General features: G+C 57.1%; 1 protein-coding gene and 1 non-coding gene across 2 annotated transcripts; both read left to right on the plus strand.

The window, feature by feature from the left end:
- Positions 1–13961: 13961 nt before the first annotated feature.
- Positions 13962–37297, plus strand: CPZ (carboxypeptidase Z). The gene is made up of 11 exons (XM_027545157.1): positions 13962–14103; positions 18869–18901; positions 20028–20402; positions 22565–22777; positions 24786–24982; positions 25509–25670; positions 25977–26135; positions 30564–30699; positions 32420–32559; positions 36089–36188; positions 36848–37297. The coding sequence occupies exons 1-11, from the start codon at positions 14019–14021 to the stop codon at positions 37180–37182; spliced, it is 1935 nt and encodes a 644-aa protein (XP_027400958.1). The 5' UTR covers positions 13962–14018; the 3' UTR covers positions 37183–37297.
- Positions 37298–65059: 27762 nt separating this feature from the next.
- Positions 65060–65130, plus strand: TRNAC-GCA. The gene has a single exon. It is a non-coding gene; the product is annotated as a tRNA-Cys (tRNA).
- Positions 65131–69490: the final 4360 nt, after the last annotated feature.

Here is a 69490-nt window from a genome sequence, read left to right on the forward strand (position 1 = left end):
CTTAACTAGACGGACCTTTGTTGACAAAGTAATGTCTCTGCTTTTCAATATGCTATCTAGGTTGGTTGTAACTGTCCTTCCAAGGAGTAAATGTCTTTTAATTTCATGGCTTCAATCACCATCTGCAGTGATTTTGGAGCCCCCCAGAATAAAGTCTGACACTGTTTCCACTGTTTCCCCATCTATTTGCCATGAAGTGATGGGACCGGGTGCCATGATCTTAGTTTTCTGAATGTTGAGCTTTAAGCCAACTTTTTCACTCTCCTCTTTCACTTTCATCAAGAGGCTTTTGAGTTCCTCTTCACTTTCTGCCATAAGGGTGGTGTCATCTGCATATCTGAGGTTACTGATATTTCTCCCAGCAATCTTGATTCCAGCTTGTGCTTCTTCCAGTCCAGCCTTTCTCATGATGTACTCTGTGTATAAGTTAAATAATCAGGGTGACAATATACAGCCTTGACATACTCCTTTTCCTATTTGGAACCAGTCTGTTGTTCCATGTCCAGTTCTAACTGTTGCTTCCTGACCTGCATATAGGTTTCTCAGGAGGCAGATCAGGTGGTCTGGTATTCCCATCTCTTTCAGAATCTTCCACAGTTTATTGTGATCCACACAGTCAAAGGCTTTGGCATAGTCAATAAAGCAGAAATAGATGTTTTTCTGGAACTCTCTTGCTTTTTCGATGATCCAGCGGATGTTGGCAATTTGATCTCTGGTTCCTCTGCCTTTTCTAAAACCAGCTTGAACATCAGGCAGTTCACGGTTCACATATTGCTGAAGCCTGGCTTGGAGAATTTTGAGCATTACTTACTAGTGTGTGAGATGAGTGCAATTGTGCAGTAGTTTGAACATTCTTTGGCATTGCCTTTCTTTGGGATTGGAATGAAAAGTGACCTTTTCCAGTCCTGAGGCCACTGCTGAGTTTTCCAAATTTGCTGACATATTGAGTGCAGCACTTTCACAGCATCATCTTTCAGGATTTGAAATAGCTCAACTGGAATTCCATCACCTCCACTAGCTTTGTTCGTAGTGATGCTTTCTAAGGCCCACTTGACTTCACATTCCAGGATGTCTGGCTCTAGGTGAGTGATCACACCATCGTGATTATCTGGGTTGTGAAGATCTTTTTTGTACAGTTCTTCTGTGTATTCTTGCCACCTCTTCTTAATATCTTCTGCTTCTGTTAGGTCCATACCATTTCTGTCCTTTATCGAGCCCATCTTTGCACGAAATGTTCCTTTGGTATCTCTAATTTTCTTAAAGCGATCTCTAGTCTTTCCCATTCTATTGCTTTCCTCTATTTCTTTGCATTGATCGCTGAAGAAGGCTCTCTTATCTCTTCTTGCTATTCTTTGGAACTCTGCATTCAGGTGTTTATATCTTTCCTTTCCTCCTTTGCTTTTCGCTTCTATTCTTTTCACAGCTATTTGTAAGGCCTCCCCAGACAGCCATTTTGCTTTTTTGCATTTCTTTTCCATGGGGATGGTCTTGATCCCTGTCTCCTGTACAATGTCATGAACCTCATTCCATAGTTCATCAGGCACTCTATCTATCAGATCTAGTCCCTAAAATCTATTTCTCACTTCCACTGTATAATCATAAGGGATTTGATTTAGGTCATACCTGAATGGTCTAGTGGTTTTCCCTACTTTCTTCAATTTAAGTCTGAATTTGGCAATAAGGAGTTCATGATCTGAGTCACAGTCAGCTCCTGGTCTTGTTTTTGCTGACTGTATAGAGCTTCTCCATCTTTGGCTGCAAAGAATATAATCAATCTGATTTCTGTGTTGTCCATCTGGTGATGTCCATGTGTAGAGTCTTCTCTTGTGTTGTTGGAAGAGGATGTTTGCTATGACCAACGTGTTCTCTTGGCAAAACTCTATTAGCCTTTGCCCTGCTTCATTCTGTATTCCAAGGCCAAATTTACCTGTTACTCCAGGTGTTTCTTGACTTCCTACTTTTGCATTCCAGTCCCCTATAATGAAAAGGTCTAGCTGTTCAGTTAAATGCAAATCTAGATTTTGCTGTGAACAACATATTTGCAGATGTGGTTAAAGTCCACGGTCAGTTCAGTTCAGTTCAGTTCAGTCGCTCAGTTGTGTCTGACTCTTTGCGACCCCATGGACTGCAGCATGCCATGCTTCCCTGTCCATCACCAAGTCCCGGAGTTTACTCAAACTCACGTCCATCGAGTTGGTGACACCATCCAACCATCTCATCCTCTGTCATCCCCTTCTCCTCCTGCCTTCAGTCTTCCCCAGCATCACAGTCTTTTCCAATGAGTCAGTTCTTCGCATCAGGTGATCAAAGTATTGGAGTTTCAGCTTCAGCATCAGTCCTTCCAATGAATATTCAGGACTGATTTCCTTTAGGATGGACTGGTTTGATCTCCTTGCAGTCCAAGGGATTCTCAGGAGTCTTCTCCAGCACCACAAAAGCACACCTGCTGGGAGCCCAATAAGTCCTTGTAAAGGAGTGAATGGCTTCTCTTTACATTATCCTGATGGGCAGAGCTCTCCTTCCTCACGTCTCATCTCCCAGGACTGACCTCCCTGGAATCTGGCTCTCCCTGGAGACACCAAGGGGACAGCAGTTGCTGAAAGTGGCTGGACTGGAGTCTCCCTGTGAACGTACCAATGCCTCTGCTGATCCACGGAGCCTCAGCTGGTCACTCGAGTCTGGAGGAGCCTGTTGCAGCTCCTTCCCTGTGCCCTTGACTGATGCCAGGGGTGGCAGAGCTGCCTGCTCTTCCCAGGAAGTCATCAAGGCTTTTACATTGCCATTCTTGGTTGTGCAAGTTCTCGTCTGGTGAAAACTCCTCTTGGGTTTGAAGGCAGGTTGACAGGAGGGAAGGGATGAGAGGAGGCTGCTCCTTTTAAGGGGTGGAGGCTGGGCATGGAGCTGGTTTGATGGCCTCTCTGGGCAAAGGGATGACAAGGGCGTTGGGATTGGAGCCAGATGGTGACTCCTGGAACCCCTGGTTTCCAGTTATGTGTCCTTGAAAAAGACATGGAACTTACCTGAGTCTTCCTTGCCCAATGGAAAGGTGGGGATCCTAACAGAGGCTGGCACTGTTCTGAGTGCTCACTGTGGTGTGCTGGGCACTATTCTAAGCGCTTTATGCCAATTTGTTAATTTGCTAATAATAGCAGCCACACAGTTCCATTCAGTTCAGTCGCTAAGTTGTGTCCAACTCTTTGTGACCCCATGGACTGTAGCACACCAGGCTTCCTTGTCCACCACCAACTTCCAGAGTTTGCTCAAACTCATGTCCATCGAGTTGGTGATGCCATCCAACCATCTCATCCTCTGTCGTCCCCTTCTTCTCCTGCCTTCAATCTTTCCCAGCATCAGGGTCTTTTCAAATGAGTCAGTTCTTTGCATCAGGTGGTCAAAGTACTGGAGTTTCAGCTTCAACATTAGTCTTTCCAATGAAAATTCAGGACTGATTTCCTTTAGGATGGACTTGTTGGATCTCCTTGCAGTCCAAGGGACTCTCAAGAGTCTTCTCCAACACCACCGTTCAAAAGCAACAAAGCAGATGCAATTACTAGCTGTCAACACTCATTACACACCTGAGAAAAGGAAGCCCAGGAGGTCAAGTGACCTGCCGAGGTTAGGAGGTGGGGCGATGGGACCAGTCTGCCCTGCTGCTTCCTTCAGCCCCTGCTTTCTCTCCAGGCTTTACAGCACTGGCACCAGGGTCTCCCCCACGAGGGTGAGCCCCCTCCCCACTAGCCATATTTTGTTCTTCAGAAAAGGCTAGGCTGGCAGAGCCTCGGGATGAAGAAGGGTAAGAGGGGGTGGGGAAAGCTGAGATCAAGGTCTGGCTTCTGGCTCCTCAGTTGGAGCTGCCACTGCAGAGAAGCTGCCAAGAAGGTTCCTGGAGCCGGCGGCCTCCACACACCTTCCCTCATCCTTGCCCTGCTAACTGGCCATTGAAGTGATTGGAAGATTCCCACAGGGTGACTAGGTTCAGAAGCCGACAGGGGTCAGAGGAGATGGGGGGAGAGAAGGATCCCCCTCCCAGGGGCTCCAAGAGCCACAGAAGCAGCTCCAAAAGTGTTTCCAGGTCGCAGGATGTGGGCGCCGCCCCTCCCAAGTTGTCACCGCCCCACCCCCCGCCTTTCTCTCCCTCCCCTCTCTGTCTCCTAAGGTCCTCCTCTTTACCTTCCCTTCCTCATCTCCTTCCTTCCCTCACTGCTCCTCCAATCCTGTTTCCACGTTTTGCCACGCTACTCGATTCAACAAGCAAGGGTGCAGTCTCTGACCCTGAGCTGGGTGGGAGTTGGGGAAGGAACATGACCCGGCCACTGAGTGCTTTCTCTAACTCCCTCCATGCAGCACCCTCTGCCCGCCCTGCACAGATCCCTGTCCCCTCATTCTCCCTAGCTCAGAGCACCCCACAAACGCCTCCAGTTTGGTGCCAGCTCAGAGGAGGGTGAGGCGCATGGTGACAGGCATTGGAGGAGGGGCTGACCGGCTGGCTAGCGCTTCAGCTGTGCGTGAGTCACCGTGGAGCCTCCTGTGAAGGTGTGACCACGGCAGGGACTCACCTGGTCCAGAGCAGACAGGCGCAGAGCCCCCTCCCACCAACTCCACGAGGGGAGGAGGAAAGACAAAGCAATAACCATGAGACTTCTGTGCCCCCTTGCATCCCGCGCCCTCCCGCCTAGCTTCAGCGCCCCCGAATGGTGCCAGGCGCGGGGATGGCGAGAGCGTTCAGCACCACGGACAGCGCCGAGGGCGGTGGCCAGGGCGGCGGCGTGTGCTCTCCGCCTCCCGGGAGGCGCCCAGCTCAGCAGCGCTGCTAAATCTTATGTTTCTTTTACATAAAATTTTTCTAGGCTTTTTTTTAACCTGACATCATGCTCCATATCTGGAAGAAGCAGATAAATTCTCTCTCTACAGAAAAGAAAAACAGAACAAAACCTCACAAATTTCATCTTTGGCAGGGTGCCACTCTGCTTGGACACTCCATCCACATGACGCAATACCATTAGTTACATTGGCTTTGTGTGTTCCAGAGAAGCGAGTGTCCTTTGGGCTGGGTTTTGGTGGTCACATCATGACTACGCCGCTTGCCGCCGCTCCGAGCGCGCGTCCATATCTTGGGACTCCCTGGGCGCTCCGGTTCCCTCGCCGCGCTTTCTCCGGCTCGCACCGGGTCGATCCCCTGCCGCCCTTGGCGCCTGCGGGTTGCCCGGAGACCTGCTAGCACCAAGGGCCGGGGAGAGGCCCTGCCGGCCGGGCTGCTGGCTCCGGTGTGGGCGGCACCGCCGCTGTCCAGCGCGCTGGTGCTGCTCTGCGCCTACAGAACCAAACTGCGGGCGCGCGCGCACCTCGGGCGTCTTCCTGGTGAGCCCGTTCTTGGGCCACCGGCTGCCGGCAGCGCTGGAGTTGCCCTTCCTGCTGCTCGGCGGGCTGCGCGGGCCGTCCCCGGTGGAGGCTGGCGCGTGCCAGGTCGTCGGCCTCCTGGACACTTTCTTGGCCTTCAAGGCGGCGCTGACCGTGGAGGCACTGAGCGCGGACCAGGGGCCGGCGGTGGGTTTCCAGCTGCGTGGCGCCCTGCGCCCGGTTCCGGCTGCTGGTCCACGCGTGGGGACTGCCGCTGGCCTTCGCGGCCCTCGCGCGCTCCCCCTGCTTGTGGCGGGGCTGCTGGAACCTTCACGTCCTGCTTGCTGCGCCTGCCTTCTGTGTCCCAACGCCAGCGGCGCTCGGCTTCCTCGGCCTCCTTGGACTCCATGCCACCGACCTCACCCGCCGCTTGCTCCCGGTGCTCAGTCTTGCCTCCACCAAGGTGCTGCGGGTGGTGTGTGGCCACTTCCCCCGCAGAGACGTCCTCGCCGCGCAGGTTAGGTGCAGAGAGCCGTGCTCCCCTCCTGGTCTGGATGGTGGCATCCGAACTGCTGTTACTCCCTTGGCAGGTGGCCCAGAGGAGCCTGCGGGCACCCTCATCAGCTCAGGCGTTGCAGAACCGGGCCTCCCCTGCACGCTATTCATGAGTTTCCACACTGGCTTGTTTGTACGCTCCGTACACCCATACACCTAAAGTCTTCTCAGCACTGAGCCTGTGAAATACATATCTGAGGTGGAGAGGAGCTTTTGTGCCAAGCTGTGAGGTCTGTAGGGAGCCGGTGGAGAGGGCAGTGGGGAGGGGGTGCCTTCCTTCTGTCTGGATGTGGGGCCATCAGGATTCTCCTCCTGGGTGTGGATCTGAACAGGCCCCATTTCTGCTCTGCTGAGCTGGTGCCTTTCCTGACCGTGGACTCGAGTCTTGGTGAGCAGGGGGGGGGGGGGGAGGGGTCTTGCCAGGTTCTGGCTGTCTGCCCACTGCTTGACATGTCCGCGCCCACTGACTCTCCAGCTGGGGTCATTGCTAGGGGCCGCCTCTGCCTTCCCGTGCACAGAGCTCCCATAGCCCCTGCCGCACGCCACCCCTCCCCATGCCCCCGACAGTCCAGGAGGCTCCTCCCTCAGGGATCTTGACCTTGGTTCCCTCTGGGCAGAAGGAAGAGTAGGGTGGGAGGGAGGTGGGGAGGGGCTTTGTGGGGGAAGGGGGAAACAACGATTGGCCCCTCCTTTCTGCCCACCACCCCAAGCCTCCATTACTCCACCATTACAAAAGAAGCCCAGCTTTCCGTCAGGCTTTTCTCTCTAGTCCTGTCTCCGACCATGCCCTCTCTTTGCCCTGCAGGGTATGTGTGTGTGTGTGTGTGTGTGTGTGTGTGTGTGTGAGCTGCCTCCATGAGCAGAAGTGGAGCCTCCAGGGGAAGGTGCTTCCTCGGTGCTAGGAAAGATGAGCATCACCTGCTTTGCCCCATATGCTGTGGGTCTAGGACAGGTTGGGCCCTGGCTATCAAGGCCCTGACCTGGGAGTTCCTGGGGGGAGAGGGAGGGGGCCCTCTGGCTCACCAGCCTCTGAGGTCTTCCAGATGGGGCCCGATGGGAAGCCAAAATCCACAGCCCCCTCCTCCATACCTTCCTCTCAGCTCTTGATGCAGGCCCTGGGGCTGGGATGTCACCAGTCTCCATCCAGGGAGACTGACCCAGGTACAGGCAGGTACAGGGTCTGTCTGAGCAGGCACCTGGCTCTTTCTCATCCTAAGAAGTTTTCAAACTCAGGCAAACTGGGAGCGACCCCAGCCTGAGACTCAGCATGCCTTGGTCATAGGTTTCGGGGAACAGGGTGGATGGCGGGGCTGGGACCTCAAGACTCTTCCGGTTGGGTGAGTGGTCTCTTTGCTCCTCCTCCCAGACTGTTCCCTGGAGACCCTGGCCTGAAGCTTGTAGGAGACTGGGGAAGAGATGTGTTTGGGGCCAGCTGGGGACCACAGTCACAGTCTCATGGTGAGGGCCGTGTGGCTCTGTGTTCTTGGGCTTCTTACTCTGAGGTCAGGCCCCTGCTGTGGTCAGACTCCCCGGGTGGTCCTCAAGGCCCCCCGGGAGGAGATGATGGTCCTCAGCCTCACGGGGCTGGGTCCCCCATGCCCAGGCTGCTGCCCCAGGGGAGACAGCAGGTCAGGGTGTGGGTCCCAGCTCCGGGCTTTGTTCACACGCAGTTCTCCTGGGATCTCCTGCAAGGTCAGTCCATCTGTCCAGGCTGACCATCTCCTCAGGCCGTTCTGTTTGTGAGGCGTTGTCGGAAGAGGTAGACGTTCTCCACAAACCGGGGGGCTGTGGAGCTGCTGTAGCAGGCAGTGGGCTCTCTCCTCCCTGTCAAACTCCCGGTGAGAGTCCGTGCTCAGGGCTGAGTCTTGGGGCTCTTGGCTCAGGGATGTGGCGTGGGTTTCTCCTGGACCCCGGGCGCTGTGCTTCCTCACAGGAAACCTGGCGAGGAGTCTAGTCTGAGGAGACTGCATGGGAGCCTTTGTGGGTGAAGGAAGGCTTCTCTGGGTGTTAGCGGTTTATCTGACCCAGGATCATCTCTGTGCGTGTACACATGTGCATGTGTGTGGGTGCGTGTGTGTGTGCGTGCGTGCGTGCGTGTAAGCACATATGTGCAGGTGCATGGGTGCATGCGTGTGTGTCTCTCTGTGTGTATGTGTGTGTGTGTGTGTGTGTGTGGGCTTCCCTGGTAAATCATCTGGTAAAGAATCTGCCTGCAAGGTAGGAGACCCTATTAGATTCCTAGGTCAGGAAGATCTCCTGGAGGAGGGCGTGGCAATCCACCCCAGTGTTCTCGGGCTTCCCTGGTAGCTCGGGCAATGAAGAATCTGCCTGCAATGTGGGAAACCTGGGTTCGATCCCTGGGTTGGGAAGATCCCCTGGAGGAGGGCATGGCAACCCACTCCAGTCTTCTTGCCTGGAGAATCCCCACGGATACGAGGAGATTGGTTACAGCCTGTGGCGTCGAAAAGAGTCAGACAGGACTGAGCGACTAAACACAGGTGCTTGAGTTTCAACAGCCGGAGGCGGCAGTTCTTTCCAGACGCTAAGCTGTGTTGCTCGCAGACTCAGTCCCTCGGGGCCGCTCCCTGGACACCTGTGTTGGGGCCCAGAGTCACTCACCCAGCAACTGTCCAGTCTGCCGTTTGTACCCATCTGTGGTTCTAGAAGCTTCCAAACCTCTGGATGTGCGTGTCTGAAGGTGGTCACCACTGCCAGACCACCCACTCAGCAGCCCAGCAGGCCAGCAGAGCACGTGTTCTTTGTCACCATCAGTTCTTAAACTTTGCCATCACTGGTGCCCACTGTGGCATTCTGGGCAAGTGCCTGAGTTCCGAGGTGGCCGACCCCCTCTGTGGACCTCCCGCTCTGCCCGCAGTCCCCCTAGGTCCTGGCTGCATACCCAACGGGCTGCTGCGGAGGAGACCCCCGTGCCCAGCGTCCACCCACCACAGCTCTCTGGACACAGACTGAGGGCCCGGCAGGCCTCCGTGGAGCCCAGCAGACAGACTCGGGTCCTGCTGCAGGAACACTGCTCGGGACCCAACACGGCCGTTCGGCTTGGGGTGGAGGTCGTGGGGGGCAGCAGCTGTGGAGTGGAGGCGACGACGTGGGCTGGGCTCACAGCTGCAGTGACTTGCCCTCTCTGAGCCTCGGTTTCCCTACCCCCTTTCGGAGGCTGTTGTGATGCTTCCAAGGTGGTGGGTCAGCAGGCAGCCTGTGCGGTGCCCAGCGCACAGTGGGCCTCCTGTAGAGTTAGAGCTGCCGTTACGGGTAAGGTGACACCCCTGCTCCGGCTCTGCTGGGCGGCCCAGGTGAGCTGCCTGCTGTTGCCAGCCTAGTTATTAACATCGCCCAGGGGCAGGAGCTAATTCCGTGGAGTCTAGTTTGGGGCTCCCATGCCTCACGTCATGGTGGGAGGCTCCAGTGAGGGCAAGGGTGGGGTCCCCTGGGAAGTCTTGCCATCAGCTCCCTGTGCTCCCATTCTGTTCTTCACAGACACGTGGGGGCTGGACTCACTGGTCACACCTGCATCCTGTCTGCCTCCTTTGGGGTCTATTTCCTACAAAGGATCAGCATCTTGACTGGTGGTCATTTCAGTTGTGTCTGACTCTTTGCGACCCCATGGACTATAGCTCCCCCAGGCTCCTCTGTCCATGGGATTCTCCAGGCAAGAATCCTGGAGTGGGTTGCCATTTCCTTCTGTGGTCTTGACTGGGGAAGGACATAAAAAAAAATTCTGGGTCCCAGTCTTTCCTGATGAGGATATAAGAGCATGTGGGCCCCGCCCCACCTCTCAAGGCCCCTGTTTTGGTGATGGTCGCGAGGTGGTCAGGAGAGTTACAGCAGTGGGTAGAGCGCAGGCATCTACTGGGGGAGCTGGGGGAGCTGAGGCCTCCCTCCCTGACTGCAGGCCCTCGGCTCAGCCCCGAAGCCCAGAGAGGGTGGGACTCGTTTGAGTGGCGGCCTCGTCCTCGGCCCAGTGGTCCAGGGGGCCATCCCCGGTGGAGCCACCTGCTGCGTCATCGTTTCCAGCTGGACCCAAGGCACAGTGTCCAGGAGCTGAGTGCCCATCTGTCACGGCTCATGGTGCCAGGAGAGAAGGGTGCTCAGACGAAGTAGGTCCTCGGAGGACGGGGTTCTACTGGGCAAGTGAGCGAATGAGTGAGAGGATGGGCTGGATTCCCCCTCAATCCTGTTCACCGCTGTTTCCTTCCTCCCGGCCCCAGGCTTCCCCTGCAGAAGCAGGGGTGGCGGTGTGATTGAGGGCGGCGGTTTGCCTCATCCACGGGCCCTGCACAGCCTGCAGTGCTGGCCAGGGAGGGGCGTTCATCCCTTCCTCACGCACACACGACAGTCAGCACTCTTGGCCGCTTCAGGCATTAGTAACAGTTGAGAGCCTGGTGGGGCCAGGCTCTTAGTTAGTTGCGGTTCGTTTCCAACTCGCTGGGTGTCCTTGGCGGCTGGCTTCTCCAGCACCTCCCCACAGCAGGATATATTTAAGTGCTTTGTAAATTATAAGATACAATTCAAATAAAGCAAATTATTTGAGGGAATAATAACTATAGATAGGGAGGGTCAGGGAGCAGTTAAAAAATAAACCACCCCCAGGAGCTTCAATGAAAGCCATAATAATTCCAGCCCTGGGCTGGTTGGCGGTGGGGGTGGCTGCAGGTGTGAGAGGTGGTGACCAGCTCACTGCCCTGGTTCACAGCAGGTGCATTGACCTAGAGTCCCTTGGGGGCCCCCTGGGGAACCCCCCAATGCTTGCAAAGGAGAGCACAGTCTCTTGTCTGTGGCTTCACGGCCAGGCTGTGACCCTACAGGTTAAACCCTCTCTTCTTCCTGGGAACTTCTCTGGGGTGGGAGAAACATGCCAGCCGGTGGGGCTTGGACCCCATGCAACTTGGGCACAGTCCTGCCAGGTTACAATCTGCTCTTACAGCCTTAAATCCATTTGAGGACATGTGTGTATCATGTCCCGTGGAAAATGCCACAGCTGGAAAGAGACAGCCCTTACTGGAGGGGGCGGGTCTTCCTCTCCATCTTCTGCCTTCCCCGGAGTCCCCGAGGAACTGTCTAGAAGGCCGCTCAGGCACAGGCCCCTGCCGGAGGAGCGCTGTTAGTCATGTCTGTGCCTGGCACTCTAGAATGTTCTCTCTGTCAGCTGATGTGGCTTACTCACTGTGCTGTCTTTCATCCCGGGCTTGTGGTCTTTTTTTTTAAAGATCCTTTCTACGTGCGCTTAAACGTATTGCAAAACGGTGTCCTGTCCCAAGAACTTTGTGAACCAATAAACACTTGATTCAAAGGGTCTCTCACTTCTCTGGGAAGGAGAAGACGCTGCCTTTGCCATAGACTGAAGCCAGCTGTCCATGAGCTAGAGTGCAGGTCCCTGGCTGGGCCTCCGGGATGACCCTGAGCAGACCCTGCACCTCATGTGTGGGGAGGAGCACTCAGTTCTCTGATGTCCGATGTCCGGAGGACCTGAGACCCACGGGGCAGGAACCACGTGCCCCTGCACAGGGGGAGGCTGCCGGCTTCCCTGCCAGCAACTCCAGGCAGAGGGCTGCATGGGAGTGGGGTTGTCTCTCTGGGACCCACAGGGGTGGCCCCAAGCCTGTATTTGGAGAGTCCTCTTGCTTGAATTAAACATGGTAAGTTTCACTGCTGTCTCAGACACAGTGACACAGTGGGAGGGGCTGCTGGTGGAGTGGGGTCATGGTGGTTCCCCCAGACCTTAATGCTTCAGCCAGGCACTGAAAGAGGGGGCGCTCAGGAAAACATCTCCAGACTGACTGGGGAGTGGCCCCTAAACACCCATAAGCTCCTGGCTGCTGGGTCAACCCCGCCTGGTCACCCAGAGCCCCTTACTGGGGTCGGTGGAGAGTCGGTGAAGTGGCGGGTGAGTGACGGCTCGCTGCCATCGAGAACAGAGGCTCTGTTCTTTTCTGAGGCCCCGTGCAGCTTCTCACCACACGGTGTCTTATTCCACAGGCAGCCACTTCAGCTGGTCCCCTGGCTCGGGCAGCCAGGCCCTTGCAGACTCAGGCCCCATTGCCTCCGCTGGCTCACCTGCCCCATTCTGAATTGCGGGTCTCCCGCCTCTGGCCCACTGTCCAGTGGGCTGGCTTGGCTGGCTGGGATTCAGTGGGTGGGGAGGATTTGGCCCCTGGAAAGGGTTAACCTTGCCTCTGACTTGTCCCTGATGCTCCATCTGGTGGGTCAGACTCTCTTGGCTAAAAAGATTTTGCAAGAGGTTGTTCCTTCCAACTTCACTGGGGAGGAAAGAGGGTGATCCTAGAGGGGATTACCAAATTCTTTTCTCTGGGTCTTTAAAAACAACAGCTAACACTGATATTTCTCATCCAATCTGAAATGCTTCTGGTTTAAAGCTGTATTGTTATTTTTATGCACAACTCAGACCGAAGAACCAACCCGAAGAGAAGGCTGTAATCAGAGGTGTGAAGCTAAGGGCTCAGGATTAGAAGTGAACTCACCTGCAGGAGGGGACAGCCAGGAGACTCATCTGTGCCCACGTTGGCGCATGGGGGTGGGAGAGGGGAATGGGGGGGAGGGAACACACCTCCTTGGGAACAGGCACTACCAGCTGGCACTCAGGAAGCCTGGTGTCTAGCATTCACCCAGGGCCAGAAACCTCAGAGGAGAAGTCAAAGGAAAGTGTGCAGAGACTGGCAGGGCAAGGCCAGGGGTTTCTGGAAGGATGAGGCTACAGTCCTGGTGCCAAGGGCAGCGTGGAGACTCCCAGACTCCGGAGGTGCTGGCGTGCTTGGAGTGAGCGGCTCCTTCTCTGAGCTGAGAATGGATCGACGCCTTCTGCCCACATGCACCACGCTGCCACCCCAGCTTCTGGGCTAAGCTGCTCGTCCCAAGCCTCAGGACTGAGTGTCATGGGATTCCAGGGTCCGGCCTCCCCGCCGACCAGGACAGTTGGTAAAGGAGACCCATAGAGGCTCTGGCTAAAAAGGTGCCTGAGCCAGTGGCACAGCTCGGGAGGAACCTGGCCCGGGGACGGTGCTGGGCTGAGGACCTCCGTGTCTGGCCCCAGTGCTCAGGCTCCAGCACACGATGCACATGCTGGCTGGGCCACAATGGTGGGGCTGTGTGAAGTGGCTGGCGGGCAGATGTGTGCACATCTGGAAAGCAGAGTGAGCACCTGTCCAGCTCCGTGGAGGGCACGGTCTCAAAGGCATTGGCTGAACCCCAGAGCCGTCCCGACCCTGGGAGTAGAGAGGGGTTCTAGCGATCACCTTTTTTTCTCACCTGAGGGCTGAGGTCCTGGGCCTCCCTCCTCCCAGGCCCCTCAGGCCTCCTGCCCTGATGGCTCTGGGTGATGCAGGCAGGAGGCTGCGAGAGGGAGGGGAGTGGGAAGGGGCTGTCTCACAGCTGCAGGTGCAGACAGGCGTGTGCACTCCAACACCCTGGAGTTGGGGTGTCTGTACTGGGCTCCCCGCATCTGGGGAGTGTGTGGCGGGTGGAGACACCCCGGAGAACCTGTATGCCACCACCTGGACGTCCACTGGCTCCTTTAAGGTGCTCAGTTGAGGACTGCCACGTTTCACTGCGCACTGTTTGACACCCTGAAAACGGGGTGTCAGACCCCCCGCTGAGGTCCTGTTGGGAGAGGACTTCTCTGCAGGGTGCAGGCTCAGAGGTGGGGCAGGGGACGCCCAAGGTCATGGAAGAGACCCTTCAGGTGCATCCTCCAGCCTGCGACAGGGTTGGAGGAGTGCACACTCCATCGCTCCTCTGCTGGGACCCAGGCCCGGAGCTGGGGGTAGCCGGCCTGGCCCCGCTGCCAGTCGGGTCCAGGGCAGGCCAGGCCCCCGCCTCCCCGGCTCCCCCTCGGTCCAGGAATCGGGGCTAGTAGGCAGCATCAGCGGGGGACCCGGAGGTCAGGTGGGAGGCGGCACCCAGCCCCAAGGGGGGCTCTAACCCCTGGGGGCGGAGCGGCGGCCTCCGGAAGCGGGCGCGCTCACGGCTCGGCGCGGTTCCTGGCGCGGCCGCTGTAACCCGACTCCCCGCCCGCGGGGGGCGGGAGCCGAGCGGCGCTGCGCCCCGGCCCGAGTGCCACATCACTCGCCCGGCCGCCCTGCTCGCCGCCCACCATGCGGCCCCCGCCGCCGCTGCTCCTCACCATGCTGGTCCTCGCCGCCGCCCGGCCCGGGTGCGAGCCCGCCTGGGACCCCGAGGGTAAGGCGGGACCGCCCGGCCCCGGGGGTGGAACTCGGCAACCCCGGAACCGCAGCTTTCCCCCGCGTGACCCGGGGCTCCAGAGAACGTCCCCCAAATGGGCACCCTGTGAACCCTGGACCTGGGGGTCTGCACCAGAGGCGGGGCCTGACTCGCTGAGCGCATCCAGGCTGGAACCCCGGGGTGGAGTGCACAGGCAGGTTAGAGGTGCCCAGCTCTCAGCACCGCGGGCTCCAGCAGGGGCTTCCTCTTGGTCTGGGTACGGCCAGCGGGGGTGGGGGGGGCGCGGTGCCCTGCAGGTGGGGTCCTAGGGAGCAGGTGCCAGGATTTTGCAGGAAGAGAGGGCATTCGAGGTCCTTAGTCCTTCCAGGAAGGGGGCGGCCTCTGGACCCTGTTGCAGACTCTTGAGCCCTCCCTCCCAACTCCGTGATGTGGACAACAGCATCTCCGGAAGTGGGTGCAGAGGGCCAGGGAGGGGGTGCGGTCCGTGCCAGGGAAAGGGGGTGCTCCTGGAGGATTCTGGGGGCAGGGGATGGCGGCACTCAGGGAGCGTCCAGGGACTTCGCGCCTGGGAGGGTGATGGGAGGCCCCTGAGGATGGGGGCCAGCTGGGGCCCGGGCTGTGGTCCTCCCCACACTTTGCCTTCTGGGTGGGCCTCAGTTTCCCTTCGCAGTGAAAGGTGAGGGTGTGTCTGGTCCGCCACCCTCAGGGTCCTTAGCAGCAGACACCTGTGACCCGGACTGCTGAAGTGGGGGGTGGGAGGGTTGCCTCCCACATTGGGGTCTGGGCGTGCTGGATTCTGAGTCTCCCAAGCGCCGGAGGTTTGCGGACACCTGAGAACTTGCTGGCACCAGCCAAGTAGGTTGTGCCAGGAGCAAAGTGCCCCTGCAGTTTGCCAAGCCCATCTCTCCCTTTCCTCTTCTCTCAGCTCAAGTTGAATTTTCTCTCCACCTCTGCCCCACCTTCACCTCTTTCCTCCCCCACTTTCTACAGAAAAGCCGGGGGCCAGGCAGTGTGTCTGGGTGTGTCTGGGTGTGTGCCCACACTTGTGTGCACACGTGGGATGCAGAAGGTCATGCAGAGGGTGTCACGGATGGAGCCTCCCCCAAGACCCCAGGAAGTGTCCACTATTATAGGCTTGTCAGGGAGCACAGACCCCCTCCTCCAGGAAGCTCTCCCTGACCTGCCCTTTTCCCAGGGAGAAGTGCAGACCCTCCTCCGGACCCAGGCTGCCCCTTCCTCACCTGGAGGCTTGGGCAGGGAGGGTCTCTATCTTCCCCTCTGTGCAGCATCAGTGCCTCTTTCTAGAATAATTCCTTTTTCCAGTAGGATCTCCTTATGAGCATGTGTGGTCCGTGGAAGCCCAGTGCCTCTTCCAGACCAGACAGTGACGAGAGCATGGCCGGGCAGCTTGACTCCGGGCTGCTTTGTCCAGGACTGTCCTTGTCCTTCCTGTCTTACTGTCCTGGGGCTCAGAGCAAGCAGGCCTAGACCCTCACCCCTGCCTGTCCCTTTCCTTCTTATCAGCAGCCTGGAATTTGAGGCAGTCCACAGAGTCGGAGACGACTGAAGTGACTTAGCAGCAGCAGCCTTGCTTTGAGGGACAGGTCTGGGTTCAAATCCTGAATTCCCTGGACACTGTGTGTCCTTGGGTAGATGGGCCGACCTCTCTGACCTCATTCTGTTATTGTTCCCCATCTAAGACACCCGACCCCTGGCATCTTGCTCCCTTGGTTGAAGACACGCTGACACCTTGTGGTCAAGAGGTGTAACGGTCACGTGTGGACTGCTCAAGAGCAGCCTTTGGACCAGCGCTGTCCAACACGCTAATGCCAACCCTCAAAACATCGCCTAACATTTCCCAGAAGCTACTCGAAAGAGATAGAAACAGGTGAAATTAAACCTAAGGGCAAATCTTACTTAACCCAATATATACACAATATTGGGGCTTCCCAGTTGGTGCTAGTGGTGAAGAACCTGCCTACCAAGGCAGGAGATGCAAGAGACATGGGTTCAGTCCCTGGGTCCAGAAGGTCCCCTGGAGGAGGGCACGGCAACCCACTCCAGTGTTCTCGCCTGGAGAATCCCAGGGATGGTGGAGCCTGGTGGGCTGCCGTCTATGGGGTCGCACAGAGTCGGACACGACTGTAGTGACTTAGCAGCTTAGCTGCAAGTTGGTACTTTATACCCAAAACACACATCCTTTTCAAGTCGCAGCATTTCAGGTGCTCAGTGCCCGCGCGTGGCTGGTGGGCACCACCCTGGACGGTGTGTCCTCTCGACCCCACCCCAGCCCAAGCTCCCCGAAGGCCCCCACTGGGGCTGGCCTGTTGTTTTGTGTCCCCCAAAGATACGTTGAAGTCCTAGGCACCCTCCCCCATGCCTCTGACTGTGGCTTGATCGGGACCCGGGACCTTTGCCGGTTTGGCTGCGTTAGGACGAAGGCGCACTGGCTCAGGCTGGGCTCTGAATCCCGTGACTGGTGTCTTTGGAAGAAGGTGGGGATTTGGGCACAGCACACCAGAAGGAACACGGGGTAACGGAGGCAGGGACTGGGGTGACGTGGCCGCAGCTGCGGGTTGCTGGGAGCCCAGGAGGACTCTTCCCTGATCCTGCGGAGGGGTGTGGCCCGCCAGCAGCTTGGTTTTGGGCGTCTGGCCTTCAGAACCGGGAGAGGATCAAGGCCTGTTACACCAACCTGTGGGTCTTCCTTACAGCCGTCCCGGGAGGTGAGTCCGCCGTCTCTCTCTTGCTCCTGGTAGCCACGCTGGAAGCATCGGTCCACGTCAGTAGATGCCGCCCTCCTGTCCATCGCGACGGGCACTGCCATCTTGTGGGCGGGTCACAAGGGGCCCGGCCCCCTCCTTCCTGTGCCACCCGAGCCTCGTGTCAGCACCAGCTCGTGGGACCCCCCAGCAATGGTGCCAAGCCGCCCAGTCGTGTCCATCTCTTTGTGACCCCTTGGACTGTAGCCCTCCAGGCTCCTCTGTCCATGGGATTCTCCAGGCGAGAGTGGGTTGCCATTTCCTCCTCCTGGGGATCTGCCCGACCCAGGGACGGGACCCGCGTCTCTCACGGCTCCCGCACTGGCGGGCGGATTCTTTACCACTAGCGCCACCTGGGGGCAACAGTGCGCACTACTGTTCTCACCCCCATTTTACAGACAGGGAAACCGAGGCCCAGAGAGGCGCTTAATTCCCGAGCTTCAGCTTTCTCATCTGTGACTTGGGGAGGCTTGGAGCCGCCTGCAACCAGGAGGGATCCGCTTGTCAAATCCACTCAAGTCCAGGCAGCTGAGTAGGTCTGATGCTTAGAAGGAGCTGGCATGGGGGTAACTGCTGTGTTCTGGCCTCCTCCGCCCGCATTTTCCTGAGGCCAGCAGAGGCACCAGGGCCAGTGGGAGTTCTGCTCACCAAGTCTGAGTGCATCTTCAGCTCTGCCCCGGCTCGGCTCTGGGCCGGCACGCGGCAGGCACAGGCTTGGCGTTGGGACACAGGTGTGGGGAGGAAGGGGCCTTGGCGGGAGCCATTGGGCCGGGGAGCCCTGGGGCTCCTGAGCTGATGGGTGTGGCGTCTCACGGGTCAGTGAGTGTGAATTCTGAGTGTGAGCGCTGGGCACAGATGCTCCTGGGGGGGGTCCTGCTCCGAGTGAATCCGTTTGTCTGTTCTCCGAACGCAGATGGGCGGATAGCGCAGCGACCGAGCAGAGCCTGGGGCGGTTTCCCGCCCTTCCCTTAGTCCCACGTTTTGGTTTGTCCTCACACCTCCTCGTGCGGCAGAGGGCAGTGGGCACAACCTGCAAACAGCTCAGACCAGAAGGGCTTGGAGTCGGGTGATGGGGTCAGGCGGTGGGAGCCGGGCACGTGCTTGGAAATTGCCAGGCTGAGAGAAGGTGGCTCAGGGCACCTGGAGTTCTCACCCACTGCCAGCCCGTCCCAGCGTGCAGGGCGTGGCGGCGGGCAGCTGCAGCCCTCTCTGTTGTGTTGAGGGGCAGCCCTGTTGCCTGGATGCTTCAGGAAGATTATCCTCCTGCCCCTTACGTTGCCCGAGTGGTTCCAGCCGGCTGGGATGCCTGGAGTCCTTGGCAAGAGGGCGCCTTGAATGTCTCCTTCCCATGACAACAGCTTAGGGAGCTGGCCCATGGGGGTCAGGGGCTGTGGCTGCCCAGTCCTCAGTGGGGGAACCGTGGTCCATGTCGGGGGTACTGTGTGTACAGGGGGCTGCTCAGCTAGCCTAACAGGACCCCCCACCCGTATCCCCCCTCTGGGGGGCTCGCGTATGCTCAGGTAGGCTTCCGTGACCCCAGGCTGTAAGGTGAATCCCTAGAAGCAGCCTCCATCCTTGTCAGACCGTGGTCCAGGCCTGGGTTCCAGATGAAGATCTGGGGTTAGGACACTTCCCCTCTGGTCCCAGCTCATCCAGCTCTGCCTGTCTCTCTCCGGCCCCCGCCCAGCACCCACTTCCTGATTTCTTGTTTCCTGCGCTTCCATCCCCCAGCCGAAGCTGGAACCGGCCAGTGGATGTATTCACACCATGGCTTTCGGCCAGCACTCCGAGTCAGTGCTCTGCCTTCTATTAGGGAAGCTGTGTGACCTCAGACTCAGTCTTCCCGCCTGGGGAATGGGGGTCTCGGCCACGTGGATGTCAGAGGGCGGCTGTGGCGGGGAGGGTGGGAGTGGCTGGGGGACCGGCCCCGTGAGGAGCAGCGGGATTTGGGGATGGGCAGAGGTCCCCGCCCCTGACGGTGTTGCCCCCTCTCTCTGCAGGTGGATGCCCCGGGTCTGCAGCTGCAGACAGCGGTACGTATCCGGACCGCCCGGTTTTGTTTTGTGGGAGTGAACACAGGCCCTCCACGCTCTCAAAGCCTTTTAGGGGGAGGAACCTGGGGTTCTGCAATGGGTGATGATTAAGAGGGCCCTTCGATCAAATCCAGACCTAATTAAAAGAGCTAGAAATCAGGCAAAACAAGAGAGGGAGGCCCTTCCCTCTGTGCAGCTGGGCTCCCACCCCTGGCTCTGCCCTGGGCTTCTGCGGGGGTCTCTTCCATCCCTCCCTCTCCGCGGCCCCCCAGGCGGGCTCGAGGAGGTCTGGGGTCTGACTTGAGGTGCGCATGTGCCGCGCTGGCTGGCTCTGCACCCCGTGTGTTCTTGGCACCTGCTGAGTCTGGGGCTGGGACAAGCCCCTCCCCGCCTGGCCCCGAGTTCCTGTCTCTAAAGTGAGGAAGGGAGCACTGAACTCCTGGGGGTGATGCTGGAGAGGACGTGGATCTGGCGTATCGGAGGCACTCAGAGCAGGCATTTCTTCAAGGCTCCTCCTGCCAGATTTGGGCATTGGGGTATTCTGAGCAGAAGCACTGGATTTTTTTTTTAAGTGAAAGTGGCTCAGTTGTGTCCAACTCTCTGCGACCCCATGGACTATACAGTCTGTGGAATTCTCCAGGCCAGAATACTGGAGTGGGTAGCTTTTCCCTTCTCCAGGGGATCTTCCCAACCCAGAAATAGAACCCAGGTCTCCAGCATTGCAGGCAGATTCTTTACCAGCTGAGCCACAAGGGAAGCTGGTAAAGAATTATTATTTTTTTTTAAGTAGGACAGTATTTTTGCCAAACAGAAGTCAACCATATGCCTTAACGAGGCAACTCCTTGGCCGGGTGGGCTTTCCTGGGCCCAGTCTGCGGATGTGGAAGCTGCTGGGCCCTCTCACGGGTCAGCCCGGGGGCCGTTGCTGGTCCTCCCGAAGGCTCTGGCTCCCTCTGCCGGGGGCCTTGTCCGGGCCTCTCCGTGCCGCCCGTCCCTGCTGGCTGTGGTCCTTAGTGGGGTCAGCTTGGGCAGAGCGGCACTTAGTAGGCCGGCGTCTGAGCACGTCCTGGGGGTCATCGTGGGAGGGAGTGCCCTGGTGACCCCACCGTCCCCCCCCCGCCCTCAGCCATGTGCGTGGACCTGCAGCTGCAGACCTGCAGTGACGTCACCTACAACCGGACGGCCTTCCCCACGCTGCTGCAACACCGGTCCCGGGAGGCCGTGGAGTCCAGCTCCGAGTACATCCTCCTGAGCGTGCTGCACCACCTCCTGGAGGGCCAGTGCAACCCCGACCTGCGCCTGCTGGGCTGCGCCGTGCTGGCCCCGCGCTGCGAGGGCGGCCGTGTGCGGAGACCCTGCCGCCACGTCTGCGGGGCGCTGCGCGAGGCCTGCCAGCCTGCCTTCGATGCCATCGACATGGCCTGGCCCTACTTCCTCGATTGCGGCCGCTACTTCTCGGGCCCGGAGGAAGGCTGCTACGACCCCCTGGAGAAGCTGCGAGGTGGGCTCCAGGGGGGCCCCGCTGTGGTGAGCGGCTGGATGACCGGGCGGGCCAACAGGACATGCGTTGGGAGGGCAGTGCCTTGGCCAAGCCGGAGGCCCTGGGTGCAGGGGCCAGGCTGGGAGGGCAGAGGTGTGGGGGCCTGAGTCCTGGATGGCACTCCCCTCGCCCATCAGAGAACTGCAGGGTGCTGGTGTGAGGAGCCTGTCTCTCTTGAGGCCTGCCTGGCAAAGCCTGTGATCGCCTGTGGCCGCTCCTGAAAGATCACACGTGGCATATTGACTGGAGCGGCAGCCAGATGCCTCAGAGTGGGGTCCGTGGAACCCCATGGGCTCAGGGAAGCCACCCAGAGGGGCTGTGGAGATGGGCTTTGGTTCCTCATGCAGACAAATGAGTGGAGCTGGAATGGGCAGTCCCGAGTGATAGTGAGCCCCCCGTCTCAGGGGGTGTGTGAGGCGCTTCTGGGGGCCACATGGCTGTGAGGTGGGGCGATGGGTGACGAGCACCTCTGCAGGCCTCCCTGCCCCCCAGCCAGGCTTCCAGAGTGAGTGAGACGGGTGGTCCCAGTGACCCTGGGACCCTTGGTGGCCTGTGAGGAGAGCCCTCTAATCTGGTCCAGACCACAGCCCCCGCGTCACACGTGGCTCCTGAGAGCTGGGCGCATGGCTCAGGTGACTGGGGACTGAAGTTTTGATTTTCCTTGATTGTAATGAATTTGAGCCTAAATGCAAATAGCCACCCGTGGCCAGTGTGCGTGACACCGGTCGGTGCGGGACGGTGGCTTCCGGCGTCTCATGTGCGGACGTCACAAAGGTCACAGGGAGGTCCACGTGATCTGGGGTCAAGTGTCACACACGTGTTGTCTCGTTAAGACCCCACAGTGACCCTGAATACGGGTGCAGCCATTTCACAGGTGACCGACTGGAGGCTCTGGGAAGGCCACCAGCAGCAGGGTGGGGGCTGGTGTGAGCCAGGCCGGCCACTGACGGATGGGTCGATCAGTCCACGTGCCTGATGGCCCTCAGGTGCCCGCTGTGTCCACGGCTCCCAGCTGGGAACCAAGGAGGTGGTAGGTAGCAACCAGGGGTGCCTCGGGTTGGCCCCCAGCGAGCCCTGGCTTCCCGCTCCGCCAGTCACTGGCTGTGCAGAGCTCAGTGGATCCTGGAGCTGAATCTGGGAGGGAGATGAGGGTGCCGTCTACCTGCAGCTTCTTTGTGACTCAGAGGCCCATGGGCTGCACTTTGCAGGCAGACGGGAGCCATCCGCCAGGGAAGAGGCAGGAAGCGTGGCTGGGTGGGGGCCGAGAGACAGAGGAAAGGAACCCGACATCTCTGTGGGACCAGGCCCGCCGGCCCCGGGGAAGCCCGCAGAGTGGGCTGGAGGGAGTTTATTTTGGGCCAGTCTGCCACCAAATTGCTGGTTCCGTCTGCTTTCTTCTCCCTCAGAAACCATTTTGAGCAGAAATGAAACCACAAGGCAAGTGAGACGCTTGGGAAAAGCGTGCACTGTTAGTGCCCCTGCTCTCCAAGACCAGCCCACTGGGACCTGCGTCTTCCCGTGCAGAGACACCACGGGAGGCGGTCTGGGAGCCCCTGGGCTGGCCTTGGGGTGCTCCTGTGAGTGGGAGGGGCCCGCCAGCTGGTCTGGGGATGGCCGTGGTAGACAGCCTACCTATGCCTGGAAGCCCAGACTGTCTCCTGAGGAAGCTTTGCAAATTTGGGGGAAAAGCATACCTTCTGCTCCCCCGTCCCTCCCCCCTCCCTACCCCGTCACCGCTGATGCCTGGGGACACAGTCATCCTAAGTCAGAAGGCAGCCAGACCACGGTTTTCTTTGAGGATTCTGTCCACGTGCGTCTGTTTTGTATTCTGCTGCTCTGTATGTTACAAAATTTCCAAACAAACCCCATACGCCTGTTCTTCATTGACGCTAGGAGCTGCATTGCTGTGTACACCTGTCGGGGGCTGTGATTAGCTGTCCACGTCAGGTTTCACAAAGGGAACTTTACTTCCAAACGCAGTCATGTCTGGGGAGCCATCCGAGGGGCCCGTGTGGGTCCCGACATCCCGGGCTCCCCAGGGCGGGGCTGGGAGTTGGGGCGAGGGCAGCGGCAGCCCTGAGCTGACTCCTGGTGCCCATGTCCACCCACCCCCCCACCCCCAGGAGGCCTGGACATCGAGGAGGCACTGCCCTCGGGCCACCCGCCCACCTTCATTCAGTTCACCCATCACTCCTACGCCCAGATGGTGCGCGTGCTGAGGCGGACGGCGGCCCGCTGTGCCCACATCTCCAAGACCTACAGCATCGGGCGCAGCTTCGACGGCCGGGACCTGCTGGTCATCGAGTTCTCTAGCCGGCCTGGCCAGCACGAGCTGAGTAAGCCACTGCCGCCATCGGGGGAGGCGGGGTGAGCGGTCTGGGCTGGGAAAAGGCACCGGCCCGCTTAGCGTTGGGGTACACGAGCAGGTCCTCGGTCCTAATCAAAGCCCCCGTGTTTGGGGGACGGGGTGGGTGGGGATTTGGGGCGTGCTGGGGGCACTGGGGTGCTGGCCACCTCCCACCAGGCGTGTGCGCCCACCGTCACAGCCACGCTGGGAGTTGGGGAGGAGGCGGCCAGGAGGGTTACGGCCCTGGGGGCTGCAGACATCGTGGGCCTTGAGGTGAGGGGTGCACGGTGACCACAGGCCCGTCAGACCTGTGCGTCTCTAGTGAAAACCCTAACTGTGTTGTTGCTGCAGCCTTGCCCTGGTGCACCTGGACGCCAGGCAGGTGTGTGGGCGCTGGGTCCTGGACCCTGACAGCTCCTCCTTTGAGTGTGATTCCCAGAGCGTCTTCCCATTTATTTAAAACCCAAGTCCATTTCAGCTCCTAGGAGGCTACGTCCTGTTTGGAGCTGGGGCCCCACGTGGGAAGCGCTGGATCTCACTGTGCCTGCAGCCGCGCTCTTGCAGGGCTCAGCGGCGGTCGGGCCCTGCCCCAGTCCTGGTTCACCTGCCGTGACGGGGAAGGCCCTTCCGGCCTGGAGCGCAGATGCTGGAAAAATGACTGTGAAGCCATGTCAGGGGCAGGTCAAGGAAAAGGTGCTGGGCTCCGGGGCTGGGGCGTGGGGGTCTGGCCCCAGAACCCCGATGTTCTGACAAAGACTCAGCACCCTGGCTGGACGGCCTGTTTCCTGGGTAGCGAGGCGAAGATGAGCACCAGCCTGGCTCCGGGGCACTGAGAGCAGCTGGGCAGAGGGTCCCAGGCCTTCTCCCCAGCCCCTCAGCTCGTCTGTGCCTGAGACCCTGCGAGTCGGACAGGATCCGTCTGGATCCCATTTGGCCTTGGTCCTTACCAAGTACTCAAACGTGGCCCTCGTCTTGGCCAAGCGGCTCTGGCCCCCGTTGCTGGTCTAGCTGCGCTCAGCCTGGTTTCCGTCCGGGTGGCTTCTGCAGCGTGGACTTCACGTGCCCAAAGCCCTGTCTCCCATCGGGGGTCGGAGGTCACTGAGCCTCGCCCCTGCCTCCAGGGCCCACCCTGCCTGGCTCCCCCTCCAGCTCTGGGCTGAAGGCGGGACTCCCGCTTTCAGGTTGAGGGGGCGCAGCTGAGGAACACGGGGGCGGGCCATGTCCTTTGTGAGGGGCCACGGGCAGTGACTGCTGTGACAGCCTCAGGGGCATCTGTGTGCTGGGGCTGTGGGAGGGACGGGGCTGCACACAGCCTGGGAGGGAGATGCCGTTTTCCATGTGAGCAGTGCGGGGCTCAGAGAGGAGAGGCGACTCGTGCAGGGTCCATGTTAGGAAGACCGCTGGGCTCCTGGTCCACTCTTGCACGCATCCACCCGTCCATGCAGCCACCCATTCTTCCATCCGTGTACCCTTCCAGCCACCTTCATTCCTTCTTTCTTTCCTTTCTTCCGTCCTTCTCTCTTCCTTCGTTGCTTCCCGCTTTCCACCTAGCGATCCTTCCACCACCCACCTTCCCTCCATCCAGGCCCTCAGCCACCCATGCATCCTTCCACCTGTCTTCCTTCCTTCCACCTACCCATCGCTCCATCTATCCATCCTTTCACTCCCCTGTCTTCCCGTCTCAGCACCAGTGTCCGCTCTCCTCCACCGCACAAGCACGGGGAGTGGCCGTGAATGAAATTCACACAGACCGACGATAGTGCCTAGGATTATTAATCAGTTATCATGGATCCATCACGCTGGTATTTAAGGCTCTACATCACCGACGAGCTCAGCGGAAGTGGTGGCCTTGATGAGACCTCGTTAATCACAGAGACACTTGGGCCAGAACCAGCGTGAATAGGTTCCATAACAACAGCCTGCCCTTGCCACGTGGGCCCTCAGGTTTCCGGGACCCCGGAGGCGACCCCCAGGTCACTGTGTCCCCTCCCCCACAGTGGAGCCGGAGGTGAAGCTCATCGGTAACATCCATGGTAACGAGGTGGCGGGCCGCGAGATGCTCATCTACCTGGCGCAGTACCTGTGCTCCGAGTACCTGCTGGGCAGCCCCCGAATCCAGCGTCTGCTTAATACCACCCGCATCCACCTGCTGCCCTCCATGAACCCCGACGGCTACGAGGTGGCGGCCGCAGAGGTGAGGGCCCCATGCCGCCCCACGGCTGCTGCCTTCCACACGCCCCGTCCGCTCAGCCATCAGCGGTTGTGGAGGGTCTGTGCCCCTGCCGTCCTGGGTAATGGGGACTCAGCGGGCACCCATACGGGCAAAGCCCTGCTTGGTGTGGGGACCAACGCTGGTAATGCTGTGGTGGCTTAAAAGGTGACGTGCGCTGTGGAGACAGGATGAAATGGGGGTGGGTGGCGGAGCCAGGAGCGGAGGGCCTCTTGGAGGAGGTGACTGAGCAGGGCCTTCAGCGGGTGGGCAGTGAGCTGTGCATCCTTGACGTGGGGCACCCCAGGCAGGGCACAGCCGGCTGGCTCGGGGCCTGGAGGTTGGAGGGTCAGCCCGGAGGTCTGGGAGGTGGCGGATGAGCTCCAGAGTTCATCTCATGAAACCAGAGAGAACCCCGCCCGCCGTGACTCTCAGCCCAGCCTTGGGCCTCCCACCAGGGGGATCAGGGTGGGCGTGCTGACCCCCGGCTGGGGGCCGTCCTGTGGTTCAGGGCGCCGGCTACAACGGGTGGACCAGCGGCAGGCAGAACGCGCAAAACCTGGACCTGAACCGAAACTTCCCCGACCTGACGTCCGAGTACTACCGCCTGGCCTCGGTCCGCGGCGCGCGCAGCGACCACATCGCCATCCCCCAGCACTACTGGTGGGGTAAGGTAGGAGCCCGCTGCCGCACCGAGGGCTCCGGTTATTCCGGGACCCTTGGGGGGTCCTGCCCCTACTGAAAGCACCCAGAGCCTGGCAGGTGCCTGGTGACGGTGCGTGGGAGGGCTGCCTGGAGGAGGTGGCGTCCACAGGAGGTGGGGGAGGAGAGTTCCAGGCCCAGGATGGGCACTTGGGGGCACCCGGTGGGGTGGGGCCGGGGCGGAATCCTAAAGCTTAGGCGTGGGGCTGAGTGATCAGCAGGGATGCGCCTGGCCCTGAGGACCGTCTCCTCCTCCCCCCCGACCCACCCTGGGCAGGTGGCCCCCGAGACGAAGGCAATAATGAAGTGGATGCGAACCATTCCCTTCGTGCTCTCAGCCAGCCTCCACGGGGGTGACCTGGTGGTGTCCTATCCCTTCGACTTCTCCAAGCATCCCCAGGAGGAGAAGATGTTTTCTCCCACGCCCGACGATAAGGTGAGAGGCTGGGCGGGTTTGCTGTGGGTGGTGCCCTCGGGGGGCCTGAAGTCCTTCAGGTCCTGAGGCGAGTGCCTTCCAGCCTTCTGAACCATTCGGAGCCTTCCAGACCCAGCTCCAAACCCCCTCCTCCAGGAAGCCCTCCAGCCAGCTCCGCCCCTCCCTTCTCTGGCCACCCCACCTTCCATCAGTGTCTCCTCTGGGAGCTCCTGGGGTGGGCACCCTGGCTGAGTGCCTTCCCCACACAGGCCACCCCAGGGGAGGGCGCGGCCCCGGGCGGTGCCAGCAGAGGGCAGTGCTGCGTTCCGCATGGCGCCCGGCGGCTCCTGGCGCCTCCCCGGTTGTGGGCAGGGCGGGCTTGCTAAAGGTCAGGTCCTTCCCTGGTGGCTCAGCTGGTAAAGAATCTGCCTGCAATGTGGGAGACCTGGGTTCCATCCCTGGGTTGGGAAGATCCCCTGGAGAAGGGAAAGGCTCCCCACTCCAGTATTCTGGCCTGGAGAATCCCAGAGAATTACTGGAGAAGGGAAAGGGTACCCACTCCTCCATCTTCTTGGGCTTCCCTGGTGGCTCAGCTGGTAAAGAATCTGCCTGCAATGCGGGAGGCCCCGGGTTCGGGCCCTGGGTTGGGAAGATCCCCTGGAGAAGGGAACGGCTCCCCACTCCAGTATTGTGGCCTGGAGAATCCCATGGACAGCCCACAGGGTGGCAGAGAGTCGGACACGACTGAGCGACTTCTTTCACTTCTCAGGTGCCCTGGGAAGCAGTGGGGTCCAACTAGGAGTTCTGGTCACCTGGGCCCAGAGGAGGCCCGTTTTCCCCACTGGTCAGAGCAGCAGGGGATAAGACCCGGGATGCTGGCCGGACCCTTCTCTGGCTGCATTCTTCCCTTCTCCGGGGGCACCCCTGCCCTGATGGACACCAGAGCTGGCCTTCTGGAAGGGCATGGGAGCTGAGGAGACCAAGGCCAGGGAGTGGGGGTGAGCTTTGCTGGGTCACCCCCTGGAGTTGAGCTGCGCAAACTGCCCTGATGGCCCCCATCCCCCAGGGCCGTTTGTGCCCCGCCAGGAGCAGGAGTTTCCCACCCTCGCAGGAGGCTGCAGCTTGCAGGACTTCCCCTGACCAGCACGGGGAGGCTCCGGAGGGTCTGACCGGGTCACTAAGGCCTGGGCACTAAGCGGGCCCCCTGGAGGCCCAGACTCGGGCGGAGGGCCGGGCCTGGCCGCTGCCGCCTTCTCAGACCTTCCCCTGGTAGTGGGGGCAGGGCAGAGAGCGTGGGGCGGGTCCCGGATGGACAAGTGCCCGGGCCGGCCCCCATCTTGTTCTGTGGTCCCTCAGGGGTCCCCCTGCCTCACCCAGCACCCCCTCCTCACCTCCCCACGGCAGGTCTCCCCCTACCGCCGTGACGAGGACAGGGCCCTGAGCTGCGGGCCCTCGTCTATGGGGGAGACGGAGTCAGACTCGAGCAAGGACGAGGAGGTGCGGCCTCGGCCAGGGCAGGGAGCTGCCCGGGAGGCCGGGGACGAGCAGGGGTGGGGTGCGTGCGTGTCTGTGTGTGTGTGGACCGCAGCCTGAGGGTGGACTTTGAGAAGGGCGTCCTCCAGGGCCAGCCCCACCGTGGAGCCGGAGGATCAGGTGGGGACTCCCCCAGGCTCCCAGGAGTGAGGTTCAGGGCTGTGGGCAGTGGGAGCTGGGGGGCCCAGCGGGCACGGGCTGAGCCCGCCCCCTGCAGCGCCGGGAGCTGCACCATCCGGACGTCACCTGTGTGTCCCCGCTGACTGGCCCTGCCCTCGTTCGTTCTGGTGCCCACTGCCTCCCTCACTCAGCACATCCCCACTCAGCCACCCACCTAGTCACTCAGCCACCCACCCAGTCACCCACTCGCTCAGCCATTCACTCATCACTCACTCATTCATTAATTCACCCACTCAGTCATTTATCAACCATCCACTCATTCATTTCCTCCCTCCCTCAATGATTCCCGCACTTAGTCATTCATTCAGTCACTCAGTCGCTTATTCACTCACTCATCACATACCCATTCATCCACTCACTAATTCACTCACTTATTTGCTCACTCATTCATTCACTCACTCATCCATCGCTCAGTCATTCATTTCCTCACTCATTCATCACTCATTCACTCATTAATTCACCCACTCACCCATTTATTCACTCGTTCATTCATTCCCTCCCTCCCTCATTCACTCCCTTACTCAGTCACTCACTCACTCACTGACTCCTACAACCAGCACATGCCTGGGACCCAGAGAGGTGCTGGCTTCTATGCTTGGGGCTCTGCAAGTGCTTCTGGAGTGGCTGGGTGTCTCCCCTGTGCATGGCCTGTGCCCGCTGTGGCTGTGCCATCAGAGGGCAAAGTCAGCATCTGGGTGAAGCCCCTGGGCACCAGGCTCAGACTCTCTGGCTCTCAGGGGCAGATGCGTGAAGATGCCTCGAGGGGGGAAGTTCACCTCAACGAGTCCCCACAGAGTCAGAACACCGAGTGCCTTCCCCACCAGCCATCAATCACCGATCGATCATCCTTCAGACCTGCAGCCAGCGGTGGTCTCTGTGGAAACCAGGGTCCCAGGAGAGGCTTGGGGAGTGGGGCAGCAGGAGGAGGGCCTGAGCAGGGTGTCCAAGCCACACCCCCAGACTTCCATGGTGCCACAGTGCCTCAGGGCAGCATTCAAGGCTCCTAGGCCAGCCAGGGCTGCCTGCCTCGCCCCTCTGTCCCCCTACACACCTGCCCCTTCTGCCAAAATCCTGCTCCCAGCTCGGCTCCAGCTCCGTCCTGCTGTCCAGGCCCTCCCTGGCCCGGCCCAGCCCCCAGTGGGAAGGAGCTAGTTTATGCAGGCCCCTGGCCGGCTGGCCCTTCCCTCTGACCCTGGCCCGTGCTCCTGGGCTGCAGCCAGTCCACGTCTGCGCCTCCTAGCAGCCCACCACACCCCACCTTGTTTCTCTGGGAGTGGTCATGATCCCTGTGTCTTCCCCACCCACCCACACCCGGCACCTGGGCAGACCTCCCGCCCCCAGGGCAGGCCTGATCCCAGCCAGCCTGGGGCTCGAGCACCCTGGGGTGGTGGGGACTTTCTCTGCTCTCCTGAGGGGCTGACTGACAGGTGACAGGAGGCGGCCCCAGGGCAGGATGGAGAGAGACCAGGAGAGAGGATTTGGGGGGGGCACACCTTGGAGAGGGGCTAGCCTAACCTTCTGGGCCTAACCAGCCTAGGTCCCACTCTTCAGATGGGTGGTGGGTACCAGAGAGGTGGGGACCCAGGCAGAGTTCCAGAAACAACCCCGTCAGCACCTGGATGCCTGCCTGAAAGGGCTGATGCTGACCACAGGTGGCGGCGGCTGCTGGCAGGATAGCGGTCCTTGACTGCTGACCTTGGTGACTGCAGGACACCCATGGATTTGTATTTGGGGACTTGGGCTGTGTCTGTGGGACCAAGTTGAAACTGCAGCCTTACCCTGAGAAACTGGACGCATCCTTCTCCAAACCACAGGCCCTGGGTCTGAGTCGTCAGGAGAGACCTCACTCTGGCCTGGAGCAGCCGCTCATTGCTGGCCCCACCTGTCCACCTCCCCTTTTCTTAAAGAAGGCCCTCATGCAGGGACATCCTCTCCTGGGGCCCGGGGCCCCTGAACAGGCCCAGGGCAGGCGCACCCCTCATCCATCTGGACCTTGCTTGGAGCCTCCACTCTGGGTCAGACCTGTGTCCGGTCCTGGGACACACAGGTGGCTGAGTCCAGTCTGGGAGGAGGACCTGGGGCCTGCAGGGGTGAGGGGTGTCATGAGGGGAGCTCTGGGCTGGGGGAGGCCAGTGGGGGAGGGGCTCTGCACCACCTAGGAATTGGGGCCACCCTCCAGGCCCTGCCCCCAGGCTCCCCCACTCCCAGGGGGTGGCAGACCCTGAGCTGCGTCCTGTGTGGGACCACCAGACGCAGTGGAAACTGGGGACAGGTTATGGCAGCAGGCGGTGGGCTCCTGCAGCGGCTGGTGTTCCTGGGCACATAAAGTGGTGAATACCATAGACGTTCACGTGAGAGATGAAGGCAGTAAAAATGGGACCATCCCAGCCCCCATCCCCCCCCCACCTGTTTCCCCCCAAGGCCTGCACTCTGCTCAATAGCAAGAAATGCTTCATGCCGACCTACCTCCGGAACGCCCCCTTCTCGAGGGGAAGCCCACACCACCTAGCCAGGTGTGCAGGGCTCCCTGACGTGCCCGTGTACCCACCTCCGTTCCTCTGCACATGCTGGGCCCGCTATAAAGACACTGCCCCCCTCCCACCTGAGCTGCAGGCGTTCCCTGAGGCAGCCCCGCCCACGAGGCACCTCCCGCCTCACCCTCTGCCCCCAGCTCAGAGGGCGTCCAGCAGGGCGCCCACCACAGCCCTCGTGGGGACCTCTCCGTCTCCCTTCCAGATGTTCAAGTTGCTGGCCCGAGCCTACGCCGACGTGCACCCTATGATGATGGACAGGTCGGAGAACAGGTGTGGGGGCAACTTCCTGAAGAGGGGCAGCATCATCAATGGGGCTGACTGGTACAGCTTCACCGGAGGTGCGCGGGCCGGTAGAGGGGGTGTTGGGGGGCGGGGCCGGGGGCGGGCTGGAGCCCGGGGTGGGGGCGGGGCCTTGCGTGGGGGCTGGGCTTGGGGCGGGGCTTTGGTTGGGAACAGGGTGGGCTGGGGGCGGGGCGCGGTCTGGGGTGGGGGCGGGGACCGGGCGGGCCAGAGTCCGGGGCGGGTCCTGGGGCGGGGCGGGGCCCGAAGCCCGGCCGGGGCTGGGGGAGGGCGCAGCTGGGCAGGGGAAGGGCTAGGCTCGGGGTCCGAGCTGAACTGGGGCTGGAGGGAGGGAAAGTTCCTATATCCGGGAAGGGCTAGACTTCCTGTTGCCTTTTCTGCGGTTTATTTAATGGTCACTTACCATCTCATGATCCCACCCATGACCAGTTCGCCTTTTGGGGGTTTTGTAGGGTTGCCTGATGGAGTACAGGATTGTCAGTGAAGCCGGAGTTTTAGAGAAGTGAGGAAGGGTGTTGAGTACTATATAAATACTAACTCCAAACATGTGGGATGTTCTTACACTAAAACTATATTCATTATTTCTCTGAAATGCGGGAGCAGGTGACTCCCTGTGTCACTGGGGCCCCGAGGCTGAGCCCACAGGCCTCCACGCGCTGCTGGCCACCCCTCCACGCTGGCATGACGCTGAATATTCATGTCCCTTGACAGATAAGGAAATTGGACTCAGATAAGGAAAGGGCCAGCTCGAGGGCCTGAGCCTGTGGCAGAGCTGAGACTCACCCTGCCTGTCCCCCGACTTCTCCTGGGAGGTGGACAGGGCGGCCCCTCAGCTCCTGTTCCAGAGACGTGTTCTCCTCTGCTCAGCGCCCCTGCTGCCCACGGTGGCACATGTGGTCTTTCCTCGGAGGGGGCAGTGCAGCTTCTGTCTCGCCAGGACCCAGACACATGGGTCCCCTGACCCTCGGGGGGAGGGCTTCGAGTCTCAATCATGACCCTTCAGTGGGGTCTGTAAAGAGCCCACTGGGGTGCTGAGCCTGGGAGAGGTGAGCCGAGCTCCCCACCCACCGGGCATGAGTTCAGGAGGGTTAGGGGCCATGGCCAGGGACAAGGGGCCATCTGTGTGTGGAGGGTGTGGCCTCACTGCGGACTTGAACGGTAACTCATGAAGGGTGGCTGCTGGCTGCCAGGGCTTGGAGGAGGCCCTGAAGCTCTGAAGGTCCAGGCCCCAGAGCCACCTAGAAGCTTCTGCTGGACAAGACCTCCCAAGCAGTTGGGGTGGAGGGCAGGCTCAGGGAGCGGTGGTCAGCCCGACCTGCTCCAAAGGCTCTGTGGCCTCCCAGGCCGGCTGTCAGCCCCCCTGAGCTGGGCTCCCCCAGAGATGGAGTTTGTAGGACCTTCCTCTCTGAATCGTTCTCAGGACTGTCCTGTAAATGGACACTGTTATCAGTGACCGCACTGGGGCAGGGGCACCTGTGGGCCCAGCGTGAGCCCAGCTTCTCTGCTGGAGGTGGACTTGCTCCTGCTCCCCCGAAGGCCGCACAGATGGTAGGGGAGTCTGTGGACAGGGGCGCCAGACCACTTGTTCCCCAGCCCAGTTCCCCCTCCCCTGGGACCTTGGGTGGGAGCCGTCTGCCTCCATCTGTCTGGCTGGGAGGCCGGGATAGGACTGGCCTCTCCCAGCTCTCCAGCCCGGGCCCGCGGGGGCTGGTGTTGAGGGCCGCTCGCTCAGCTGCCCCCACCCCCACCGTGCTGCAGGCATGTCCGACTTCAACTACCTGCACAGCAACTGCTTTGAGATCACGGTGGAGCTGGGCTGCATGAAGTTCCCCCCGGAGGAGGCACTCTACACGATCTGGCAGCACAACAAGGAGCCGCTGCTAAACTTCATGGAGATGGTGAGCTCTGCGTGCTGTGCCCGACCCCGCCCGGGACCTGGCATGCGGAGGGGCGCCCAGACCCGGGCCCCGCGGCGGGCGACCCCCGGACGGGACACCGGACGGCGGGGCTCGGCGTCCACGCGGTCACGTAGTCATTCTGCACTTGCTTCTTCGTTAACCATCTGTGTTCATGAGTGAAGGCTCACCAGACGTCTCTCCTCCCCTAGGCCCAGCCTCGGGGTGGCTGGGGATGCCAGGGGGGCACACATCAGGGTCCCCAGTGCAGCAGGGGTCTCTGTGAGGGGAGTGCAGGGGGCAGTGCAGCCCAGGGCAGCCCCTGACCCAGCCTTGGAGGCCAGGTGTCTTCTTGGAGGAAGGAGGCACCTGGGATGTGTCTTGAAGTGGAAGTAGGGGTCATGCCACAGGACAGGGACCCTCTGGCAGAGGGGGTGGCGTGGGGGTGTTTAGACCACCGAGGGTCCCGTGGCCAGAATGAGGGGCATGGCCCTGGGAAGAGGTGAGTCCTGGCTGGGAGCACGCCTGCAGGGCATGGCTGGCAGCAGGGTGCGGGGTCGTCAGGCAGGGCCTGTCCTCCCCTTAGGCTCGGAGGGGAGGACACGGGCTGCTGGGGTGGGAGTAGGGCAACAGGATTGAGGGGTGACCTCCTCATCGTGGGCTAAGAGCCTCCAGAAATAAGCGTACCGTGAGCGGGGGGCCTCAGAGAGCGTGTCTAAAGTCACCCCTCACCGGACCCAGAGAACCGAGACTCCCGGTGGTCCAGTGACCATGTGGGGACCCAGTGCTGAGGTCCCGCCACCCCTTCCAGCCCTGCCCCAGCCCTCAGGCTCCGCAGCGTGCCCCCCACCCCTCCCAAGGGATGCTGTTCTGAATAGGGTAATGCTCATGTGAGGGACACGGAAACTCAAAACGGAGCATGATAACGGGGGTTTTGTGAGAAGCCTCTGCTTTTTCCTTTTTCCCGAGCATCTTTAAGAATCATAAAAATCGCATGTTGCTGCCAGTGAGGAGCAGGTCCGAAGAGAGGAGCAGGATTGCCCGAGGGAGACAGCAAGGGGCTGTGAGCGTGCAGAACTTTACAGTTGGTGCCCCCTGCCCCCAGCCCCAGCCACACGGCCTCAAATCCTGCCACCAGGCCTGGCTGGGAGACAGGGCTGCTGCATTTTTCAGTTGGAAGAATGAGGGTGCTGGGGAAGGATCGTGCCAGTTGGGGGACCCTGGGCTCCCATCCAGGATCACGGGGGCTCTGATATAGCCAGAGGAGGAGACAGAGAGGGTCAGAGAGTGACTGCGCTGGTCCGATGTCATCGGCCTCTCGAACTCAGATCTGCCTGCCCCAAGCCCCAGTTCCACTGTCGAAGCCCCTCCCTTCTAGAAAGATCAGGAACTTCCTCCCGGTGGGGAGCGAGCAGAGCCTCTGGGCCAGCAGCTGCAGCAGTGGGGAAGGAGCAAGGCCCCGGATGACAACTGGACATTGTCAGCGTGGGGTCCTTCTTGGAGGCTGTGCCAGCCACCTTGCTGCTCGGGGCCGGGCAGCATCAATAATGGCTCATGGCCAGGCCTCCTCGCGCGTCACGCTTTACGGCCGTCTGGTGGAAATGACTTTTAAGGAGCCTTAAACGGGGCTGGGATTGCTCTGTGGATATTGCATGTGAAGGCTCGGGGCATAAAGATTTAATACTGCAATCGGCCGGGCAGCCTGTGGCCGAGCCTGGCTGCCCCCCAGGACGGTCCCCAGGACAGCTGCCCGGGCCTCCTGATAAGGATCTGTCTGTCATGTCCACTGAGGCCTTTCCCTAAGTGATCCTGACCAGGCCTGGGGGGTGGCATCCACCTCCCTCTGGTTGAGGTGGCGGCGGGGGCCATCTCTCCTCCTCTGCCTGAGAGCTCCACGTGCCTGCTTCTGCAGGATGATTACCGTCCGCCTGAGAGCAGGGATGGACCAAGCGCTCGCTGGAGGTCCTTCTGTGTGTCTGGCCTCTGCTCTAGGGTTAGGGGGCAGGGAAAAAGCAGACGGTGACATCGCAGTGAGGTCAGAGCTGGAAGAAGGGAACCAGGACTGTGAGTTCCCCAAGGAGGCCCCCGGTGTGACCAGTCATCAGGGAGGGCTTCCTGGAGGAAGAGGAGTGTGAGCTGTGTCTGGAAAGGGGAGAGGGATAGGTCAGGCCTTGTGAGCAGAGGAAGGGCGGGGTGGAGGCTGGCAGTCCTGGGCGGCCCTGGAGGAGGGAGGGGCAGCCTTCAGGGACAGAGCAGCCCCCAAGCTGAGTTGCCATTCCCACCCGGAGTCCCGGCCTCCTCTGACGTGAGGAGGATCGACCTCTGGTTGTTTCCTGCCGATGGAGCTAGGGTGCTCAGCTTGTGCCTTGCACGTCATTTTAGGAGAACTGTGCAGAGGCTCTGGGAGGTGCTTTCTTTGCCAAGTGTAAGGCTTCCTGGCCTGATGGTGACGTGTGCGTGAGCTGTGGGGCATCTGCTCGGACACCGCCCGTGCTTAGGACCAGCCCACGGAGAGGGTGGGGCCGCCCTGCCTCCAGCTCGGCTGTACTGATTCTTATTCCCTGAGGCGGGCACAGTGACCCTCTGTTACAGATGGGGAGAGGGGCCGAGATGCCCAGGTGGCTTGCCTGAGGTCAGAGAGCCGGTTGGTGCCCGGCTGGGACTGACACCAGGGTCCCAACCCTCAGGCCTGTGTCCTCCTGCTGCCTCCCCACTGCCTTCGGGACCCCGGCCCCACTGGCCCTAGTTACCCAGGCAGGGGGCTCAGATGTGTTCACAGGTGGGCACAAGGGGTCACAGGTGCCGCTCAGGGCTCAGGAGATGTTGTCGGCCTGACCCCCTGAGCTGGCACTGTGGGCCATTTGGAAACCCTGAATGGGGTTGATTGTTGCTGGGGGAGGACCCTGGCGGTGGGCTCCTCATTGCTCACCCTCACCTCACAGACGAGGGTTTCCCTGGAGACAGCCTGGGTGGGCTGCCGGGCCCTCAGTTCAGTTCAGTTCAGTTCAGTCGCTCAGTCGTGTCCGACTTTTTGCGACCCCATGAATTGCAGCACGCCAGGCCTCCCTGTCCATCACCAACTCCCGGAGTTCACTTAAACTCACATCCATTGAGTCGGTGATGCCATCCAGCCATCTCATCCTCTATTGTCCCCTTTTCCTCCTGCCCCCAATCCCTCCCAGCATCAGAGTCTTTTCCAATGAGTCAACTCTTTGCATGAGGTAGCCAAAGTACTGGAGTTTCAGCTTTAGCATCATTCCTTCCAAAGAACACCCAGGGCTGATCTCCTTCAGAATGGACTGGTTGGATCTCCTTGAAGTCCAAGGGACTCTCAAGGGACTAGATTTGATAGATAGAGTGCCTGAGGAACTATGGACGGAGGTTCGTGACATTGTACAGGAGACAGGGATCAAGATCATCCCCATGGAAAAGAAATGCAAAAAGCAAAGTGGCTGTCTGGGGAGGCCTTACAAATAGCCGGGCCCTCAAGCGGGTACAAACCGTATCCCCACCCGGTCCTTGGCCCCCTCAGGTGCACCGGGGCATCAAAGGCATGGTGATGGACAAGTTTGGCAAGCCGGTCAAGAACGCCCGGATCTTAGTCAAGGGCATCCGCCACGACATCACCACTGGTGAGCAATTCCTGAGGCTCCTGCAGTGCTCAGAGTGTGACCCTGCTCCATCCGTCCACTGCTGGCCTCGGGGGAGGGTGAGGCTGGGGAGCCCCGGGGGTCTGTGTCCACCTCGAGCTGTATCTCCTGCAGCACTGAGCCCAGCGGGTGGGGACACATGCAGGTCTTGACTGCTGATGACCATCGATGTGGATCCTGTGTTCCTCAAGAAGGAACACCACCATTATAGACGGAGCCTGTGGGTTCACGTCCCAGAGCTTCTATCCCACTGACCAGCTGTGTGTCCTTGTGGGCTCTGGGTGCCCTCAGGGATTTCACAGCTGGTTTGAAAAATACCGTACCCTGTGACGTGTGCTCCTGGAGGAAACAGTCCAGAGAAAGGAGGGCTTGTTAACTGTGTGTGTACAGGGGTGGGGTGGGGTGGGGTGGGATGGACTGTGAAGGCTTCAGAGAGGAGGTGTGGCTAGGCAGGGCTTTGCGGGATGAATAGGAGTTTGACAGAGGGAGGCGGTGGGAAGGACGTTCCAGGCCCACACAGAGGCGAGTGCACCCTTGGAGTCTGCTGTCCTGCAGGCAAACGCCCCCGACCCCCAGTGCCCACTGTCTCAAGGCTGTGTGGGCCCAGCTCCGAGAGCCATTCCCCTTCCATGTGTCTGCAGCCCCAGATGGTGACTACTGGAGACTCCTGCCCCCGGGGGCCCACATCGTCATCGCTCAAGCCCCTGGCTATTCCAAGGTCATCAAGAAAGTCATCATCCCTGCCCGGATGAAGAGGGCCGGCCGCGTGGACTTCATTCTCCAGCCACTGAGGACTGGACCCCAGAAGTTCCTTCCCGGGTCCCGGAGGGGTGGGCTCGGAGGGGAGCCCCAGGAGCCCGACGAGGAGCCCCTGGGGGCCCGGAGACAGCCCACGACCGGCGGCAGCAAGCCCTGGTGGTGGTCCTACTTCACGTCGCTGGGCCAGCACCAGCCACGCTGGCTGCTCAAGTACTAGGTGCCCCGGCCCTGCCGGACGCGCAGGCCACGTCGTCTCCTGCTCTTGATCCGTCTTCCAGAGGCGTCCCACGAAGCCGTCTCCGTCTCATTAAAGTGTTTCTCTTCCCCTCCCACTGCGATGAGAGGCTCTGTGTGCGCGGGCCGGCGTGGCTGCTGGAGGAGAGAGGCCTGCCTGTCCTGCCCGCCTCCGGGGTCCCTCGCATGGGCTCCTCTGTCCCCCAGGCGGCCATCCCAGGGCGGCTCTGCCAACCCTTCTGTGCGCAGCCCATTCCCGGAAAGGGAGGCCTTGAAGCCAGAGGGGCCTCGACGTTATAGACGGAAAGCCGAGGTTCAGCAGGGGGCGTGATGCCCCAAGGCCACACGGAGAGGGTGATGCCGGGCTGGGACTTGAGGCTGAGGGTCCTGCGGTTGACGGCTGTGTGTCTGGGAGGATGTGGATGCAGGTGGGAGGTGGGGGGAAGCTGGGGGGAGCCTGGTTGGGGAGTGGGAATTGGCTGAGCCCCCAGCAGGTGACAAGGTCATCATAGTCTCTAGGGCAGGTGAGCCGGCAAGAAGCATGGCCCAGCAGTCACCCTCAGAAGCGCCTGACTCCAGGAGGAAGGGTCTCCCTCCTCAGCCCCCTCCTCATCCTGTGATGAAAGCATCTCAGGGCCCCTCAGGGCCCCCTCTTGGTCCACCTCTGAAGTTCGGTGCGTCTGTCCGTCCTGGGATCTGTCGGATGGGGAGTGAGGAAGCCTAACAGAGGAGGCCCCTAGAGAGGGTGTGCTAGTCATCTAGGGCTGCATAGCAAAGCCCCGCAGACCACGCGCATTCGTCCCCTGGTCTTGGAGGCTGGGAGGCCGAGTCAGGGTGTCTGCAGGCTCCTTCTGCTCCAGGCCTGTGTCCTAGACGGCCGTCCTGACCCCCTGTCTTCCCATCCTGCTCCCTCCACGCCTGTCTCTCTATCCCAGTGTCCTCTGTTTATATAAGTCTTATTGGATGGGGGCCCACCCTGAGGGCCCCATTTGATTTGATCACCGCGGTCTCCAAATACAGTCGCGTTCGCGGGTACTGGAGCTTAGGACTCCAACATATAAATTCTGGGGAGTGGGGGGTGGCGGGGTTGGGGGGACACAATTCAACCCCTAAGAGGAGGACCGGCCACAGCTCGATGGTTTCCTTGCTGGCTCCTGGCTGTGTTCTTAGAGGTCCCTTGCATCCCTAGTCCAGGCCTGGGCAGGGTTGACCCATACAGAAGTGGGGGTGTATCTTGCCAGAGCAGTGGCTTCACTTCATGAATATCAGCCTGCCCCCCACCCCGCTGCCCTTGCCCATCAGCATTGTGGGAGCGCGTCCTGCCAACCTGGACCAAAGCCGACAGAAGGGGGCATGCTTCTGGTGCAGGGCGGTGTGTGGCGGGGTGCAGGAGGGGGCGCGGGCCTCCTCCCGTCACACAGTCTGGGCCCCACGCAGCGCTTCGTGGTTTGCAGCCAAGGCACGTGTGTGCGTCCTGGGGGTGATCCGGAGCTCTGGTCAAACACCACGGCTCGTGGAGTCCCTCTGCCCCACATTCACCCCTGTGCCAGCAGTCCCGAAGAGCAGCGTGTATTTGGTCCCACTGTGTACCGGGCACCCCATCCTTGCTGCACAGATATGGGTGCCACCCAGAGAGCTTTTGTGATGAGTTCAGGACCTTGTGGTGTATGGGTGGTGTCAGCTGAGTCCCTCCTGCAGGACCCCGTGTGGGGTTCCTGCTCGCCCCACGTCTCTCACCGGCTCCACTGGTCACGGCCAACTCCCGGGTCGGTCTGAGAGGCGGAGACAGCTCTGCCTGGAGCCCATTTCACGCTTCAGGCACTGGAGGTGAGGACAAGGGCAGGGAGACTGACCTCTGAGAGACGCCCCAGCCCCCAACTGGTGCCTACACTGTCTGCGGACAGCAGAGACCCCACAGTGGCTCCTCTGTCCTTTCAGAGAGCCCAGGAGTCCTCGGCCTCGCCCTGAGCCAGGTTCCCTCCCGTCGTTTCAAGTCTCCTGGTTTCTAATGTGGGAAACGGTGTTTGGAAAATGTCAGCTCTGCAGCCGAGTGCTCACTGCCCTCTTCTCCACGATGGGGATGGGGGATGGGGGCGGGATCACAGCTTCCAGACCCTGAAGAGGACAGAGCTGGAAACAGGGTTCCTTTGTAGGGGGAGCATGGATGGGTTCATGTGCTTGGCTCCAATCCAAGTTCAGGATTACTTGGCCCCCCGTGCTACCCCGAGAACCCTTGGTTTCCACAGCGATGGGAGAGATCAAGTCTGTATTTGTTATAATCAATCATGTGCTTTATTCCAAATGCATACACACTAACCTCAGACAACACCGCCGCTCCACTGGCCATGTGATGACGGAAAACAGTTTGAGATTTTCCTTCTTTTTCTGTTGCTTTTGTGCTGGGAAATAACCTGTTAAGATACAAGGTCAGATTATTAGCTTTTACTCATCCTGAGGCCATGCAGCTGAGGGCCAGCAGAGACTGGCAGGCAGATTCTGAAACGGCGGGAGACTGGTCTGCTGGAGACTCAGCCAAGGATGTGGAGGGTGGGGCTGAGGGCGGCGTGGCTCAGAGACTCAAGGAGGCAGGCAAAGTATCTGGAACTTAAAGCCATGATTCGTGAGCCAAAATACAACTTTAAGCTGAACTGAGAGAGATCAGGAGCCTTGGTTGTGAATTAGTGTCTGGAAAGGCCAAGGACAAATATATCACCGAGAGAAAGCCGCAGGGAAAAGGGATGTTGAGGACAGACCCAGCAGCCCCGTGCGCAAATACTAGGGAGAAAACCAAGGAGTAGAGAAAAAATGGAGCGAACGATGGATTCGTGACGGCAGATTGAAGGAGCTCGTAGGTTCAAGGCAAGACTGGTGGAGAAAACACGCCAGATATAGTCAGATGAAGTCTGAATTCTCAGGGAAAAGTGAAAGTCTTGCAAGCTTCTATAGAGGAAAAAAAAAGTCTTAAAAGGCGGGGACTTCCTCTGGTGGTCCAGTGGTTACGATTCTGTGCCCCCAGTGCAGGGGGCTTGGATGCAACTCCTGGTCAGGGAATTAGATCCTGCATGCTGAAACGTAGACCCCACACGTGGCAGCAAAGGTCCCACATGCTACAGCTAAGATCCAGCGAAGCCGTATTAAAAAAAAAAGAACGGTGCCGCTATATAAATTAAAAAAAAAGAAAAGGCATCAGATTGCCCTTGGGCTTCTCATCCGTCACTCTGAGACACTAGAAGACGGTGGGCCAGTGTCTGCAGAGAGCTCAACGGCGAGGACTCCGCTCGGCACTCCCACCCGGGTTGTTGTTCAGTCGCTCAGTCGTGTCAGACTCTTTGCGACCCCATGAACTGCGGCACGTCAGGCCTCCCTGTCCTTCACCATCTCCCAGAGTGTGCTCAAAGTAATGTCCATTGAATCGGTGATGCCATCCAACCATCTCAGCCTCTGTCGTCCCCTTCTCCTCCTGCTGTAAACCTCTCCCAGCATCAGGGTCTTTTCCAATGAGTCAATTCTTCACATCAGGTGGCCAAAGTATTAGAATTTCAGCTTCAGCATCAGTCCTTCCAATGAACACCCAGGACTGATCTCCTTTAGGATGGACTGGTTGGATCTCCTTGCAGTCCAGGGGACTCTCAAGAGTCTTCTCCAACACCACAGTTCAAAAGCATCAGTTCTTGGGCACTCAGCCTTCTTTATGGTCCAACTCTCACATCCATACATGACTACTGGAAAAACCAAAGCTTTGACTCTATGGACCTTTGTCAGCAAAGTGATGTCTGTGCTTTTTAATACTCTGTCTGGGTTTGCCATCGCTTTTCTTCCAAGGAGAAAGCTTCTTTAGTTCATGGCTGCAGTGATTTTGGAGCCCAAGAAAATAAAGTCTGTCACTGTTTCCATTTTTCACCCATCCATTTGCCATGAAGTGATGGGACCAGATGCCATGATCTTCATTTTTTGAATGTTGAGTTTTAAGCCAGCTTTTTCACTCTCCTCTTTCATTTTCACCAAGAGGCTCTTTGGTTTCTGTTCACTTTTTGCCCTTAGGATGGTATCTGCATGTCTGAGGTTGTTGATATTTCCCCCACAATGAATAATTGTACTCAGTCATGTCCCACTCTTTGTGCCATGATGCGACATGGATACTTGTAATCAATGATCATAATAATAGTGATGCCCACAGAAAGCTTTCCCTGTGCTGTGATGCTCAAACAGCCTTATGTGTACGAGCTTAATTCGTCACCTCTCACTGATGAGTATTAGAATCATCCCTGTTTTATAGGCCCAGAGAGGTTAAGTAACTTACCCACAGGCACGCAGCCAGGGCTTGGGATGAGCCTGTGCTATTTGCCCGTCTTACATTCTCTGCAGATAGAAGTCATGGGTCACAGAGGAGAGCTTCCCCGATCTGGAGAGGATCAAGGGAACACATCACCCACTTGAGACAGAGCCCCGACATAGTGGAGACTGAAAGCAGGGGTCCTCCTGCCGTGGTCACGTGAGGCCGAAGCCCGTGTCAGCGCCAGGGGGACCTGGGATTTCAGTGAGAAAAAGGAGACCTGAGAAAGTCATTGCAGGGCTAACTCGGTAGCTCCTGGCCGTGAGACCTGGTCCTGCCTCTCCTGCATGGGGTTGGGGCCCCAGCAGAGGCTCCAAAGGCAGCCGAACGGGCAGTTTGGGGCTCCTGTTGGCGGGTCTTGGTTCTGTGTGCTAACGCAGAACCAGGAGTTCGATGTGGAGGAAGGAGAAAGAAGGGGACCCCTGGTGGGAAGAGGATGTGGGGTGGACAGCAGCAGAGAGAGGAAAAGGCAAAACAGCCCACAGGGAGGGAAAGGGCAGCGCAGAGGAAGCGAACGGCGAGACACGCAGACCCCAAACTGCGCCCGGGCTAAGCTCCCGCTAAAGGGCAGCGGCCACCAATCCCGGCTGTAAAAAGGCCGCATGTACTTTATTTTGCTTATTCTTTAAACTTTTTTTTTTTAATTGAAGTATGGTTGACTTAAAATGTTGTGTTAGTTTCAGATGTACAGAAGAGTGATTCAGTGTCATGCATATGTGTACATACATATATTCTTTTTCTATTACATTCTGTTAAAGAGGCATCTTTCAAGCGAGTGGTAAAGAATATTTGAGAATAAAGAGATGTTGAAAGGCTTCCAAGAAATGCAGATAAAAGGAGAGCAAGGGCATCATTTTTAGTCTAGGGCAGGTGGAACTGAAAATCAAAAACATTAAATGGGAAAGAGACATTTTGAAGGATTAAAAGAACAATTTACGAGTAAGATAAAGTAATCAAATCTGTATTCTACACTCATCAACTTAGCAGCTAACTGTATAAAACCAAGGTATTTAAAAATATGACAACGTAATGAATTCCAATAGGAATTGCAGTGCACCATTTCAAAATCAGACCAAGCTAGCAGATGATGAATAAAGGAACCAAGCTTTAGAGAAATGGAATCAAATATCAGCAAACTCAATGTAACAGATGTATACAAAACATTTCATGCTTAACGTAGAGATTATATTTTGTTTTCAAGAGCCACTGACCATTTATGAAAATTGATATGTACTTAGTCACAGAGTAAACCTTTAGAAACCTTTAGAAAAGTTAAGATTTTCTCTAGCCATATTCTAGAAAAATTATAAATAATCTATAAAATTTTGTCAACCCCCCCCCCTCCGCCCCCACAAATCCCAACCCTTTATTCCTTGGAAAGTAAGAAGCACACTCAAATTATGCTTTATCTTAGAGAATGGATTTAGCTGCACAGGAGAGAACCAACAGAAGAGCCATTTGAAAGTCTGGGCTAGGTGGTGGTCAGACAGCAGGACAGTCCACTCTGTCTCGGGCCCCACAGTCTTGATGCTCGGCCATCCAAGGGCTGCCCTCATCCGCCTGGTCCCCAAAATTCCGCATCCCTTCCGCTCACATCCCATTGGCCACAAGCCAGTCACGTGGTTGCCTAGCCTAGGGAATGCTGGGAGCTGTAGTTTTTATCCTGGGTGGGGATGTGTCCAGTAAAAACAGAGAGCTTTGTTACCATAGAAAGAAGAATTTTGGAAGACTATTAGACTCTGTACTACATCCTTAGAGGAAAATGGAAACGAAAACTGAAATTAATAACTCATCTAAGAGAGGGGACAAGGAAAGCATATCAATGGGACACAGAGCTGAGAAAAATGTAAGCTTTCAGTACATTGATCCTTGAATAGGAAAGACTAAAAATACAGGGATTAGTTTATCACGTGAAGAATGTATAATCAAAAAAAAAAAAAAAAAAAACCCAGAATATAAGAAGAGGAAAATGATAGAGAAAAAAGATAAAAAGATAAAGAAAAGAAATCAGAAGAGTAGAAAGTATACACAAATCTCAGAACGGATTCTTGTTTTTTTTTTTTCAGAGCAGATTCTTTAAAAAGACCAATAAAAACACATAAATTTCTCACAAACCTGATTAAGAAATACAGAGTAAGAGAGACATGATTGAAAGTGAGAAAAAGACAATAACTAAAAAATTGGAAGACATTAAATAAATAAATAAATAAATATATATATATATATATATTTTTTTTTTTACCAGAAGTTTCATGTAACTTGATGGCCATAAAACTGACCTGGAGAAAAAGAGGTGATGTCCTGGAAAACATATAAATTGAACATATAAAATAAAATAAGTATAAATTATAAAACTTAACCTAAGAAGACGTCGATAACTTGAACAGATCATGTACGAGAGCGCAGATGGAAACACGGGGACCAAGGGCTGGGGGGGTGGAGGTGGGGGTCTGCTAAGGAGCATGGTCTTCAGGACTGATGCGAATGTCCTGGAAGTAGACAGTGGTGATGCTTGTACGACTCTGGGAACGTAGTAAAGCCCACCGTACACTTTAAAATGGTGAATTTGATGGTATCTGAATTTTGCCTCTGTTCTTCACAAAGGGCAGAGAGAAGGCTTGTGGGATGGAGTGACAGCCAGTGGACAGTGCTCACTGGTGGACGTGGAGCGCTGAGGGGATTCACGGTCTGTGGGAGGGGGTCTGGGGCACACCCATCCTTGGTTGTATGATGCCCGTCACATGTCCTCTGGTGCCTGCGGACCGTGAGCTCTGCATCCCAGGCCCCTGGGAGAGGCCAGCACATCCGTGATGCTCGTGGAACAAGGGATGAGTGAATGGGAAACAGGACGAAAGCCGGACGTGCCTGGGGAGTGGCGGGGGTGGGGCAGGGCTGGGGGTGCCCTGGGGCACTGGCCAGGCTTTCCCGGGCCGCCTAGGTGGATGCCGGCGCTCGCCAGAGGACGGAGCAGGGTCATCCGAGGGGCCTCATCTCCCCGGAGGAGGAGGAGACGTGGCCTGATTCCACGCCGAGCGTCTCCGGAGCCCTCTGGGCCTGTCGGTTGCTGTCTTAGGGACTGGGAGGAGGAGGGGAAAAGGCAGGGCAAGGGATCGGGGCAGCGGGTGCTGAGGGCTCGTGGTCCCACCCAGGCTTGGAGGTGTGTGTGTGCTGGGGGGCAGCCTCAAGCCCAGGGAACGGCAGAGCCTCTATTTTCCTTGTGAAGCAGGAGAAGCTGTGGGGTCAGTGGGAGAGGGGCGCTGGGAAGGAGAGGGTGTGGGAGACTCGCCCTGGGAACAGGGGCAGGGGCTGAGCAAGGTTCAGGGCTGTGGGGGGGGCCCTTCACTGATGCCAGGGGTGTCCGACTTTGTGCAACCCCATAGATGGCAGCCCACCATGCTCCTCTGTTCCTGGGATTCTCCAGCAAGAATACTGGAGTGGGTTGCCAATTCCTTCTCCAATGCATGCTAAGTCGCTTCAGTCATGTCCAACTCTGTGTGACCCTATGGACAGCAGCCCACCAGGCTCCTCTGTCCAAGGGATTCTCCAGGCAAGAAGACTGGAGTGGGTTGCCATTTCTTCTCCACTCTAAATCCCAGACCCCTTTTTAACACTTCTAGTTTTGTCCGGGGGTATAGCCTATTAACAGCGTGGTGGTAGCTTTGGCTGAGCAGTGGAGGGGCTCAGTCATGCGCACACGTGTATCCATTCTCCCCCAGACCACCCCCCCCCCATCCAGGCTGCTACATGAACAGAGTCCTAGACCCTCAATTGGAAACGACCATGGGGGTCTTCTAGAGACAACTCCACTCAAGCAGAACCTCCCATCCAGCATCTCCGACCGCCAGTCTTACAATGTCTGCTTTAACACCTTGAGGGGTGGGACAGTCACCCCCTTACAGGAAGGCCATTGCTGTCTTGATGTTTTCATGATGAAAAAGCACTTCCTCTAAGGGGACCCATTTCTTGGGTCACATCTTCCCATGAGGACACTTCCACCACCCAGCCGCTCCTGCAGGCTCACCACCCTCCCCTCTGCTAAACGTTTAGCTCCCTCCTTCCCAGGTGGGCAGTCCGCGGGGAGAGGGGAGAGCAATCTGGGGCCAGTCTCCACGCCCCACTCTGCATTAAACCATAAACCACTCTCAAATGGTTTTATGAGAGTCATTTTTTTCCCTTCCATTTTCGTATACAAATCTAATCTTTTGAGAACTTACTTTCTTCTAACTCACATATTATGGGCTTTCATCAATAATAATATACGATCAATTACTCAAATGTAATTGATTAGTCTGGAGAACCCTATTTTCCTCTCTCAGTTTGCGTCTGATTGGATATAAAGCACAGCAATTGCCGTGTGATTCCAGCCTTGCCCTTTGGCTGTGGACTATCTTTACCTTTTAGCTGAGATTAAATTTATCCACAATTTTCTAATGTGAGCTTAAGAAAAATCCAAAAGGGCACTTTATATCCCAACCCTGCAGATGACACCATCCCCGGGGGCGATAACAGCCCCTGAGCTGGATGAGTGGCTGAAATTGCCTTTGCAGCAAGCTCTGAGCTCCGTGGGACACACAGATAATATTTTTTGTCATCGGAAAGTTGAGTTTTATAAATCCAATAGCACCCAATTCAATAAAGAGAATCAAAGTCTGTCTCAGCCAGTCTGCATCTCTGCCAGCTGAGCCAGAACCATGACGTCTTACCAAGATGGCAGCTGTGTCGGGATGACCAGGCTCCGTCCAGCCCACGGGACGGTGCGGGCCATGAGCGCCACCAAGACCTGTGACCCCGCTCCGCCGCCTGGTTGGCGGTGATGAACCGAACCGCAGGCGTGAAGGATGGGAGGTTGGGAGTCTGAAGCTCAGTCTCCAAAGCTGGTGCTTACAACACGCTCTGGTTTCCCTCAGGTGGAGGATTCGGGGAGGAGGACGATGTAGACAAGGGCCAGGAGATGTCTGAGGCTGGCTATGTTTGCACCCAATCAGGACTCCTGAAGAATAGTCAATAGAAATGGGGCTGTGGTGGGGGCGGGCAGCCTGTGAAACCCTGACCGGGGGCAGAGTCTGCCTCCTTCCGGAGCTTCACCACCACCCTAGCCAGAGCAGCTTTCTCCTTCCCCGCTGATTACCTATCTGATAATGTGCATTCCGAGCGGGGCTGGGGGCAGAGGTGTCTTCCTGCCTGATTCTGTGCTGGGCATCTGCAGCAGAGGGAGGCCTCTTGTCAGCTGCCTCCAGCCCCAGAAGGAGGCTCCGTGAGAGGTTCCGAGGATGAGCATGCCTGGAGTGGGGTCTCCAGGGACACGGCTGAGGCCACGGTGCAGTGTTGGAGTGGAGCGGCCCGCAGGGCTCCCAGCTTCCCACTGACGGAGAGACTCCGAGACCAGTGGAAGAGGCTGCTGAGTCTCGCGTCTGCAGCCTTCCAGTTGGACTCTGATGCCAGAGTTGGGCCAGCTCCATGGCCTCCCTGACGAGCACCCCGGGCCAAGTGACTCAAGGGACTCTCCACCTCCGCCTACTCATCCAGAAAATAGGATGATGATAACACTGACCTTATGGGCTGTTCCGGGACGAAATGGAGAAAAGCATGGACAGCCCCACCCCTCACCCCAACCCCTATGGCCTCATGGCCTCTGCATGCACAAGTGTCAGGCGCACGTCTTTTTCACTAGGACCTGGGCAGAGCTGGCCACCAGGCAGCCTGAGCCCTCATCAGCTGGAGTCCCAGCGCGGGGGTGAGGGCGTGGGTTGAGCTCCCGCCCAGGCCTGGGGCCCCCTGAGCCGGCGATGTCGGGAGGCCTCAGACCTGGTCCTTTCCATCCCTCAGGCTGTGTGTGGGGGGAAACAGGCCTGGGCTCCAGTCGCAGTGTCCAGCTGAGCTCCAGTTGGCCCAGTGTCCAACGCATCTTCTGGTGTCGACCTCTGCTGTCAGCAGCCCCCACGCGTCAGGCTCCCAGCTGAGTGCTGCAGGCAGCTACCGGGCCCCGAGGGGCCCCTGCCTTGTGCAGCGGTGGCAGCGAGGACTGCAGGGCACTGGAGGCGCCCGAGGGCTCGGAGTCAGCTGTGCAGGTCTCCCTGTGGCCCCGGGTGCCCTGCCTGGCTGTGCCCCTGGTCACACGGCCCTCCTGGAGAGCCCAGCGGAGGTGATGCCTGAGAGGCCCCAGTGTTCACCTGGCCTCCCTCCATGGAGGGTCCACGGGGGCAGGGTGCTGGCTCTCGTGGGTGGTGGGAGTGTGCGCCCACGGAAGTTAGCGGACATCTGAGCCCAGGTACTTATCGGGAAAAAGGGTCCTTGCAGGTGTAGTCAGGTTAAGGTGGGGTCGTGCAGGACTGGCTGGGCCCTAGTCCAGTGACTGGTGTCCTTCTAAGAAGAGAGACACAGACGCACGGGGAGAGGCCACGTGATGAAAGAGGCAGAGAGGGAGGGAGGCAGCCATGAACCGAGGGACCCTGGGGGCCCAGAGCTGGAGGAGCCTCGGAGGACCTCTCCCGACAGCCTCTGAGGTGGTCCAGCCTGCCTTCGCCCAGGTCTCAGGCTCCTGGCTTCCAGCCTGAGGGAGAGGAGCTTCTGTCGGCTTTGTTCATTGTTCAGTCACTCAGTCGTGTCTGACCCTTTGAGACCCCATGGATCTCAGCATGTCAGGCCTCCCTGTCCGTCACCATCTCTCGGAGCTTGCTCAAACTCATGTCCAACGAGCCGGTGATACCATCCAGCCGTCTCATCTTCTGTCATCCCCTTCTCCTCCTGCCTTCATTCTTGCCCAGCATCAGGGTCTTTTCCAATGAACTGGCTCTTCGCATCAAGTGGCCAAAGTACTGGAGCTTCAGCGTCAGCACCAGTCCTTCCAATGAACATTCAGGGTTGATCTCCTTTAGGATGGACTGGTTTGACCTCTTTGCTGTCCAGTTTGCGGTGCTCTGTTAGGGCCACCCCAGGAAATGATGCAGACACTTTCTGAGGCATGGCTGGTCCTCTGTCGGCATCTGCGAGTGGGGCCACCTGACCATCCGAGGGAAGAGGAGTTGGGCAGCTCTTCCCCAGGACCTGGAACATCACGTTTCTCCCCGGGGCGGTCAGTGGTCAGCAGTCATCCCGCTCAGATGGGAGGAAGCAAATCACTCCGACCCCTCAGTCTGCGTGCCCCGAGCGCAGTGGAATGTGCATAATTGGTTTGCTTTGCAATTCTCTCCCCTCAGTGGAGACAAATTGATCTGTACGCAGACAAAGGCCGTCACTGAGGGGAGGCTGTCTCATTAGAGGATGGGACGGGCGGGCTCTGGCTGGGCGGGCGGTGGCAGGCCGCGCCAGGTAAGCCCTCTGGGGGGCAGCAGGTGGCGTGAGCCGTGGGGCCCGTACCCGCTGGGGGGAGGCTCTCCTGAGCTGCTGCATCCTTGGTCCAGGCCTGAGCCCAGCCAAGCACGTGTGTGTGTGTGTGTGTGTGTGCGTGCTGAGGCCACAGACAAGGCCCCAGAGCAGCAGGAGCATTCACACACACTGGCCTGACCTGGGCTCTGGGCTCCAGGCAGACAGACACCATTGCGGGAGGTGATACAGAGGACGCTGCCGTGGGGCAGGACCAGGCACTGCTCTCAAAGAACAGAAATGGTTTGGAAACCTCCAGAGGCCACGGTTGACAAGAGAGGACAAGGACAGCGAACGGCAGGGAGTGGGTCAGTGCAGCGCACTCCTCCTTCTGGGAGGGGTGGGCGTGGGGCAGGCTCTTTGTGGTTCTGATCCAGCCCCACCTCCGTGCTGGCCACTGAGCCCATCAAACGCGGGCTCCTCTGTTTTCCAGAAGAACACATGAAGAAATGCGAGGCAGAGCTTCTTCACTTGTTCTGCAAGAAGACAGCAGAGCACGAAGGGGCCACGTGAAACGCACAGAACGAAGTCAGAAGGCCCACGGCGGCGTGGCCCCGGCACTTCTCCCAGCACTGCTTGGAAGCGTGAGGCTCACCGTGTGCATCTCTGCTCCCAGTACTTTCCCAGTTTTCTATGGCAGTTGTTCAGTTGCTAAGTAGTGTGAGTCTTTGCAACTCTGTGGACTATAGCACGCCAGGCTTCCCTGTCCATCACCAACTCCCACAGTTTGCTCAAACTCATGTCCATCGAGTTGGTGATGCCATCCAACCATCTCATCCTCTGTCGTCCCTTCTCCTCTGCCTTCAATCTTTCCCAGCATCAGGGTCTTTGCCAATGAGTAAGCTCTTTGAAATCAGGTGGCCAAAGTACTGGAGCTTCAACATCAGTCCTTCCAATGAATATTCAGGACTGATTTCCTTTAGGATGGACTGGTTGGATCTCCTTGCAGTACAAGGGACTCTCAAGCGTCTTCTCCAACACCACAGTTCAAAAGCATCAATTCTTCGGTGCTCAGCCTTCCTCTATGGTAGACGTGTACTCTAGTTCACATCAGGAGGAATGACTAGTTTATCTTGAGTTCATGTGGAAAATAACTTGTTTCTGAGTGGGAGCTGTGAGCAGGATGGTGGGTCAGTCTGTCCCCTGCAAAGCTAGGGACTCACCCTGGTTTCAGTCTTCCTCAGAGACATTGATGACACTGGAGGAGAATTCAGGCATAGGAGAGAGATTCTGGTTCAGATCCCGACCCCTCCGCTCCCTTTTGGGGTAACCTGGAGAAGGTGCTCAAGATCTCTGGGCTTCAGGCTCCTGACCCATCAAACGGGCGTAGTGTCCACTCATGAGGTGAGTCACCCAGAGCATGACGCACAGCAGACCCTCAAAACCGAGCAGCTACGGTCTGTTGTCAGCATGCTGGGCCCCCAGGAACATGACCGCCCAGCGTGGGCCCGAGAAGGAACCTGACGCTCCGCTGCGTGTTTATTTCCCTTTATCCAAGTTGATGACGGAGACCTAGCTGCCCACTGAAGATGTATCCATGCGTATAAAAAAGGATTTCTGTTACCTCTCCCCAGATGTCTGGGGTCGTTGATAGAAACGCTATCATAAAGCAGGGTGGAACTGGTCAATGAGGGAATCTGGACAAAGGGAAAATATGAACCGAAGAATAAGAAGCAAGAGGTAAGGATACCACACAAAATGCTGCCAGAAGCCCCCGTGTGCACCTGAGGGGTGTTGGAAATTCAAACCTGGACTTGGAACTAAAGACGGGAATAGGATCATCGCCCGGTTCCGTGTCCGCAAGATTTAAAATGTCAATTATTCAGGGGAGAGATACAGCATCCTCGTAGCAGGGTCTGAGAGACACTGGCTAAAGAAACTGGCTAAAGTAGGTAATTAATGACTGCATCAGGCAAATGTTTACCGAGGACCTCTGATGTGCCCGGCATTGGGGATAAGCTGTGAGCTATCAGGATGGCGTGTGGATGGGAGGGATGCTGTGGTCCATGTGCTGTTCACGTCCACCCGCCGTTCTAACCCTTGCTGCAACCATCCTACCTGGCAGAGATCGCCAGTCTTACCTGACAGGTGACGTGTCTCCTGCGCCAAGCCTCACGGCAGGTGGGAGAACTGGAGGAGGTTCCGTCCCACCGGTGTTTCTGCACAAGGCCCCAGCCCGAACGACCCAGGGGAGAGGCTTCCCCGTTCTCTCTGATCCAAATGCTTCTGACTCTAAAGAGTTTGGAAAAGTCATCCTGGAGGGGACTCAGACCTGACCTGGATTCCAACACTCCATCTGATCCTGCTCAAGTCAAGAATGGAATGTGTGAGACAGAGCAGTTGGGTTTTGGAGGCTTCAGTCCTCGACACTTTCGTGCAGAATTTCTCCCACAAGCCGCCAGCACCCGCTGGCCCAGAGCCGCATCCCTCGGACTCGTGGTGAACCGTAGAAAGAAGGAAAAGAACTGCTGGTTCCGACCCATCCGGTTTGACCAGAGAGGCTCCTGGGTTGAGTGATGGTCAAAAAGCAGGGCCTGCCATCTCCCCCACCCCCGCCCCTTGCTGCCCCCAGAATTAGGGGTCAGGCTGTCTCCGGGCCGAGCCCACGTTGCCAGAATTAATACGTAAGATAAACAGACCCTGGAGGCGCTGATCAAGTTCTGCCGGCCCAGGTCAGAGGTCTGCTCTTTAGGTGTGAGAAAAGATTGTGGGGGGACCGGGGTCAAACGTGTGCAGCCAGACAGGCTGACCACGGGCTGGCGGCTCCCAGGCTGCGGCTGGAGGCAGGGCGGCCGGAGTGGACTCATTACTCCGGGAGGCCGACTCTCGGCTGCCCGAGCACATCAGTGTCAGCTCCTCGCCTGGCCCCCCGGGGGGGCCCACAGCCCCTCACCCCTCCGGCTCCAGTTCCAGACTTTTCGCGGAAGGGGAGGGGCCAGGACGTAGGGCAGGGAAGGGGGAGGGGTCAGGGGAGGGGGAGGGGCCAGGAGAAGGGGGAGGGGCCAGGAAGTGGGGCAGGAGAGGGCAGGGGCAGGGAGAGGGGGAGGGGCCAGGGGAGCGGCCAGGGGGAGGGGAGGGGCCACGAGGAGGGGGAGGGGCCACGAGGAGGGGGAGGGGCCACGAGGAGGGCAGGGGCCAGGAGGAGGGGGAGGGGCCGGGAGGTGGGGTCCTGGGGGGCCAAGTCCCGAAGGATGCCCCCAACCCCAGCCCGTGACGGGGAGCTCGCTACCTCACAGAGAATTCTGGGGAATGGTGGTACCCTGTGACAACCCTGCGTTCTTCCTGCTCCCCCTTTGAGGGGGCCGTTTCCCATGTGGGGTCAGAGCCTCCTGGGTGGGAGGCTGGGGCCTGGCTCTGGGGTTTGGATACTGGCAGGGGTATCCTGCCAAAACCGCTCTCCACCCACGGCGGCTGCCCTGAGCCTGGAGCAGAGGGTGGGCTGCCCCCTGCCCGCTTGTTCCCTGCCCCCCACCCCCACCATGCCCGTCCGACCCTCAGTGACCCCATGGACTGCAGCCTACCAGGCTCCTCTGTCCATGGGATTTTCCAGGCAAGAGTACTGGAGTGGGTTGCCATTGCCTTCTCCGATAACCATCTTCAGTCTTGCTCAAAACCACCTTGAAATACCCCACAGACAAAAGTCAGCCCAGGTCTGCCTGCTGGACCGAGAGACACGGGCTAACTTGGAATGGAAATGGGCAAGACAAAGGAAGGCTTTTCTTTTTTAAGTTTATTTATTGGCCATGCTGTGTGGCATGTGGGATCTTAGTTTCCTTCCCTGGGGATCAAATCCATAGTCCCTGCAGTGGAAGCACGGAGTTCTAACCACTGGGTCACCAGGGAAGTCCCAGAAAGGCTTTTAAATCATATACTCATTCCAGCATCCTCCCAAAGAAATGTGCATCCAGGTCTCCTGCCAAGAAAAAGCCCATGAGCTAGGCCCTGACCGTGGCCCCTCCTGGTTCCCTCGGTGGCCCTTCCGTGCTGTGCGCTTTCTGCTCCCCTCTGCCCCGCCCTGTCCCCTCTGTGTCCAGTGTGCACCCCCTCGGTGTGTCTGAGGCAGGTGGGCTATTCCGGGAGGGCTTCCCAGAGGAAGAGGCCCAGAGTGGATCTTAGAGGCACAATCAGAGCTCCTCGAGGGGCAAGTGGAGGAGTTGCTGAGGTGTGGAGTGCAGGCCCTACTGTGTCAGCTGGAGCCCAGGCCTGGGGAGGGGGACCCTCAGTCCAGTAAATCTGGGCTTAACCTGCAGATCCCTGGTGCACGGTATCACGTGCAAGGACTTCACGAGAAGTCCTGCATAAGGAAACCAGCTCACTCTCACCTAGCAGGGCCCCCTTCTGCACACGACCCCCAGGAAGCTGCAGGAAATCGAGGCTGGCTGCATCACCACCCCAGCCATGGGGAGCACAGACACACGGGTGCTCGGCCTCAGGGACTCAGTCATCACATGACTCTCAACCACAGTCGCGGCTCCTCTAGCCCTCCCTCACAGGGAGAGGCTGGGGCCTGGCTCTGGGGTTTGGATACTGGCAGGGGTGCCCAGCAGCTGAGCCATCCAGCCGTCACTCCTTGACCCACTCTCAGGGGCTGGAGAGAGTTAAAGGGGGCGGACAGAGCCTGGAGTCCAGACCTCAGTGCCCAGGAAGTGCTGAGACCTTCCGTTCAGTTCAGTCGCTCAGTTGTGTCTGACTCTTTTCGACCCCATGGACTGCAGCACGCCAGGCTTCCCTGTCCATCACCAACTCCTGGAGCTTGCTCAAACTCGTGTCCATCAAGTTGGTGATGCCATCCAACCATCTCCTCCTCTGTCGTCCCCTTCTCCTCCTGCTTCAATCTTTCCCAGCATCAGGAGAAAGGAATGGCAAACCACTTCAGCATTCTTGCCTTGAGAACCCCATGAACAGTATGAAAAGGCTGAGACCTTGGCCAAGTGCTATTGGTGTTGGGAGCAGGAAGGAGAGGGGCCAGGCCCAGGGAGGTGGACGGTCAAGGCCAGGAAGCCTGACTCACAGCTTTCCCCACCTTGATGCTCTGTCCTGCCTGGCCCTGCCCAGCATACATCAAAGCCATCTGCCCACCAGGCTGTGAGCGGCTGAGCACAAACACCTCCTGACCACTGACCAGAACACTCCTCAGCCTCCAGCTCGCTCCTGCACCCCCAGAATAGAAAGCAGGCTTCCTCTGCACGTCTGGACCAGCAGGATGAAAACCTGAAAGGGCAGCTCTTGGTGAGAGGAGACAAATAAAACCCAGCCTCCTGGAGAAGATGGAGGCACCTAATTCTTTCCGGGGCATCAGGCGGGGAGAATGCTGGTCTGCAAGGAGACCTGAGATTCCCACGACCCATGGGGCAGTAGACTCCAAAGCTTAGGCTCAGCCCGGAGGTCTCAGCCCCATCCAGAGCCAAGCAGCATTTCCTGGGAGCCAGACACGCAGTATCAGGGCTCCACTTGACCTTCAGGTGGATAATATGGCTCCCGCAGACAGGGAGGGCAAGGCCAGGGAGCTGAGTTCACTTTCCACCAGTCATGCACTGGGGAAGAGATGGGACCTGGGCTTTGCGTCCCACCACGCTCTCTGGGAAAGATGCTGATGCTGGAAAAGATTGAGGGGGGGAGAAGAAGGGGACGACAGAGGATGAGATGGTTGGATGGTATCACCGGCTCGCTGGACATGAGTCTGAGCAAGCTCCGGGAGTTGGTGATGGACAGGGAGGCCTGGTGTGCTGCAGTCCATGGGGTCTCAGAGAATCGGACACAGTTGAGAGACTGATCTGAACTGATGCTCTCTGCAGCCCTGGAGGACTGACTCAGGGCTGGGGAGCCAGGCCCCTGAGCCAGCCTTCCAGAACCACCGCACTTGCTGGCTGTCTGCCGAGGGACGTCTGCAGGCAGGCCAGACCTCCTGCCCTCTCACTTCTGTCCTCTCTGCCTGTGGACCTCAAGTGACGTGAGCTGAGGCCATGCTGGCTGGGACGTGGGCTAGACCCCCCTGGAGCGAGCAGTTGTGGTCTCCGCTGTCTCAGGGGTCCGCAGGCTGCCTTGAAGAGCTGGTGGGTGCTGGCTGAGAGCGCGCCCTGCGCAGTCTGACCGCCAGGCACAGCTCTGGTGGGTGGTGGCTGAGAGCGCGCCCTCCGCAGTCTGACCGCCAGGCACAGCTCTGGGCTCCGCTGTGTCCACTGCCCGCAGAGTCACTTACCGCTCTGTGCAGCGGGCTGGGTGATGCGGGTACACGCTGGGAAGTGCTGATCTGAGGACGAATGATTCTCAACGTGCAAAGCCAGCCCCCAAGAGGGCGCCTGGCCCTGGGAGCCAGGCTGGCTGGTCTGCGTGTGTGCACTGGTGTGATGGGGACGCCTAACAACCTGCCTGCCCCCCAGAAAGGAAAACCGAAACAAGCCAACTCTGATTGGCAATACTTGCAGATTTTCATGGAGTAAACGCTCTCAACACGGCCATTGCGGCAATTTAACAAGTGGCTCCCAAAAATCTGGAGTGGAAAGATGAGCCCCCGTCTGGGAGCTCATTATCCTCACAGTGGCAAATAGAAGAGTTAGTCCTGTGTGACCTCAGGAGAGGAGCTCAGCCTCTCTGTGTTTCTGACCTTACCTGTGCTGAGAGTACTAACGAGCTGATGCACACAAGCCGAAAGTGGTGCAGAGTGAGCACCAGGGGACCTTTCCTCCCCCTTGGGATCATCGTCCTGATTGGGAGTAACATACACGTCACAGGGGCAGAGCTGCCTGGGGCGGACCTGCCGGCAGTGTGGTGCAGAGAGGTGGACTCGTCCCTGGCACCAGCTCCCGGGCGGCAGGGGAGCAGAGGCCCCTGTAGGATGGTCCCCCTTTTGCAGGACAAGCCTCCTCTGCTCACTCTTGCAGGTTGGAAGCCCTGGCAGCAGTAGGTGAGACTCCTCTGTATCTGGAAGTTGACTTGGCTTCTTGCTGGGTCTGGGGCCACCGGCCCAAGCAGAGCAAGGATCCCCAGCCCTAGACTCTGGACGCCACAAGAGGTAAGAGTCCCAGGATGCTCGTCACCTTGGGGGGCTTTGGTAAAGCAAGAACTGCCCCCCTCCCCGCCAGCTCGGAGGGGAGGCAGCTGCTGTGACCCTGCTGTGTAGAAGCACCAGCCTCGGGCAGGCTTAGCCTGGACCAAGCCCCATCCTGGCCAGGCTTCTCTCCCACCCCAGCCCCTCCCACCCTTTCCCCTGAACTGGCGTGGGGGGTGAATAAGGACCATCAAAGACGCCGGGTCCCAGTGCCTGAAACCTGAGTTACCCCGGCGGAGAAGGGGGCTTCCCAGGTGGAGTCGAGGACCTTGAGATTTGGAGATGATCCTGGCACAGTGGTCCCCAGCCTTTCTTGCACCAGGAACCAGTTTTGTGGGAGACGATTTTTCCATAACTGGCTGGGAGGGGAGATGGTTCGGGGTGATTCGAGCGCATTGCCTTTACTGTGCGCTTTGTTATTATTATCTTGTGATATATAATGAATCATACAGCTCACCGTCATGCAGAATCAGACCAGCAGACATTGGATTCTCAAGGGAGCATGCAACCTAGGCCCCTCGCATGTGCAGCTCCCAGCAGGGTTCGCGCTCCTATGAGAGTCTAATGCCGCTGCTGATCAGACAGGAAGCAGAGCTCAGGCAGTACACTAGTGATGGGCAGGGGCTGTGACTACAGATGGAGCTTTGCTCCGTGGCCCAGTGCTCGCCTCCTGCTCTGCAGCCTGGTTCCTAGCAGGCCGAGGATGGGTAGCAGTCTGGGGCCTGGGTATTGGGGACCCCTGTCCTAAGTTATCCGAGTGAATCCTAAAGCTAACAGTCACAGGGGTCCTTATAAGAGGGGCCAGAGAAGACTCTTGAGAGTCACTTGAACAGCAAGAAGATCAAACCAGTCACTCCTAAAGGAAATCAACCCTGAATAGTCACTGGAAGCTGAAATTCCAATACTTTGGCCACCACGTGGGAAGAGTCGACTCATTAGTAAAAATCCTGATGGTGCGAAAGATTGAAGGTGGGAGGAGAAGGGGACACAGAGGATGAGATGGTTGGGTGGCATCACCGACTCAGGGGACGTGAGTTTGAGCAAGCTCTGGGAGATACTGAAGGACACGTTCGTGGGTTCCCAAAGAGTCAGACATGATGAGTGACTGAAAAACAGCAGCAAGAAGGAGGCCTGATTATCGTGCACAGGTAGGATACCTGACGGTGGAAGCAGAGGTTGCAGGGATGTGACCAGGAGCCGGGGCAGGTCAGCAGCCTCTAGAGGCTGGAAGAGACAAGGGCCACTTCTGCCCCCGGAGTCTCTAGAGGGAAGCAGCCCTGCTGACACTTAGATTTTAGGCCGGGAAGACTTCTCACCCCCAGAACTGTCATAAGAAATGTAAGCCACCAAGCTTGTGGTGGTTTGTTATAGCAGCTTGTTTGTTATAGGAGAGAATTAACCCAAGAGGCAGTGTGCTTCCCTGCCATTCTTGTTCCTAGGATATGCTTCCTCCAGTGAACTCCTACACATCCTCCAAAGCCCCACGGAAGCGTCACCACCTCTGGCTAGGCTCTCGGTGTGAAGTCGACAGCTCTTTCCTCACTGCAAGCACGCGTCATACAGAGCACGTTTCGTGGTGCTGTGGTCAGCTCTGCAAGCAAAAAGCAGCCTCTCCACACACACCCACACACGGGAGAAGGCAGAGGAAGCTGCTGATCTTGGGTTTTCTTGCCTGCCTGGGATGGACCTTCTGCTTGATGAGCTGTCTGACTGCTGAATGAACCCTGGCTGAAGTGACTGATCAGAGGAAGACATCCCTCCAAAGGGAGACCCCTGAGTGGACCTGCTCGTGGTGATAAATATTTCTGAAGGAGAGACTTACGGGGGCTCAGGGAAGATTTATTGATGATCCAATGACCAGCATAGACCACAGTCCTCCGTGTCAACTCAGCCCTGGGAAACAGAGGGTTCTCTGTGGGGTGGGGGGAGGTCTGATGCAGGAATCGGGGGCCCAGGATCCGAGGGAGGTGGGGGTGGGAGGAGCCGGCTGGCAGGGGCTGTGCAGACCCACGGGGCCCAAGGCTGGCCCGAGGCTGGCACCACTCAGAACCAGACCTGGTTCCAGCCCCGACACAAGGAGGCTCGTCCAGAGAGTCCCGAGAGCTGTTCCGTGAGCGCTGTCTGCTCGGTCGCTTCAGTCGTGTCTGACTCTGCGACCCCGTGGACTGTAGCCCACCAGGCTCCTCTGTCCATGGGATTCTCCAGGTAAGAATACTGGAGTGGGTTGCTGTGCCCTCCTCCAGGGATCTTCCCGACCCAGGGGTCAAACCCAGGTCTCCTGCACTGCAGGCGGATTCTTTACCATTGGGGCCACCAGGGAAGCTGTCCCGAGGGGGTTCTAATGTGGCGAGGAATCCCACCTGCAGAGGCCGGGAGAGCCGCCCCGCAGCTACTCCTCCAACTGGGGTGTCCTGGTGCGTTGGCTAGGGTGAGCTCGGCAGGTGCCACCCCTGACTTGATTAGACATTCCAGGGCCAAACCCAACCTCAGCCACACCCCGAGCCCCCTGCACACGCATGCAGGAATCATGGCAGGATCTCAGCAAGCCAGCCTGGCCAGGCAATGGCTCATGAACACACTCTGCTCACACTCCAGACAGAGCCTGGCAGGCGGAGGAAGCCCTGGGCAGGGGTCAGGGTGGGATGAACCCAACACGGAGGGAAAGCCAGACACAGGGACCACAAGATCCACCCGGGCCCCCCAAGGGCCAGCCCACCATGCTGCAGGGCTCCCCACGCCTTTCCTGGCACCTGCCAGAAATAGCCAGTCTTCAGGGGAGGGTAAGTGCTGCACAGACCTCAACCGCCTGCCCGCGTCCGCGGGCCTTCCTGAATGCCCCTCCCTCCCACCCGCCGCAGAGGAAACCAGAGACCACCCTGGACCTTTACCCTGAGGTTTTTTCTTTTATTTAGTTCTACCAGTTTATTGCTACCAACTCATGTCCCTCCACCTTCACGCACGCGTGCTCAGTCCTGGAACCCCATGGACTGCAGCCTGCCAGGCTCCTCCATCCCTGGACGCTTCCCAGGCAAGAACACTGGAGAGGGTTACCATTTCCTTCTCCAGCCTTGAGGTTTTCTAAATCAGGGGACCTGGCTGAGGGGGCTCCTGGTGGGTTGGGAGTGAGGGAAGAATGGTTTCATGACAGCACTTTATAATAGCACAGGTCTCCAGACTCTCACCTTACCAATACCATCTTAGTGGAGATGCAGAGTCAGAATTCCTGTTCCCAAAGCCACTGAGCCCTGAGTGCATGTGTTCTGGTGTCTGGCGGGGGACGCAGAGTCAGGGTTCAGTAAACCCTGGGCCCCGGTTTGCCTCCAACAGCGCAGGTGGGAGGTCACCCCACCTGGCCCACGGCCGTCTCGGGAAGCGTTCAGCCATGTGCTCCCTCAGGTCATTCCACGTGGCGGCATTCATGCTTCTAGTTCCCAGTGTCCCCCCAGACCCGAGCCTGAAGTCTGGCCCTGCTCAGGCACTGCTGGGGTCATCGTGCTGACCGCTGGTACCCTCCCCATCCTCGTTGCCCCCGGGGTCCCTCCCAGGCACTGACTGGTACCTCCCAGCCAGCGCCACCTGCCCCAGACAAGCTTGGCACAGAGGGGGGAGTTCAGGAAACCCCGGATCCCGCTCACCACCTTTCCAGCCCAGGGCCGGCAGCCTGCTTCCTGACTTTCCCTGCACCCCCAGCTCCCACGCTGCCCTCCCCTCCTCCCACGGGTCAGGAGGGGCGGACTGGGAAGGACAGGATGGCCAGAACTCAGCTCCCAGCCCTTCCACCACCCACCAGCTGCTGACCCGGGCAGACGCTGAACTGCTTGGGCCTTGCTCAATCACCCGTTCACGCACCAGACACGCACAGTCAGTCAACAACCTTCACCACGCATCTGCGTGCCTCAGACACTGCTCTGCCTGGGCCTGGGGACAAGCCAGCACAGCTCTGCCCTCCTGAGCCCGCTCCAGCCCATTTTCCTAGGTCTGCACTGGGTGCAGCCCTTTCCCAAAAAGTACAGCTCAAACTCACGCATCATAAAATTCATCTACAAAAATGTGCGCAATCCAGTGGTTTTTAGGATATTCACAGAGTAATCAGAGGAACTAGACATCAAATCTCCAGCATCCGTTGGATCATGGAGAAAGCAAGAGAATCCCAGAAAAACATCTACCTCTGCTTCATTGACTAGGCTAAAGCCTTTGACTGCATGAATCACAACAAACTGTGGAAAATTATTCAAGAAATGGGAATACCAGACCACCTAAACTGCCTCCTGGGAAACCTGGATGCAGGTTAAGAAGCAACGTAGAAATGGACATGGAACGATGGACTGGTTCAAAAGCGGGAAAGGAGTACATCAAGGCTGCTTATTGTCACCTTGCTTATTTAAATTCTAGACAGAGTACCTCATGTGAAATGCCAGGCTGGATGAAGCACAGGCTGGAATCAAGATTGCCAGGAGAAATATCAAGAACCTTAAGATAGGCAGATGATGCTACCTTTATGGCAGAAAGCAAAAAGGAACTAAAGAAGTGCTTGATGAGGATGAAAGAAGAGAGTGAAAAGGCTGGCTTAAAACTCAACATTCAAAAAAATGAAGATCATGGCATCCAGTCCCATCACTTCATGGCAAATAGAAGGGGAAAAAGTGGAAGCAGTGAAAGATTTTTTTTTCCTTGGGCTCCCAAATCGCTGCGGATGGTGACTGAAGCCATGAAACTGAAAGATGCTGGCTCCTTGGAAGAAAAGCTATGACAAGCCTAGACAGCATATTAAAAAGCAGAGACATTACTTTGCCGCAAAGGTCCATCTAGTCAAGGCTATGGTTTTTCCAGTAGTCATGCATGGATATGAGGGTTGAACCATAAAGAAGGCTGAGGGCCAAAGAACTGATGCTTTTGAACTGTGGTGTTGGAGAAGACTCTCAAGAGTCCCCTGGACTGCAAGGAGATCCAACCAGTCCATCCTAAAGGAAATCAGGCCTAAATATTCACTGGAAGGACTGATGCTGAAGCTGAAACTCCAATACTTTGGCCACCTGATGCAAAGAGCCAACTCACTGGAAAAGACCCCAATGCTGGGAAAGATTGAAGGTGGAAGGAGAAGCGGGTGACAGAGGATGAGATGGCTGGATGGCATCTCTGACTCAATGGACATGAGTTTGAGCAAACTCCAGGAGACAGTGGAGGACAGAGGAGCCTGGTGTGCTATAGTGCACGGGGTATCAAAGAGCTGGACACAGCTTAGGGTCTGAACGACAACAACAATCTACCCATGATCGCAGTCAATTTTAGGACACCTTAACCACCCCCCCCAAAGAAACCCCACCCCCACTGGCAGTCACTCCCAGCCTTCCCTGTTCCACCCTCAGCCTCCCCAGTCTACTTCCTGTCTCTCGGGGTTTGCCTCTTCAATACATGCCATATAAATGAAGCCTTACAGTCCGCGTGGCCTTTTGTGACTGGCCTCTCTCGCTGAGCAACACGTTTTCAAGGTTCGGCCCAGTTGTGGCCTGAGTCAGTGTTTCTCCTTTTGATGGTCAAATACTCCACCATACGGACCAACCATGTCACTCATCCATCGTTCATTCATTCATCGTGGGAGAGCTTTGGGACTGGGTCCACTTTTTGGCTCTTACAAATAAGGTTGCTGTGATCATTCATGTACAACATTTTGTACGTAACGTGTGTTCGGTTCTCTGAGGTCTGTGCCTTGGAGTGGAATTATGGGACCAAGATTCGAGTAACTGTAACCTCATGAAATTTTCTAACATCTGGAGGGTAAGCTTTTCTCCTTGGTATTATTCTGGAGGGTCTTCACTTTTGTGGCTGTTTATTGTTCCATAAACACTTTAGAATTGGCTCATTAAGACACACGTGCACACACACACACACACACACATACGTGTTTGGGATTGTACTGGATCTGTAGATCTGGTTGGCTTGGGGGGGACTGACATCTTGCAATTCACGAGACTTTGTGTCTCTGAATATGATGTATTTCTCCATTTATTAGGTCTCCTAAAATATCTGTCAATAATGTTTAATGACTTTCTCCACAGAGCTCCTTCCTATCATTGTTTTAAAGATTTATTGCTAGGGGTTCTATAATTGCTGTGACTATTTTAAAAATTAGATTTTATGTTTGTTGCTAGCCTAAAGTAATATATTTTATTTTATTTACTTTTTTTTAGGAGAAGGGCTTGCATCTCTCTCTCCTCTACCTTTTTTTATTTTTGGCCATACTGCCCATGGGATCTCTGTTCCTTGACCAGGGATCAAGCTCCTGCCCGCTGCAGTGGAAGTGTGGAGCCTTAACCACTAGACAACCAGGGAAGTCCCTAAAGTAACATATTTTATTTTAAAACTTTTTCTCCTAAAGTAACATCTTTTTAAAATATACTGATATGGTTTTCAGAAACCTTGCTAGTCTCTTGGTAATTCAGATAAGTTGTCTATAGATTATCTGGGTTTTGGCAGAGAACAATCATGTCATATGAAAATAATGACAACTTGGCTTCTTTCCCCAAACTCGTTCTTTTCTTTCTTTGTCTCGCCTCGCTGCACCGGCTGGGTGCTCTTAGTGGTGTTGACTTGAGGTAGGCTCTGTTGCCTGGTTTCTGACATGTGAAATGTTTTGAATTGTTCACCTTCAAGCAGGCTGTCTGCATAGACTTGTTGAGTGTTCAGTACTGGCCAAGGAAATGCTCTTCCGGTCTTGGTTGGCCAAGTCGGCTTTAGATGCTGAAAGAATGCTTGTGGCTCGTTACGTGCATTACCCTGTCAGCTTTTCCACAACAACCCAGGGAGTGGGTGCTGTTCTCTTCACCTGACAGATGAGGCCCTGCAAGGTGGGTAACTGGCCTGATGCCACACGGCTGACGCGGCAGCCAGATTTACTCCAGGACCCAGGATGTCCATCACCATCCTGCTCTGCCTTCAACAAGCAAGAATAAAACAGTGAAAAACCTAAGGTAGGGGCTTCCCTGGTGGTCCAGTGGTTAAGAACCTGCCTTGCAATGCAGGGGACACGGGTTCAATCCCTGGTCAGGGAATTAAAGTCTCACATGTCTCAGAGCAACTAAGCCCTTGAGCAGCAACTCCTGAGTCCGCGACCACAGCTAGAGATTCTGTGTGCTGCAAGCAAAGCCCCACCTGAAGCAATGAAGACCCCGCATGCTGCAGCTGAGACCCTGCACAGCCATGGAAATAAATACGCACATTAAAAAAAAAAAACCTAGGGTAGTATAAATACCAACAAAATATACAATTTGGTTCTTTGAAATATTAAACAAACAAATCTTTACCAAGACTGCTTAAGAGAAAATGTGAAAGTCTCTCAGTCATGTCCAACTCTTTGCAACCCCATGGGTTGTAGCCCACCAGGCTCCTCTGTCCATGGGATTTTCCAGGCAAGAATATTGAAGTAGGTTGCCTTTCCCTTTTCCAGGGGATCTTTCTGACCCAGGGATTAAACCCAGGTCTCCCACGTTGCAGGTGGATTCTTTACCATCTGAGCCACCAGGGAAGCCCAGGGCAAAAGTAAATCATATAGAAAGCAGAAGACATGGCCACAAGCAGATAGAGTGTTGTAAATTGCTCAGAAATGGTTATAAACAACTTTATGCAAATATTTTGAAAAATTAGAAGGAATAGATTTTTTTTCCCCCCAGAAAACCATGTTATCAAATTTTACTTAAGAAGAAATAGAAAACCTTCCCTGGGCTTCCCTGGTGGCTCAGACAGTAAAGCGTCTGCCTGCAGTGCAGGAGACCTGGGTTCGACCCCTGGGTTGGGAGGATCCCCTGGAGAAGGACATGGCAACCCGCTCCAGGATGCTTGCCTGCAAAATTCCATGGACAGAGGAGCCTGGCGGCTGCAGTCCGTGGGGTCGCCAAGAGTCAGACCTGACTGGCAGGCTAGAGTCCACGAGAACACCTACAACCATGAAGCTAACCGAGCAAGCTCCGGCTATTTCAAAGGTGAGTTTTTACCCACCTTCAACGAGCAATTTCTACCTCATTCAAACTCTCAGAAGAAAAATGGACGCTGCCGCCTCGCTTGAGGAGAGGATACTCCCTGGCACCAGATCTGCCGACGGTTTGTACAAGAAGAGGTGAGCGTGGGCCGGATGTGCACACACACACACAAAACCTCATGACGAATTAGCAAGTGCAGTCCAACACATTGTTTAAAAAACCCATTATGATGAGAAAGCAAGCTTTATGCTACAAACATAAAGTTGTTTCAGCAAAAATTAGATCCATGCCTTCCATAAAACTTCTAGATGAGCCTAAAATCTTAAAGTGGGACTTCCCTGGTGGTCCAGTGGCTAAGAATCCGCCTGCCAATACAGGGGACGTGGGTTCTATCCCCGGTCCAGGAAGATCCCACACGCCACAGGGCAACTAAGCCCGAGGGCCACAACTGCTGAAATCGCAAGCCCCAGAGTTCTGCAACAAGAGAGGCCACTACAGGGAGAAGCCTGGGTGCAGCAGCAAAGACCCAGCATGGCAATAAATAAATAATTTAAACAGAAATAGAAGCTTAACGTGGAAAACAAAACTATTAGCAGAAAATGCATAAGATGAGCTCAGAATCTCAGGGAAAATTCTGAGTCAGGAGACAAAGATAATAACTCACAAAGGAAAGAGTGATCGATTTGATTACATCAAAGTTTAAATGGTCTGCAGGATGAAAGACCCAGAAACAAAGATAAACATCAAGCAACGGAGGAGAGCTGAGGTCGACGCATACGACGGAAGATTGATACCTGGGGTGTATTCATCCCTCCTGTCAGCCAGTGAGGCAGACAACCTCGTGGAAACAGACAACAGCTGTAAACAAATGGGAAGGAAACCTGAATGTCCAATGAGCTCGTGAACACGCAGACGTTCAGGCTTGGTCAGGCTGGCGCACCCAAGGGCGGGAGAAGGGTCGCTGCCACCTCTTTCCTTCCGGGAACTGCCCTCAGAGGCTGTGCACATGCCCTTGGCAGGCACACACGGTTGGCTGTGGGCAGCTTTGGTGGTCATGGCAAAAAAAAAAAAATACTGGAAATAGCGTACATGCACATCATGTGGAATGGATGAGTAAAATGCAGGTGTACTCATATGAGGGGCTTCCCTGGTGGCTCAGTGGTAGAGAATCTGCCTGCAATGCAGAAGACCCGGGTTCGATCCCTGGGTGGGGAAGATCCACTGGAGGACAGCATGGCAACCCACTCCAGTACTCTTTCCTGGAGAACCCCATGTACAGAGGAGCCCTAAGGGGCTACCGTCCAAAGGGGTGCAAACAGTCGGACATGACGGAGCGACTAAGCACATCGCAGCAGCATATACTCATATGATGAAATACTGCAGCACAGTTGAAACAAAGTTGGAACGGTCTACATACATTTTTAAACAGGCAGCGTTGTGCCATCCGTTGTTTCCACATGGCCATCTATGTAGAAGAGAAGGTGAACCCCAGGAGAAACCATGGCCCAGAACTGTATGGCTTCACTAGAGGAGGGGCAGGAGGGGAGCGGAATGGGCAGGAGACAGGCAAAATGCATCTGTGGCTTTGATTTCCTTTACGGCCATAAATCTAAATAGAAATGATGAGAGGTGAATATTTGTGGATTCTGGGAGCTGGGAATGTGGGTGGTTTTTTTTTTTTTCCCTTGGCACTTTTCTGTGTTTTTAAATTGTTTTGAAAGAGATGCCAGAGGATGAAGGGCATGAGTGGGGAGAGAGGAAGGAGGGAGAGAGGAAGGGGCTTCCCTTACCTCCTGCAGGCATAACTCACCCTGGCCGCCAGCCGGTGGCTCCGTGTGGTTCCTGGGTATTGATCGGAGATTCACTCTCTGGCCACAAGCTCGCTGGGTGGTGTCTGCAGCAGCTGCTTGGATCATGAGAATAGCCACACCTGGGGTAAGCTGGGGCAGGTGTGCAGAGAACATGGTGAGAGAGGGGTCAGGCCAGGAGCCTGAGAGCCCAGCTGCCCCTCAAACTTGCTGACTGGCCTGGGCAGGTCACACCCCTTCTTACCCACAGTGACGGAGGGTCTGGCTGACCTCGAAGAACAATACTGAGGCTGAAGGGTGGCCACATGACCACAGGCATGACTGGAAAGTCGAAGAGGACCTGCTGAGAAGGGAGCATCTGCTTGGGGTCTTGAGGGATGAATAGGAGTTTACAAGCTGGAAGAAAGAAAGGTGCTCATGTCCGAGGGAATAGCATAGACAAAGGTGGGGAGGTAGGACAGGGCTCGGCAAGCCCAGGAAGCTGCAAACAAGCTGAGGTAATGTCACCCTCCCTTGGAATGCCCACATCATCCCACTTGAGACTCTGGTACCTGTGACCCCCAGCGACAGCGGGCCAGGACCCGCCAGGAGACCTCGCCCGGAGTTGCACGTCCAGTCCCTGTGCTGAACCGTCTCCCCTGTTCCGAAGAGTTGGGGAGCCATTTGGGAGGCTGTGACCCCTCCCAAACCCTGCGTGCATTTTGCTTTGGGTTCCAACATGGAGAAACACAAACGTAATCCACTTAACCGAGATATATGGCCGCTGCCAACGACAGCGAAACAAGAGCTGCCTCTCTGCTCCATTACGATTCTGGACCAAATCAATATCAAAACAGCCAAAGTCTAGACGCATAAACGTCAAACTATTTAACAAGAAGCAGTTAGCGCAGAGAAAACACTTAAATGGCAATTGAAGGGTCTGATGAGCCTTAAAGTAGCTTACGAGGATTTATGGGAGATAAAAACAGTTTAACTAAGCCTGGAGCTGGGCCCCAAGGCCCAGCACGGAGGCCGGTGGGGCTTTGTCTTCCCTGTCAGACTGCCGAGCGGGGCTGCCTTGTCCAAGGAGCAGGAGCCCCGTTCCTCTGGCTCTCTGCTGCCTCATCCAGCGGCAGGTTGGATGTGTACTGATAACAATGTAACGTGATTTCCATCCTGTAATGTCGAGCTGCAGCCCTGTGTCTGTAGCTTGCTTTCCAGTGCCCAGTTCCTAGCCATTACCTGTTTAAATATAGCAAGAGCCACAGCTGATCAGGTGACTGCCACGTTCCAGGCACACACATTACTGCGTGTGACCCAAAACTGCCGGTGGAGCCGGGACTCGCCTTCGTGGGGAAGGGGAGGACGGGGCGGCCGAGGGTGTGCTCAAGGTCACTCCTGGTGTGCACCTGAATTCCTCTGAATCCCTCTGGCCTTGAGCCTACCTCTGCCCACCTTCCTGCCACACCGCTGTCCGCTGTGGGCCCGCTACAGTGGTCTGTGTGGGTCCCTGGGGATGAGGGAGATGACCCCCCTTGAGGACCCATCTCAAGTGCCTTCAACTGCCCATTTTCTGGTTAGCGGAAATCAATGGCGGCTTCTTAATTGTTGGTAATGACTTCAGACCCATCCAGTTATGGCCGCACTTAACGAGGGTCCGTAAATCACCATAAGCACTCGGAGGGCTAACAAGAACCAGACTGGAATTTGAAAACAGCCATTTGAATTTGAAATGGCACAGACGGCCGTGGACTGCGTCGGCAGCCCGTCTTCCATCAACTCCTACGGCAACTCACCGCTTTCCTACAGGGAGACCTTGCTGCAAGCAGTGGGAATCATTTCCAGGATGTACTGGTAAATTTCACAGTTGTGACCCAGAGTCATCTGAGCCACCAACTAAGGCGAAGGTTGGGAAGGTTGGGAAGATCCCCTGGAGGAGGGCATGGCAACCCACTCCAGTATTCTTGCCTGGAGAATCCCCATGGACAGAGGACCCTGGTGGGCTACAGTCCACGGGGTCCCAAACAGTCAGACACGGCTGAGGGACTAACTACACAGTAGCTACACAAGGCGAAGGTTGGCAGGTCTTCACGCCGTTCAGATAAGGACCGCCCACTGCGACCCACTTGCTGAGTCTTCCCGAGGGGGCGTAACCACGGATCATACCTCCCTGCTTCCACAGCCTCCGATTAAAGTGGAAGCTGCAGCCTGGGTGACCCTCGGCCACACTTGGGAGTCTGTCTTGGCTCTGTCTGTCCCCTTGCTGGATGGGGTGCCCAGTGTGCAGTTCAAGCTCAGTGAAGCTTTCTCTTCAAGGAGTAAGTAGGCAAGACTGCCCGAAGAAATATCAACAACCTCAGAGGTGCAGATGATGCCACTCTAATGGCAGAAAGTGAAGAGGAACTAAAGAGCCTCTTGATGAAGGGGAAAGAGGATAGTGAAAAAGCTGGCTTAAAACTCAACGTTCAAAAAACTAAGATCATGGCATCCAGTCCCATCACTTCCTGGCAAACAGATGGGGAAACAATGGAAACAGTGACAAACTTTATTTTCTTGGGCTCCAAAATCACTGCAGATGGTGACTGCAGCTGTGAAATTAAAAGACACTTGCTCCTTGGAAGGAAAACTTTGACCAACCTAGACAGTGTGCTAAAAAGCAGACCCATCACTTTGCTGACAAGACCTATATAGTCAAAGCTATGGTGTTTCCAGTAGTCATGGATGGATGTAAGAGTTGGACCAACAAGAAGTCTGAGCACTGAAGAACTGATGCTTTTGAACTGTGCTGCTGGAGAAGACTCTTGAGAATCCTGTGGACAGCAAGGAGATCCAACCAGGCCATCCTAAAGGAAATAAGTTCTGAATAGTCATTGGAAGGACTGATGCTGAAGCTGAAGCTCTAATACTTTGGCCACCTGAAGCAAACAGCCAACTCATTAGAAAAGACCCTGATGCTGGGAAAGATTGAAGGCAGGAGGAGAAGAGGCGACAGAGGATGAGATGCTTAGATGGCGTCACTGACTCAGTGGACATGCGTTTGAGCAAACGTCAGGAGATAGTGAAGGACAGAGGGGCCTGGCATGCTGCAGTCCATGCGGTCGCAAAGAGCCAGACAGAACTTAGCAACTGAGTATCAACAACAAAGTTAACCGCTAATTGAGGCCTCAGCAAGTAGTAATGTTTGCAGTAGCAGCAGCAAAGATCACTGGTCACAGATCACCCATCACAAGTACAGTAATAATGAAGTTAGAAATATTGTGAGACTTATCAAAATGTGGCACAGAGACATGCAGTGAGGAGTCACTTTTGGCGAAACAGCACTGATAGACTCGTCCAATGCACGGTTGTCTCCAACCTGCAATTTGTGAACAAACAAACAAAACAAGTCATGTCTGTGAAGCGCAATAAAAAAGGTGTGTCTATATATATTAATAGTTAAGTGGAATGTTTAGACACAGACCTGTGTGTAGGTGGACACTTGACTTATGATCCTGTATTCGTGGGATACAGATCGGTAGGACCACTTTCAAAGCAACTCCTAGTACACAAGCTGGAATCAAGATTGCCAGGAGAAATATCAATAACCTCAGATATGCAGATGACACCACCCTTATGGCAGAAAGTGAAGAGGAACTCAAAAGCCTCTTGATGAAAGTGAAAGTGGAGAGTGAAAAAGTTGGCTTAAAGCTCAACTTTCAGAAAATGAAGATCATGGCATCTGGTCCCATCACTTCATGGGAAATAGATGGGGAAACAGTGGAAACAGTGTCAGACTTTATTTTTGGGGG

This window comes from Bos indicus x Bos taurus, chromosome 6, assembly GCF_003369695.1.
Source record: "Bos indicus x Bos taurus breed Angus x Brahman F1 hybrid chromosome 6, Bos_hybrid_MaternalHap_v2.0, whole genome shotgun sequence".
Classification (NCBI taxonomy): Eukaryota; Metazoa; Chordata; class Mammalia; order Artiodactyla; family Bovidae; genus Bos; species Bos indicus x Bos taurus.

Bases quoted from the DNA above. Each gene is read 5' to 3' on its own strand.
- CPZ (XM_027545157.1), top strand. From the start codon at position 14,019: ATGCGGCCCCCGCCGCCGCTGCTCCTCACCATGCTGGTCCTCGCCGCC. The intron at 22,778-24,785 runs GTAAGCCACTGC...CCTCCCCCACAG, and splicing joins GCCTGGCCAGCACGAGCTGA to TGGAGCCGGAGGTGAAGCTC. The intron at 24,983-25,508 runs GTGAGGGCCCCA...CCTGTGGTTCAG, and splicing joins ACGAGGTGGCGGCCGCAGAG to GGCGCCGGCTACAACGGGTG.